General features: G+C 35.7%; 4 protein-coding genes and 1 pseudogene across 7 annotated transcripts; 2 read left to right on the top strand and 3 right to left on the bottom strand.

Moving 5' to 3' along the window:
- Positions 1 to 783: 783 nt before the first annotated feature.
- Positions 784 to 8,729, bottom strand: LOC115963874 (annotated as a pseudogene). The gene is made up of 9 exons (XR_004085932.1): positions 8,102 to 8,729; positions 7,684 to 8,057; positions 6,619 to 6,789; positions 5,687 to 5,832; positions 4,982 to 5,131; positions 3,755 to 4,095; positions 2,155 to 2,264; positions 1,948 to 2,076; positions 784 to 1,772 (listed from the first exon to the last, which is right to left on the bottom strand). The product of XR_004085932.1 is annotated as a recQ-mediated genome instability protein 1-like (transcript).
- Positions 8,730 to 11,514: 2,785 nt separating this feature from the next.
- Positions 11,515 to 14,480, top strand: LOC115963873 (11-beta-hydroxysteroid dehydrogenase 1B-like). The gene is made up of 6 exons (XM_031083093.1): positions 11,515 to 11,786; positions 12,233 to 12,425; positions 12,519 to 12,604; positions 13,307 to 13,438; positions 13,520 to 13,648; positions 14,077 to 14,480. The coding sequence occupies exons 1-6, from the start codon at positions 11,604 to 11,606 to the stop codon at positions 14,278 to 14,280; spliced, it is 927 nt and encodes a 308-aa protein (XP_030938953.1). The 5' UTR covers positions 11,515 to 11,603; the 3' UTR covers positions 14,281 to 14,480.
- Positions 14,481 to 16,671: 2,191 nt separating this feature from the next.
- LOC115963871 (recQ-mediated genome instability protein 1-like) lies at positions 16,672 to 24,574 on the bottom strand. The gene is made up of 8 exons (XM_031083092.1): positions 23,195 to 24,574; positions 22,071 to 22,241; positions 21,142 to 21,287; positions 20,344 to 20,480; positions 19,085 to 19,428; positions 17,980 to 18,090; positions 17,773 to 17,901; positions 16,672 to 17,597 (listed from the first exon to the last, which is right to left on the bottom strand). Exons 1-8 carry the CDS (start codon positions 23,798 to 23,800, stop codon positions 17,427 to 17,429), a joined length of 1,815 nt encoding a protein of 604 aa, XP_030938952.1. The 5' UTR covers positions 23,801 to 24,574; the 3' UTR covers positions 16,672 to 17,426.
- Positions 24,575 to 37,304: 12,730 nt separating this feature from the next.
- Positions 37,305 to 40,593, top strand: LOC115963588 (ACT domain-containing protein ACR6-like). 3 transcript variants are annotated; one of them, XM_031082653.1, is made up of 8 exons: positions 37,305 to 37,400; positions 37,575 to 37,641; positions 37,995 to 38,040; positions 38,138 to 38,252; positions 38,375 to 38,442; positions 38,848 to 39,423; positions 39,866 to 39,970; positions 40,133 to 40,593. In XM_031082653.1, the coding sequence occupies exons 2-8, from the start codon at positions 37,595 to 37,597 to the stop codon at positions 40,472 to 40,474; spliced, it is 1,299 nt and encodes a 432-aa protein (XP_030938513.1). In that variant the 5' UTR covers positions 37,305 to 37,400; positions 37,575 to 37,594; the 3' UTR covers positions 40,475 to 40,593. The 3 variants fall into 3 exon arrangements, with proteins under 3 accessions (XP_030938513.1, XP_030938512.1, XP_030938514.1); XM_031082652.1 differs by lacking the exon at positions 37,305 to 37,400 and having other exon boundaries at positions 37,407 to 37,641; XM_031082654.1 differs by lacking the exon at positions 37,305 to 37,400 and having other exon boundaries at positions 37,407 to 37,641; positions 40,182 to 40,419.
- Positions 40,594 to 40,691: 98 nt separating this feature from the next.
- On the bottom strand, positions 40,692 to 46,103 carry LOC115963587 (SWI/SNF complex subunit SWI3A-like). Its single transcript, XM_031082651.1, has 7 exons — positions 45,943 to 46,103; positions 44,507 to 45,078; positions 42,893 to 43,387; positions 41,986 to 42,155; positions 41,820 to 41,869; positions 41,367 to 41,530; positions 40,692 to 41,239 (listed from the first exon to the last, which is right to left on the bottom strand). Exons 1-7 carry the CDS (start codon positions 46,028 to 46,030, stop codon positions 41,060 to 41,062), a joined length of 1,719 nt encoding a protein of 572 aa, XP_030938511.1. The 5' UTR covers positions 46,031 to 46,103; the 3' UTR covers positions 40,692 to 41,059.
- Between the last annotated feature and the right edge of the window lie 14,845 nt (positions 46,104 to 60,948).

Genomic DNA, 60,948 nt, shown 5'->3' with positions numbered 1-60,948 from the left:
TAAGCCACTTAATGGTTAAATGATTAAATGTTTACTTTCTTAATGGAAGTTTTGCCCTTTTAGGACATATTGTTTTATATCAAATATAAACTATGTTTTAATTACTTTGCATCTTCTTCTTGCTATTTTTTTTTTTCAATTAATTGTTGTGGTTTTGAAGCACCCTGCAATTGCACGAGTATGCTAATAGAGAAGCTTGCCTGGCCCTCATAGCAAGACGAGAGAACCATCTCCGAGAAGTTTCCCTCAAGGCTTACAAGCTCAGCTCCCCTTAAGTTACTGTGATCCCTGCAGATGTCTCAAACGTAGAAGATTGTAAGCGTTTTGTAGATAAAACAGTCGGCCACTTTGGGCAATGTTAAGAGTGAAATCAATTCTCTGCTCATTCTAGTTGCTTTTAATTGGTGAGAATGTTTCATGAGCAATACTAGACACAAAAATTAAGAGTTTGGTCCAAAGTGGACCAAACTCTTTGGTTTTTGGCTAAAAAAATATAAACAAAATAAACATTTGAAATTAGAGATATAAGCCCTTAAAAAACAACAAAAATGATGACTATTCACAAGACTCCCTTGAAATTTAAGATTCAATAATATTGACATTACACTTATATTTGGAAAGGAAAAAAAAAAAGCTACAATTCTAACATGTGTTCCATAGAATGGAGTACATTTTTTTTTTAAATATTTTTGTATATATTCAGATTAGTCAACTGATTATGATATCTTTTTATTAAATTACGTTTTTTAATGTAAAATACCACATAAGACAATAAAAATGTCATATTGGAAAAGTTCTGATGTTACAGATCAATTTCTATGTACTTTTCAAAGCTGATTGTCCACCAGGTTCATCAACCAAAAAAAAAAACTACATTTTGCTACATTATTTCATGATCTAAAAGAGAAGGTGGGGGCATGACCTTGCAATTGCATAAATAATAATAATACAAAGAATGTGAATGGACAATTGATTCCGCAATTTATACTCAACTCAGAAGATTTTTTTTTTTTTTTTTTTTTTAAGACAGAATAAATACCATGTTAGCAATTGACTAAGCAATTTAGCAAAACATAGCTGGTACAAGTCAATCAAATGTAAAACAAGTTTCCAGCTCTTCTCAGCGTTCTAACTTCTCAGGCCTGGTCTTCTTCCAGACAGCTCATTGTCTTTGCATTTTTCTTCTAAAGCATCATCTACTTTATGTGGCAGACTCCAACTGGCAGCGGATTTTCCTTAAACAAAGAGGACTTCATCAGTCTACAATGTTTCTTCCTTGACCAAACAGCATAATCCAGTTACACAGCAAATTAAAGAATGATGAAGTGTAAAATCAGTTTCCCCTGCCATAGCTTATACATCCGATGAAACAGCCCAACCTCCAGACCAATAAGCAGGCAGTGCTTTAAAAATTGCCTCATCAATTTAAGTTATCATGGCCTCCCAACTTGGTTTGCCACACAGGTTCTGTGATCCATGAATCTGGAATGTCGTAATCAAAGAAGAGTCCTCCTGCACCCAAGATGGACACAGGATGATCTCCAGCCTTGTCAATTTTGTGAGCCATTGTTCTTCCTAAAGACTGGCAAACTGAGAGCCACTCAAGGGAATATATAGATGGGATCTAAAGAAGAACGGTGTGGTGTTTGAGCAGGAACAGTAGAATTTAGTCTACTCAGAAGCAACCACGCATCAGATTCAGTACAGCCCTCATTCATCTCAAGAGCAATCGGTTGCGGAGAGGTTGTACTCATCTCTATAAGCATTGTGCCCTGAAACAAAACATTCCCAATTGAAGAGATTGATAGATGAACTAATCTAATACACTCTCTCACAGCTCAAAAAACTATAATAACATTTACAGAAGCATTTAATCTATAAAGTAGGCCTATTGATCTTTCAATCAAACAGAAAGGAGTAGGGGGGTGGGGGGGTGAAAGATAATACCTCAAAATTCGCTAAGAACATCTGGAATTGTTTGAGCGTCTCCCTCATGTCACTAACTATTTTTTTGTCCAGAGAAGAAAGAGCAGCAGTGACCTCCTCTGGTGAAAAATCTATTCCTTTCTGTACAACCTAGAGTGCATAAAAAATTGATCAACAACCCAAAGTCCTACAAGCTCATATTATGAACAGAAGAAGGTAAATACTCACATCATGATGAATGAGGATCTCAGTAATCAGGCTACCATCATCAACATATGCCCGGAGCTCAATGTTGTCCGCTGCTTATATTGGAATCCCTTTACGCCAGTCAAAAAGCACTACAAATTTTGGATTCACATTTCAGAAATATATATTTAGTAAAGTGGTAGAATAATTATAGGTGAATACTACTACAAGACACAATAATTATAAGGATGAAAAGCAACTCAAGATGCCTCACTATAAAATTGGAAATGTATCCTATACGTATGACATCAAGTACAATCTATCTCAGTTAAAACTAATATAATTATGCCCCAGAATTCTAGCTCAAATATCTTCTCCATCCCATAAATAAGGGGTGGAAGCTAAGGTCATGTGTTCAAAATCCACTATATGTGGGTAGACTTACTGATTAAAAAAATTAATATATTCACTATTGAATTAAATTGTAATGTTTATAGAGTCCCTCCATCTTTAAACAGTGAAAATGTAAATTCCATTTAGAATTGCATAAGCATATCTTAGGTCTGAAGGGTATGTGTCCATCTAAAATTGAAGACTGCACAAGTAACAGCCACTCTAAGTTGGTCAATAGATACATTGAGTTTAAATGAGCTAGATAAAGAATAAAATAAAGATGTATCATTGTACCATGTTTCTTAAGATGTTCATATATGTCCGCAACACTAAAGCCTAGAGGAACCTAAGCATCAACATTTCTAAAAATAAAACTATTGCCCACAATTGATTAATCAACCCAAGTATTGACATTTCTAATAAACATGATGTTAGGATAATGCTCTTGTTCTTTTGATACGTAGATGTTAGGATAATGTTCTCAAAGAGGGTTCCTACATTGTTGTAACAAGTGTGAGAAAGTGGAAATTTAAATGCTTTTAACATTTTTAGAAATTTGATGTTCAATTTGAAATAGACAAAAAAAGGAAAGTTCAACACCCACTTTGCAGAATATATATATAGAGAGAGTAATGCTACAGCCATAAACTATTTCACAACATTTTTACAAATTACCGATGTGGCCAATCTTTTATTGGTTTTCATCTAGACCCACCATTAATATCACTTTTTCATTTACTAATAACCACTCACCACATCAGCAGTTTGTAAAAAAATTTATAAAATAGTTTGTATCTCTAGCATTATTCAAATATATAATGTGATCATTGAAAAACAGTTGGTTCATCTCTGACATGGAAAGACTAGTCGCTAATTCAGATAAATAATCTCATAGAACATCAATTAAAAATAAACTTTAAAAAAAATATTGAAATGGTAAAAGGAATGACTTGCACATATATATATGATCTTTGAATTTAAGATATTACAGAGGTTTTTCATTCATAATATATGGACTATCTGATTTGCTAGCCAACTGCAGATCATTAAGGCCAGGCATTGGCAGGATGAACTGAACCAACTCAAGTGGAGCTGATCTCAATCTAACTCATAATATGTTTTGAAGACTTAAGGCACTTTCAATTGAAAGAAATAAATTATAGTGGCCATATTATCTAATTGATAAAGAAAACAGAATATATACCTTAATTTTTCCCTGAACAGAAGGCGATTTCTCCATTACAGCTACCTTAATTTTTCCCTGAACAGAAGGCGATTTCTCCATTACAGCCACCAACTTGGCTGACAAACTAGCTAAGTAAATGGGATTTCCCGATCACCAGATAGAATGACGGGGTGGTCTGCCTCATCAGCCATATGAACATCCTCAACCTCCAAAACAGTATGAGAGGATGGATTAGGAACAGCATTTGCCCGGCTAAAGGGGAAAGTATCTATATGCATCTCCATTAAAACCCGAAATAACAGAAGATGATGTGTTAGGAACAGCATTTTCTACAGTAGCAGGAGCTGTAAATTCTTCTGTCGTCCTTTGGCTGGTGTTAGTGCCAGACAGAACCAAAGTAGCACCTACAGAACCCAAATTCAGGCAAAAAACATTAATGACATACAAGCATGTACCAATTCCTGATTTGACATCTAGTATTCCCAGCATATTCCCAAATTTCTTCTACGTTCATTAACATTCCAGCATCTATTGATTACTCATTTATGACTAATTATACAATACACGCATGTGAGTAATGCACTGGAATACACCTTCTAGCTTATATGTCTTGAAAATGAGAATTGCCAGCAGCGAAAATGGCTAAATCATGTCTCAGCATTCTTACAAAAATAAAAATTCCATTTCAAACTTTTCAAATCAGGTCAACTACCACAGCTCTCCTTGACATCCTTCTTCACAGACTAAATCTTTTAATTGTGATATATTTACGGAGGGGAGATGGGTGAGGAATTAAGACAAGGAAAGAAAAGGCAATTGGAATAGCTTGTTAATCTAAGAGAACTCAATTGCATGCCACATTATATCAATGGTACAATGAAATTCCAATATATATATATATATATATATATGAGTAATACTACAAACACAAACTATTTTACAATATTTTTACAAACTGCTGATGTAACTCTAGCATTTTTCAAATAACTATTAGTAAATAAAAATGTGATGTTAGTAGTTGGTTCAAATTAGAATTAGTAAGAATTTGTCACATCAATAGTTTATAAAAATGTTGTAAAATATATATATATGAGGTTTTATTTACTCTCAACATCCACCCTAGTTGGCACATGTATACCACAAATATAGTACCGCTACCATGCAACTTAAGTGTTGTTATCAAAAAAGTATAATCTGTATATGAAAGTCAAACTGTTCATTATCAAGTTTAATGAACCCACCCACCCCCTTTTCTCTCCTTTCTTCCCAGAGGAAAAAAAAGTGAGTTACCTTGGTTATTTGCTCGAAAGGGAGTTGCATCTTGCAATGTGGAACTATTGTTGTGCACGGCAGCACTGACACCATTTGATGGCCATGCAGCAAGGGTATGCAGCAAGGGTTGCTCTAGTTGCTAAAGGAGGGACGACTCCTGACCTTGTTCTGCATAAGGATAGTTAAACTGAAGGTAAGAGAGTAAACGAAGAAACCGCATAAAAGGTGTAAACAGCTCAGTTTAAACTGACCTTTTAAAGCTCAAGAATTACATCACATACGAGACCAGTATGAACAACTAAAATAGAATTTGACCACTACAGATTATCGATTTATCATCCAGCACAAATGATATTTCACAAAAGTTTCAAAAGTATAACTCTCATGACATAATTTAATATACATTCAATTTGGAAATAATTTCCTTTCAACAATTAATTTAGTGACAACCTACTTCCCCTCTTGCATGAACCTCAAATCCTTTTCATGGACCAAAATCACCTTGCTAACATTTACTCACTATAGGGAGTTGCATATATGCAACCAAAAGTAGAGGATTAAAAGCAAAGTTGCACTAAGGCTAGTACAGCATTTAGTCACAGAAACTATAGTTTCCATCTATAACAAAATAAAAAAGAAACAGGACAAAATGTCATTTAAAAAACCCTATAATAAATTGTAACTTTCACAGAGATCATTACATCCTTGGTGCTCAACATATACCATTTTCCCCTAGGTAGCTTATTTATTTCGTCAACAAGTCACAGGCGTGCTGCCTCCAACTCCTCAACCAATCCCCCTAGAACTTCAAAAGCTTCAGGGACCAGCATCAAAAGCCCATGACGTATATGTACATTACAGATGGCAACCTGCAAGTCAAAAGGATGATCTATCATTCAGCTAATGTGACATGCTTTCAAAGGAGTTATATGTTTTCAAATGGACCACTTATTAATACCAGTATGTCAGAACATGACTAACTGTTAAGAAGCAAAGAAGATATACTAGATATATCTCTTTGATTTTACCTGGCATGTGGAAATGATCAAACAACAAACAAGCGACAAGTAAGAGCAAATTCAGATAGTGAATCACAAGCAGATGGCAACAGCTGATCTCTGAGACAACTTGACTAATACGCTATATGTCACTAATCCCACAGCTCGTACAATTTTCTAAAGCATTTGCATAATTTTCTAGTTTAATGAATAATACACAAAGGCATAGGACCACATCTAAATCAGACGAATTTCATTCCAATGTATCAAAAGCTATCTTTTTTGTGGCTTCATGCCAAAACACCAACATATATGCATGATAGACAATATTTGGCACAAAAATCCATTTCATAATGCATAATGTCTTGAGGCAACCATTTGAACATCTCCGTAACACCATTCAATTGTGTATGCATTTGCTTCATGGGATTCATTTTAGATTTCTCCAAGTGACTTTAACATATTACTTGTCTCGTACACAATTCATATTCAATTGTAAGCATACCTATGCAAGAGCGTCATGCTTATGTCTAAATATAATTTATAAGCAGATAACTCCTCAAATATATCAGATTCAATCTTGGAAATACACCCATTATTCAGCCAGAACCAAAAAACCATATACACGGGTGATAACTAATAAGTACCAAAAAAGACCTTCAATCCAGCAGGAGCCAAAGACTCAAGCGCTTGAATAGGCCTGTATTCCATTCCAAAAACACATTGAACACCATCGGTCATCGACAACTTAAGACACCTCTTGATCCCAGGAGGCGCTTTCTGATACCTTCCCTAGAGAGGACAACTGATATTAACTATCTCATCAATCTATAATATAAAAACCCAACATGAGAGAGAGAATTTGTTTACAAATAAATTATTTAATCATAATTACTAATTATTAAACTAACATAAAAGTTTTAATTTTCTTAATTTCCCTAATAATCATAAAGTGGTTATCATTTTAATCAAAACTGCAATCAAACACGCCCAAAATAAAACTCCTACATGAGGAAAAAAAACTTTCAATTTGAAAAACCAACTTAGGATTAGTTTACAAATAAATGATTGGAGTAACACTATGGACACAACATTTTTCAATACTGTTGACATGACCTGTTGTATGATTGTATCTATTACTAACACCATGTTTATTATGTGCCAATCACAATAGGTCATGTTAGCTGTTGTTAAAAATGTTGCATCCTTAGAAGCACAGCCACTGGCATGTGTGTGTCCTACACACACATCTTTTTACTAAAAAAGAATATCATCCCCGAGTAATTCTATAACCACAACCTTTAACACACTCTTTTCCACAACTATCATATGTGGTAGACTGCCTGTCACTTTCACATTAACCCACTGTTCGCAGTCTGCCACATTAGAGTTGTGGCACAAAAAGGTTGTCCTCCTAGATTTTCTCATTACCCCACTTCATGACAGTCCTAATTTTTCAAGAATTGAGTATCATCATGTCACGTGTCAAGTTAGTGCCAGTGTCAATGTCCATGTTTCATACTTGTCTCTCTAAACTTATTGTAAACTATGTAATCGTGATTACTATTAATTAACTAACAATAAAATTTTAATTTTCTTTAATTTCATCCTAATATCAATAAAGTAAATACTAATCATTTTCAAACAGAACTACAATCAAACACCTAAGCAACAATAATTGAAAACCACAAAAATTTCGCAGAGATTCAAATCAAATCGGACCTGCAAGACGAACGGACCAGGAAGATCGACGAGGTGCATGGAATCCACATTGCGAGGGAGCACGCCGTTCCCGCATTGATTCATATCGGAAACCAAAAACCGCTGAAGCAAAGCTTGGCTTTCGCGTCGACGCCGAGGCTCGCGAAGCTCGGCACGGAGCTTCGAAGCGTCTCCAAACAAGCCTCGAGCCACTCATTCTTCAGCCTCAGCCCTAGCCTCCCGAGAAAATCTCCGACCGGAAAACCCGCGCCTGAGCGCTCTTGTTCTCCTCCACCGGCGGCTGGATTTGGTTGCGCGGAGTCGTCGGAAACATCAGCCTCCCGGAAACCCGAGCCTTCACCGGCGGAATTCGTCGCCGGAGTTTGTTGTGCGAAGTGGTGATCGGGATTCGGATTTGGATCGGGAGGAGTGAAGTTATCGGAGACGTCGATGATTCTTCTTCTTCTACATCGTCGTCGGAGATTTCAAGCGGTTCGGATGGATATGGATCCGGAACAACATTCGGGTCCCGATTCTGGTTTTCGGGTTCGGGTTGTTGAGGAATTTGGTTTTCTTCTTCTTCTTCGTCGGAGGAACATATTAGTCTGAGGCGTCTTCTAGACATTTTTGGGGGTTTGGGGTTTTCTTTTCTTTTCCCTCCACTTTGGTTTTTTATTTTGAAGTTTTGGGAGGGAAGGGAAAGTGATTGGTTTGAACACGTACCCGGACCCGGACCCGATTTGATCCGGCCATTTTGTGGCCAGAACACTACTAGGCCAATAGAGGCTTGAGTTGGACCAGAAGTGGATATTGGGCTCTATAATTGGCATAAGGCTTGTTGTTGTTAACTTCTTAATTAGATTTTTTTCCTTTTTTTTTTATAAGAAAGAGAATGGGTTAGGGGAGGAGAATTATTTTGTGATGATCAACATCATTTAAGAAATTGTGATTGATCAACATTCCAATGTAAACCTGATTAGTATTTTGAAAGCCCAAATTTTACAAATATCTACACTTGGAAAACAAGAACAAAAAAAAAAGAAAAAAGTGCAGAGTTATAACATAAGGCAAACCTCTTGTTGGTTCATGTCCACTACTCTTGGAGAAAAAGTGTAATCTAGAGCCATTTTTGGTGGATGCAGCTGTAACCTGTAAGCATAAAACACTAACACAAGTAATGGGATAACCAAATAGGTCCACTTTGATTGTTTAGCTAAATGATTATGATCACTCCATGCAGTGGCTTAGGTATCATTTTTTTGATATTATACATTTAAGCTCCCCTCCTGAATTCAATTCAAAGAAAAACTCCTAGAAGTGACATTTGATGTTTTAAGACAACAGATTCTTCAACAGGGCTTAAATTTAATCCTTAATATCTCAAGGCAGATTAAGATCATCAAGCTAAGAAGAGCTAGTGCAACTCCTTTGATTTAGATTATTGAACTTATTCAGTGTTAATTGGCAGTAACATTATACTACCAGTCGTATCACGCAGTGATGTTGAGCTACAACAGACCGTTTCAAGCAGTAATGATAAGCTTCAAGTCTCGTTCAGAAGTGAAAGTATCCGACAACTCGTATTGTCTTCATTATAAGACAAGGAAATGTTGGTTATATATGTTATTATTAAGTCTATGAATCCATTTGTGGAAAGATTCTTTCACTATTGGTTTCTTTCTTGATCTCTTTTTTTAATTTTCTTTCATTTATGACAACTCCGGTTAACGGAAGCCCTTAGAGCATTTGTTAATGAACTATTTTAGAAAAGTTTAAATACCACTTTTATGGGTATTATAAAAACTATCAAAAAATCAATAGCTTTTTTTTTCTTATAAAAAGTTTTTAAAATTAGTTTCTAAATCAATGCCCTTAGGGCATTCGTTAACCTTTCACTTCACCTATTATTATTAGTTTTTAATAATTCAGTAATTAAAATTTGGGGTGGGGGATTTTGAACCTTCTATACCTTAGAGCATCCACAGCAGTAGAACTAAAAATTTAGCTATTTAGCTCCACCAAAAGTTACTTTATCTATTTTACCTGCACACATGCTGCAGCAGTGGATCTATTTTAACTTTTAACACAATAAAATAATATAAATATCATAATAAAATAATATATACACTACAATAAAATAATATATTCACTACATACAACTATCACAGCCACACACACAACCACAACCACAATCACCACCACCACCGCCACAGCCCACAACAAAGAAAAAAAAATCAACCAAGCCCACACCCACCAGACCCACCAAGCAACACCCACACCCACCACCACGAAACCCACCCGAGCCACCACCACGAACACACTGATCTACCCACAAATCCACCCACAGCCCATCCACCCACCAGCGCTGATCTACCCACACAACCACAACCATCGACGTCGATCTACTCCATTCCTCACTAGGTAATATATCTACTGATGTCGACGAACCCAGCCACCCACCAACGCTGATCTACCCACACAACCACAACCATCGATGTCGATCTACTCCATTCCTCACTAGGTAATATATCTACTGATGTCGACGAACCCAGCCACCCACCAACGCTGATCTACCCACACAACCACAACCCACAGAGGAAAAAAAAAAGGTGAAATGGGTTGGCGACGTGGGTCTGTGGCGTGCCGGTGCATGGGTCGATAGCGTGGGGGTGGGCTGGCAACGGTGAAGCAGATCGGGGAAGCAGAGAGTAGATGAGGGAGAGAAAAAAAAAAATGAGAAGGAAAAAGGAAGAAAAAGGAGAAGCTAGAGAGAGAAAAAGAAAGAAAGAGAAAATATTTTTTAAATGAAAGAGGAGAGAGAAATTTAATCAAATATATATATATATATATATATATTTTAGCTCTCAGCTACAGTGCACATCTATCTATAGATGTGCACTATAGCAATGAAGCTAAAAAAAATAATTATAGCTCCACTCCTGGATGGTGGTTTTTTGTGTTTTGGTGGAGCTAAAATAGCTATATAGCTTTTTAACTCCACTGTTGTGAGTGCTCTTAGTTGAAAACACTTGGAACTAGGAAGTGTCAACTAAGCCACAATGCTATTGACCTTTCATTCAGAATTTAGTATTACTTTGATATATTATATCAATATCTAGTCATACCTACGTTGGAAACACTAAGAATCAGGAAGAACACTAAGAATTAGGAAGTGTCAATTAAGCCACAAGGCAATTGACTTTTCATTTAGCATTTAGTATTAGTACATCAATATCTATTCCTGCAATACATAATGTAAGTGATTTTTCACCTAAAGTATTTGTATCAAATTAACATTAATTAGTCATCTAATTTTTTTATATATAGATACTATAGAATTGTAACCTATAACATCTATTCTATAATGATTTTTTTTTTTTTTTTGAGAGAGAGAGAGAGAGAGAGTTTCAATCTATGGCATTCACTCTTGATGATCGCTTCAATGGTTAAATAAGAAATCTGGGGTCCAATCCCCACCTACACCTTCTTATCATTAGTTTAAGGCACAATCTATTTTTGGTGTAAGTGACTAATTTGAGGATAAGAGATTTACCAGTTGAGTTAACTGAAACTCACATTAATCATCCAATTAAGGTGAAAGATACATGACCAAATATATAATTAATCAATGAGATGCGAAGTAACGTTATATTCCCTTTTCAAAGTTATCTCCGAATTATAAAAATAAAAAACTAGTCACACAATCAAAACTAAAAATAACTAATAACATATGAGGCCTTCTACCAAAACTCCCTCTCATGCAAAATGTGTGCCAACCTACTATCTAACGACTCCTAAAACCCAGCGGCACGAAGTGCATGAAAACTAAAACATAAAGGATTCGTCTCTCTCTCTCTCTCTCTCTCTCTCTCTCTCTCTCTCTCTCTCTCTCTCTCTCTCTCTCTCTCTCTCTCTCTCTCTCTCTCTCTCGTAGCAAAGCTATGGATTTTCTGCACAAGTTCTTGGGCATCGCATCACCTCCCTTGATGCTCATTGTGTTCTCTATCACTTTGGCCCCATTTCTCTTTCTCAAGTTTCTTTATTTCTTAAAAAGATCCAAATACAGTGAAAACGTGGCGGGCAAAGTAATACTCATTACTGGAGCATCTTCTGGAATTGGTGAGGTTTGTATCAATCTCATACTATTAATCTTTTGTAGATGAGTGATGGTACAATTATTACAAATTTTATTATACACCTACGAATTTTTGTGTCAACTTTTAAAAAATTGAATTACAATTCATTATTTCTTTATTAGTTGTTGAAATGATACCAATTATATTCATTGTCACACCAATTTGTAAATCTTTTGAAAATTCTTTTTGCAAAAAGTACGAGAGGGTATATCATGTATATTGTATATGTAGCCACTCTTCTCATAAGATTGGGTCTACACTTGTGGAGTCTACCTCTATGCGAGAGAGTGGTTACATATACCGCATACATGATATTCTTTTTCAAAAAGTAGAGAATTGTGGTTTCAATTCTCTTTATTAGAAGAATCGGTCAATATTACTAAGTTACAACTTACAAGGCTTTTAATATAAATTTAAAATGTGTGAATTTGTAGCATGTTGCCTATGAGTATGCTAGGAGACGAGCTTGTTTAGCCCTTATTGCAAGAAGAGAGGACCGTCTTCAAGAAGTTGCAAATAGAGCCCGACAACTTGGATCCCCAGACGTTATTGTGGTACCTGCAGATGTTTCCAAGGTTGAAGATTGCAAGCGTTTTGTTGATGAGACAATGAACCATTTTGGACAATGTAAGTGAAAGTGTGATAAGTTTTCATTTTTCATAAGGATTTTTTTTGTGGAAATATTTTGAGACGTTATGGTTGGTGGTTTTTGTTCAACAGTAGATCATTTGGTGAACAACGCTGGAGTAACACAAATTGAATTATTTGAAGATTTCATCCAAATCTCTGATAATGCTTCCATTATGGTAAAAATTAAAACCAACATGGTTGCAATTCTGTCTCACTTTTGTAACAAGGCGGCAATACTAATTGCACTTGAAATTCCCCCCCCCCCCCCCCCAAAGAAAAAAAGAAAGTATTTGCTAAATAGAAAGAAGAAAATCAAATAATATAGAAAAAGGAAATGTAAACAAAAGAATTCACATGATTTGATTTTTTTTTTTTAATTAATAGAATGTCATTATATTCTATAAAACCATATTTTAAGTATTTTTTTTATTTTATCATAATATTTATTAGAAAATGTTACTTGTTAGAGAGACACCAAAATATGGCATATTGTCCTGTTATAATATGTTTGTGATCATGTCTTCTTAGGATTTACAATTATCTTTCCCTTAAATAAATTTACACATTTCAGCACCAAATGCATGTTTTGGCCTAGTATAGAAACTTGTAATATGTTTTTCATTATGAAATAGGCTTTTTGGTTCAAATCCTACTGGCTAATTACATCTAAATACTCAAAAACTTTGCAACAAATTCTTTACACCCTAGAGTTCAAAATTTTTCTTGCACATTGGATTAGTAAAACACTAAAACGATCGTATCTATTAGGAACTTGATGCTAAGCCGCGGTTCTACAAGAATTAACCCCCTATAAATTTTTATTTGATTTTTTAACTTGCTTTCTTGCATTAACAGAATCCCACTTTATATTTTTCTAGGACATAAATTTCTGGGGTTCAATATATAGCACCCACAATGCAGTTCCACACTTGAGAAAAAGAAAGGGAAAGATTGTTGTACTTGCTTCGACTGCAGGATGGTTGGCTATGCCAAGATTGAGTTTCTACAATGTAAGAAACCTTCTTAATTGGAATGCCCTACTCCCACTTTTTTTTTTAATTGATTTATTTGTAAATCTGTGATGGCTACAGGCAAGCAAGGCAGCCCTGATATCCTTTTTTGAGACATTGAGGGTTGAACTTGGTTCGGATATTGGAATAACAATTGTGACTCCTGGATTGATTGAGTCAGAAATGTCAGAAGCCACAAAATTATCAAAGGTATATTGTGAATTAAATGGAAGCTGAAAGTGTCCTTCACCAACCTATGATCTTGAATCAAATTTAAAAACTTGCATTTATATTAGAGACAATGAAGTGTCTTAAGCAACTAGATACCAAAAGGGTAAGATGTTTTAATAGTATTGAGTAATGGTATGGTAAAGACCCTTTAAAATGTGAAAATGATCACTTAAACCAAACAATAACTGTACTAACTACTAATTAACCTTGTGGAATCTTTTTTTTTTACTGACATGGTTTATGACACATCAATTTGTAAGCCTTATGTAGTAAAATTTTTATATATGTCTAATACCACTCCTGTTATATGTGATTTCTACTTCCAACTTAGTCATTATGTACACTTCCACTATTATTTTTTAAACAAAGAGGGAACTTTTCATTTTCTGAATGTGATTTCTGGATAGGCTAAAGCAACCTGGATCCCAGCTAAGTCAACAGAAGGGTGTGCCAAGGCAATTGTGGCCAGTGCTTGCAGGGGAGATATGTACTTGACTGACCCATCTTGGATGAAGGTGCTGTTTTGGATGAAAATCATGTGTCCTGAAGTATTAGAATGGTGTTTACACTTGACATTTGTCAAGAGGCACCAGACTTCAAAAGACTCCTAACTACAATATTTGGTGTTTAAGCCAATAAATTCTTCAACACAGCTTCAATTTAATCTCCACACATGAAGGCATATAAAAATCATGAAGTCAAGCAGAGCTAATGGGCTTCAATTTAGATATTATACCTTTAAAGTTTAATAAAATTGTCACCTTGATAAATTATATCAATATCTGTTTATGAAGCACATAACTTGTCTTTTTTTCCTTTTTCTCTTTTTCCTACTACATTTTTATGAAACCATATGCAAATTGATAATCAGATGTTATCAACTGATTTTTTTTTTTTTTTTTTTAAATTAATAGTTGAGGGATTTGAACCTGAAAATTTTTGTTGAAAAGACCAGGAGATGTCAGTGGAGCTACAAGGCTCTAGCTGTCATCAACTGAAAGTTAATTTTCAAATAAAAGACCAAATATACAAGTTTATAACTAACCAACGAATTATATCAATTATTTTGAGATGTTAAATTAGAGTAAAATTTAACAAAACCAATGGATGGTTTAGACAACGCAACCATCTCCGTTTATGGGATAATCAAAAAAACTCAGTGATGTTCCAGATTTACTTTCATGGGGACCAACATCATCTGGGCCAAGTGGAGGAGAAATAATACTAACAACATGCAGCCTTGATCAGTGACACAGAGAAAGGTTTTTGACAAATTGCTTAAAACCCTTTTTTCTCATCTAAAATGCTATACCAGACAGCCTACCTGCTTGTATATATCCACTACAACTCATGCCCTTAAGTTACAAACCACTAGCCTTTCACTTCCTTCCATTATAACATAAATCCTACACACTTCAAACACTTATCTCTGCGTCTGTGAAGAGAAGTCATGGATTTCATTCACCAAATCACATACATTACAGTCTCTCCCAAAGTTTGCATCTTCTTCTTGCTATTTTTTTTTTCAATTAATTGTTGTGGTTTTGAAGCACCCTGCAATTGCACGAGTATGCTAATTGCTAAGAGAGAAGCTTGCCTAGCCCTCATGGCAAGACGAGAGAACCATCTCTGAGAGGTTTCCCTCAAGGCTTACAAGCTCGGCTCCCCTTAAGTTACTATGATCCCTGCAGATGTCTCAAACGTAGAAGATTGTAAGCGTTTTGTAGATGAAATAGTCGGCCACTTTGGGTAGTGTTAAGAGTGAAATCAATTCTCTGCTCATTCTAGTTGCTTTTAATTGGTGAGAATGTTTCATGAGCAATACTAGACACAAAAATTAAGAGTTTGGTCCAAAGTGGATCAAACTCTTTAGTTTTTGGCTAAAAAAATATAAAATAAGCATTTGAAATTAGAGATATAAGCCCTTAAAAAACAACAAAAATGATGACTATTCACAAGACTTCCTTGAAATTTAAGATTCAATAATATTGACATTACACTTATATTTGGAAAGGAAAAAAAAAAGCTACAATTCTAACATGTGTTCTATGGAATGGAGGAGTACATTTTTTAAAAAAATATTTTTGTATATGTGGGGGCCAATTTGCCAGGAGGTATTATTAAAGTTGTACGAATTGGGCCTATGGCCCAATCCAAGGACATTAACCAATCCGAGAATGGCCAAATGAGATTATAATGGGAACGGTATAAAGGGAAAAAATAAAGATAGTACGAGATAAGTCCAACACATGTCCGAGGAGAAAAGTCATCTCGAAAACGAGAATCCAAGGTCAGTAAAAATGTCCTATCACCCTAGACCTTCTTAAAAGTTGCATCACAACTAGGAGTTGGACATTGGACAAGGGGTGAGTAAAGGGATACAACAAATATCTTCAAAAGCTGCTACCTCCATATAAAATGCCTTCCAACTAACTCTCTGGCCACATCAATGTGGATGTGATACCTGAACAGTGGCCAAACAGTCTTACAGCTACTATTTGATGGTTCTAGGAGGTGTTGGATGGGACAAGAAGGGGCTCCTCGAATCTAACCTACACGTGTATGAGGAGATGACACTAAAATTATAGTATATAGCATGGAAAAGTGGCCTAAAGGAGGGGATCGAAAAAAATCAAAAAATCTTTATAAGAATGCGATGAACTCTTATAGCTTTGTTCAAGTACTAGATATTATAACATAAGCTCCTCAGGCCGTGCCAAGGACAGATTTTCTTATTTACTTGTATTCAACAATCTTAATTCAGCAACTTTTATTGTCCATCTTTTGGGATAGAACTAGTTCTTTCACTCACACTCTATAAATTCATTGTTTGGGCTTGTTGGACTTAAACTCAATCCTACATTGGATCCAATTCAAATTCAGTCCTTACAGTATACATTCAGATTAGTCAACCGATTATGATATCTTTTTATTAAATTACATTTTTTAATGTAAAATACCATATAAGACACTAAAAATATCATATTGGAAAAGTTCTGATGTTACAGATCAACTTCTATGTACTTTTCAAAGCTGATTGTCCACCAGGTTCATCAACCAAAAAAAAAACTACATTTTGCTACACTATTTCATGATCTAAAAGAGGTGGGGGCATGACCTTGCAATTGCATAAATAATAATAATACAATGTGAGTGGACAATTGATTCCGCAATTCATACCCAACTCAGAAGATTTTTTTTAAGACAGAATAAATACCATGTTAACAATTGACTAAGCAATTTAGCAAAACTTAGCTGTTACAAGTCATTCAAATGTAAAACAAGTTTCCAGCTCTTCTCAGCGTTCTAACTTCTCAGGCCTGGTCTTCTTCCAGATAGCTCATTGGCTTTGCATTTTTCTTCTTAAGCATCATCTACTTTATGTGGCAGACTCCAACAAAGAGGACTTCATTAGTCTACAATGTTTCTTCCTTGACCAAACAGCATAATCCAGTTACACAGCAAATTAAAGGATGATGAAGTGTAAAATCACTTTCCCCAGCCATAGCTTATACATCCGATGAAACAGCCCAACCTCCAGACCAATAAGCAGGCAATGCTTTAAAAATTGCCTCATCAATTTAAGTTATCATGGCCTCCCAACTTGGCTTGCCACACAGGTTCTGTGATCCATGAATCTGGAATGTCGTAATCAAAGAAGAGTCCTCCTGCACCCAAGATGGACACAGGATGATCTCCAGCCTTGTCAATTTTGTGAGCCAATGTTCTTCCTAAAGACTGGCAAACTGAGAGCCACTCAAGGGGATACATCAATGGGATCTAAAGAAGAACGGTGTGGTGTTTGAGCAGGAACAGTAGAATTTAGTCTTCTCAGAAGCAACCACGCATCAGATTCAGTACAGCCCTCATTCATCTCAAGAGCAATCGGTTGCGGAGAGGTTGTACTCATCTCTATAAGCATTGTTCCCTGAAACAAAACATTCCCAATTGAAGAGATTGATAGATGAACTAATCTAATACACTCTCTCACAGCTCAAAAAACTATAATAACATTTACAGAAGCATTTAAAATATAAAGTAGGCCTATTGATCTTTCAGTCAAACAGAGAGGAGTGGGGGGGGGGAAGTGTGAAAGATAATACCTCAAAATTCGCTAAGAACATCTGGAATTGTTTGAGCGTCTCCTTCATGTCACTAACTATTTTTTTGTCTGGAGAAGAAAGAGCAGCAGTGACCTCCTCTGGTGAAAAACCTATTCCTTTCTGTACAACCTAGAGTGCATAAAAAATTGATCAACAACCCAAAGTCCTACAAGCTCATATTATGAACGGAAGAAGGTAAATACTCACATCATGATGAATGAGGATCTCAGTAATCAGGCTACCATCATCAACATATGCCCGGAGCTCATATGTTGTCCGCTGCTTATATTGGAATCCCTTTACACCAGTCAAAAAGCACTACAAATTTTGGATTCACATTTAAGAATTACATTTAGTAAAGTGGTAGAATAATTATAGGTCAATACTACTACAAGACATAATAATTTTAAGGACAAAAAGCAACTCAAGATGCCTTACTATAAAATAGAAAATGTATCCTATACCTATGACATCAAGTACAATCTATCTCAGTTAAAATTAATATATTTATGCCCCAGAATTCTAGCTCAAACATCTCCTCCTCCATCCCATAAATAAGGGGTGGAAGCTAAGGTCGTGTTCAAAATCCACTATATGTGGGTAGACTTACCGATTAAAAAATTAATATATTCCCTATTGAATTAAATTGTAATGTTTATAGAGTCCCTCCATCTTTAAACAGTTAAAATGTAAATTCCATTTACAATTGCATAAGCATATCTTAGGTCTGAAGGTATGTGTCCATCTAAAATTGAAGACTGCACAAGTAACAGCCAGTCTAAGTTGGTCAATAGATACATTGAGTTGAAATGAGCTAGATAAAGAATAAAATAAAGATTGTATCAATGTACCATGTTTCTTAAGATTTTCATATATGTCCGCAGCACTAGAGCCTAGAGTATCAACATTTCTATAAATAAAAATATTGCCCACAATTGATTAATCAACCCAAGTATCGACATTTCTAATAAACATGATGTTAGGATAATGCTCTTGCTCTTTTGATACGTAGATGTTAGGATAATGTTCTCAAATATATTGAAATGGTAAAAGGAATGACTTGCACATATATTTGATCTTTGAATTTAAGATATTACAGAGGTTTTTAATTCATAATATATGGACTATCTGATTTGCTAGCCAACTGCAGATCATTAAGGCCAGGCATTGGCAGGATGAACTGAACCAACTCAAGTGGAGCTGATCTCAATCTAACTCATAATATGTTTCGAAGACTCGAGGAACCTTCAATTGAAAGAAACTAATTATAGTGGCCATATTATCTAATTGATAAAGAAAACGGAATATATACCTTAATTTTTCCCCGAACAGAAGGCGATTTCTCCATTACTGCTACCAACTTGGCTGACAAACTAGCTAAGTAAGTGAATGGGATTTCCCGATCACCAGATAGAATGAGGGGGTGGTCTGCCTCATCAACCATATGAACATCCTCAACCTCCGAAACAGTATGAGAAGATGGGTTAGGAACAGCATTTGCCCGGCTACAGGGGAAAGTATCTATATGCATCCCCTCAAAACCCGAAATAACAGAAGATGATGTGTTAGGAACAGCATTTTCTGCAGTAGAAGAAGCTGTAAATTCTTCTGTCGTCCTTTGGCTGGTGTTAGTGCCAGACGGAACCGAAGTAGCACCTGCAGAACCCAAATTCAGGCAAAAAATATTAATGACATACAAGCATGTACCAATTCCTGATTTGACATCTAGTATTCCCAGCATATTCCCAAATTTCTTCTATGTTCATTAACAGTCCAGCATATATTGATTACTCATTTGATGACTAATTATACAATACACGCATCTGAGTAATGCACTGGAATACACCTTCTAGTTTATGTCTTGAAAATGAAAATTGCCAGCAGGGAAAATGGCTAAATCATGTCCCAGCATTCTTACAAAAATAAAAATTCCATTTCAAACTTTTCAAATCAGGTCAACTACCACAGCTCTCCTTGACATCCTTCTTCACAGACTAGATCTTTTAATTGTGATATATTTACGGAGGGGAGATGGGTGAGGAATTAAGACAAGGAAAGAAAAGGCAATTGGAATAGATTGTTAATCTAAGAGAACTCAATTGCATACCACATTATATCAATAGTACAATGAAATTCCAATATATATAAATATATATATATATATATACGTGAGTAATGCTACAAACACAAACTATTTTACAATATTTTTACAAATTGCTGATGTAGTTCTAGCATTTTTCAAATAACGATTAGTAAATAAAAATGTGATGTTAGTAATGAGTTCAGATTAGAACTAGTAAGAATTTGCCACATCAATTTGAAAAAATGTTGTAGAATAGTTTGTGACCGTAACATTAATCTATATATATATGAGGTTTTATTTACTCTCGACATCCACCCTAGTTGGCACATGTATACCACAAATATAGTCCCACTACCATGCAACTTAAGTGTTGTTATCAAAAAAGTATAATCTGTATATGAAAGTCAAACTGTTCACTATCAAGTTAAATGAACCCACCCATCCCCCTTTTCTCTCCTTTCTTCCCAAAGGAAAAAACAGTGAGTTACCTTGGTTATTTGCTCGAAAGGGAGTTGCATCTTGCAATGTGGAACTATTGTTGTGCACGGCAGCACTAACACCATTTGATGGCCATGCAGCAAGGGTTGCTCTAGTTGCTAAAGGAGGGACAACTCCTGACCTTGTTCTGCATAAGAATAGTTAAACTGAAGGTAAGAAAGTAAACGTAGAAACTGCTTAAAAGGTGTAAACAGCTCAGTTTAAACTGGCCTTTTAAAGGTCAAGAATTACATCACATACAAGGCCAGTATGAACAACTAAAATAGATTTCGATCACTACAGATTATCAATTTATCATCCAGCACAAATGATATTTCACAAAAGTTCCAAAAGCATAACTCTCTTGACATAATTTAATACACATTCTATTTGGAAATAATTTCCTTTCAACAATTAATTTAATGACAACTTACTCCCCTCTTGCATGAACCTCGGGTCCTTTTCATGGACCAAGATCACCTTCCTAACATTTACTCACTATGGGGAGTTGCATACATGCAACCAAAAGTAGAGGATTAAAAGCAAAGTTGCACTAAGGCTAGTGCAGCATTTAGTCACAGAAACTATAGTTTCCATCTATAACAGAATAAGCAAAAGATAATATATGCATATATAGAAGAATAAGCTAAAGATGTTAATAGCAAAGAATGCAATATAATCAAGTGCACTTAAAGGCACTGTTATTCATTTCAAAATAAAAAAGAACAGGCCAAAATGTCATTTAAAAAACCTTATAATAAATTGTAACTTTCACAGAGATCATTACATCCTTGGTGCTCAACATATACCTTTTTCCCCTAGGTGGCTTATTTATTTCGTCAACAAGTCGCAGGCGTGCTGCCTCCAACTCCTCAACCAATCCCCCTAGAACTTCAAAAGCTTCAGGGACCAGCATTAGAAGCCCATGACGTATATGTACATTACAGATGGCAACCTACAAGTCAAAAGGATGATCTGTCATTCGGCTAATGTGACATGTTTTAACAGGAGTTATATTTTTTCAAATGGATCACTTATAATACCAGTATGTCAGAACATGACTAACTGTTAAGAAGCAAAGAAGATATACTAGATATATCTCTTGATTTTACCTGGCATGTGGAAATGATCAAACAACAAACAAGCGACAAGTAAGAACAAATTCAGATAGTGAATCACAAGCAGATGGCAACAGCTGATCTCTGAGACAACTTGACTAATACGCTATATGTCACTAATCCCACAGCTTGTACAATTTTCTAAAGCATTTGCATAATTTCTAGTTTAATGAATAATACACAAAGGCATAGGACCACATCTAAGTCAGATGAATTTCGTTCCAATGTATCAAAAGCTATCCTTTTTGTGGCTTTGTGCCAAACCACCAACATATATGCATGATAGACAATATTTGGCACAGAAATCCATGTCATAATGCATTATGTCTTGAGGCAACCGCTTGAACATCTCCATAATACCGTGCAATTGTATATGCATTTGCTTCATGGGATTTATTTTAGATTTCTTCAAGTGACTTTAACATATTACGTGTCTCATACACAATTCATGTTCAATTGTAAGCATACCTATGCAAGAGCATCATGCCTTTGTCTAAATATAATTTATAAGCAGATAACTCCTCAAATATATCAGATTCAATCTTGGAAATGCACCCATTATTCTGCCAGAACCTAAAAACCATATACACAGGTGATAACTAATAAGTACCAAAAAAGACCTTCAATCCAGCAGGAGCCAAAGATTCAAGCGCTTGAATAGGCCTGTATTCCATTCCAAAAACACGTTGAACACCATCAGTCATCGATAACTTGAGACACCTCTTGATCCCGGGAGGCGCTTTCTGATACCTTCCCTTGAGAGGACAACTGATATTAACTATCTCATCAATCTATAATATAAAAACCCAACATGAGAGAGAGAATTTGTTTACAAATAAATTATTTAATCATAATTACTAATTATTAAATTAACATAAAAGTTTTAATTTTCTTAATTTCCCTAGTAATCATAAAGAGGTTATCATTTTAATCAAAACTACAATCAAACACGCACAAAATAAAACTCCTACATGAGGAAAAAAAAACTTTCAATTTGAAAAACCAACTTAGAATTAGTTTACAAATAAATGATTGGAGTAACAATATGGACACAACATTTTTCAATACTGTTGACATGACCTGTTGTATGATTGTATCTATTACTAACACCATGTTTATTATGTGCAAATCACAATAGGTCATGTTAGCCGTTGTTAAAAATGTTGCATCCTAAGAAGCACAGCCGCTGGCATGTGCCTGTCCTACACATGTCCATGTTGGACACACCAAGTACACTTCTGCTTGCTTGTCCTCATTATGCTGGGAGAAAAAAATATATATCTTTTACTAAAAAAGAATATCATCCCCGTGTAATTCTATAACCACAACCTTTAACACACTCTTTTCCACAACTATCATGTGGGGCAAACTGCCTGTCACTTTCAATTTAACCCACCACTCGCAGTCTGCCACATTAGAGTTGTGGCATAAAAAGATTGTCCTCCTAGATTTTCTCATTACCCCACACCATGACGGTCCTAATTTTTCAAGAATTGACGTATGTGTCATGTTAGTGCCAGTGTCAATGTCCATGTTTCATACTTGTGTCTCTAAACTTATTGTAAACTATATAATTGTGATTACCATTAATTAACTAACAAATAAAATTTAATTTTCTTTAATTTCATCCTAATATTGATAAAGTAACAATCAACCACTTTCCAAACAGAACTACAATCAAACACCTAAGCCACAATAATTGAAAACCAAAAAAATTTCGCAGAGATTCAAATCAAAATCGGACCTGCAAGACGAACGGACCAGGAAGATCGATGAGGTGCATGGAATCCACGTTGCGAGGGAGCACGCCGCTCCCGGATTGATTCATATCGGAAACCAAGAACCGCTCGAAGCAAAGCTTGGCTTTCGCGTCCACGCCGAGGCTCGCGAAGCTCCGCACGGAGCTTCGAAGCGCATCCAAACAAGCCTCGAGCCACTCATTCTTCAGCCTCAGCCCTAGCCCCCCGAGAAAATCTCCAATCGGAGAACCCGTGCCTGAGCGCTCCTGTTCTCCTCCTCCGGCGGCCGGATTTGGTTGCGCGGAGTCGCCGGAAACATCAGCCTCCCGGAAACCCGAGCCTTCACCGGCGGAATTCGTCGCCGGAGTTTGTTGTGCGGAGTGGTCGGGATTCGGATTCGGATCGGGAGGAGTGAAGTTATCGGAGACGTCGATGAACTCTTCTTCTTCTTCTACATCGTCGTCGGAGATTTCAAGCGGTTCGGATGGATATGGATCCGGAACATGATTCGGGTCCAGAATCGGGTTTTCGGATTCGGGTTGTTGAGGAATTTGGTTTTCTTCTTCTTCTTCGTCGGAGGAACATATTAGTCTGAGGCGTCTTCTAGACATTTTTGGGGGTTTGGGGTTTTCTTTTCTTTTCCCTCCACTTTGGTTTTTTTATTTTGAAGTTTTGGGAGGGAAGGGAAAGTGATTGGTTTGAACACGTACCCGGATCCGGATCCGATTTTATCCGGCCCTTTTGTGGCCTGAACTGAACACTAGGCCTAGAGAGGCTTGAGTTGGACCAGAAGTGGATACTGGGCTCTATAAGTGGCATAAGACAAAGTGGGCTTGTTGTTGTTAACTTCTTAATTAGATCTTTTTCCTTCTTCTTATTTTTGATAAGAAAGAGAACAGGCCAGGGGAGGAGAATTATTTTGTGATGATCACTATATGCAGTGGCGAAGCTAGAACTTTTCCTTAGCGGGGTCGATAAGTGAAACTTAAAATATGTTTTTCATTTTTAAGAAAAATTGCAAGAGGGAATAGGTGATTTTTAAAAACCCATGGTATGAAATATTTTATATACTTATTAGTCTTATGTGACATCATTCTAGACTGTTGGTCTTTCTATAAATGCTTAGAAGGCAGTTCCTTTTCAAAATCTGCTGCTAAAATAGGAGAAGAAAGTGGGGTTCAGGGCCAAAACTGTTGCTTTTCAATTGGAAATGAAAGCAATGAAGAAGTTGGATATGCCTATAGGCCTATAGTGTTGGTAGCCATGGTGCTGGGATTCTTGGTTTTGGGTCTGGACTCTTGACCCAGTTGAGTGTGCATTTGGAATTCAACTAAAACCTTGCGCTCTTCCTCAATGCATTGCTGAATGCAAAAAAAAGGTCTTGCGGGAAAAATTTATTATTGCAACCTGTGCAATGAGGGCTCAATGGAAACTTTGCATCCACTTGGGTTGAAAGCAACACACAGATTTTGGTATGAATTATTTAACTACTTCTTTGTAATTCATGTAACCTCTAATTGTACTTCAATGTGCAAGCCAGCAATAATAATGGTGTGTTTGATCATTGATGCTCATGCTGTGGATTTCGAAAGCAGTATTAGGTATAGCTAATACTATTTGCTGTTAATGAGGAGAAAGTAGCTAAAGTAACACTATGAAAGCCTAGCAAGGCAAGCAAATATAGATGGCTAAAGCATGAACTGTGTACTAAAAATGATTCACGAACTAATCGCATAGATATCAAGTGGTCATTTCTTTAACTACCCTTTTTAAAATATAATGTGACCACTACTTATTATTATACCTTTCATGAACAAAAAAAGGGGTCTGTTCATTGATTCCTCAAAGGGTATGGACTTATATGGTCTTATATAATCACGTCTAGGTGAGGTCTGAGTCTGACCAGGACTAGTCCATCCTTGACCCTTTATAAGTTAGGGGGCCGAAAAAAGGCCTTTGTGTGTGTTGGTCTGGTGTCTGGTTGACAATCACACCCAACGAAAGCTGGTAAAATAGGCCCAGTCTACTTTGATACCAACGTGTAACCAGCATATAATATGACTTTGAGCAAGCCCGAATATCTGTTATCAGTATTGCCTTTTCTTGGACAACATGATATCCAAGAAAGCTGGTTAAATAATGAGTTATAGTTAGGTTCCAGGCAGTCCAAGTGACTATTTGGAAATAGTTTATTTAACTGAAACTGAAAATTTTTTATTGAAAGTACTATAGATAAAGTTAAAATGTAGTTGAAATAGTACAGTAAGACCCATAAATAGTACCAAAAAATGTAATAAGACATATGAATAATAGCAAAAATAAGTTAATAATACAAAAATCTAGCATTTTAAGCCAATGCCAAATGCACACCAAATATATACTACAACTCTGTTTGGACTTATATCTAGAACCTACAGGCCCAAGCTTTAGTCATGTGTATAGATATATAGACATAGTTTAATGACAATTATTACATCTGATTATTTGACACCTTCTGACTTTTTCGAGCTATTTACCTACAATCCTATGTTTTAATCACAGTTTTAATGACAATTTTGATGTAATAATATATTTGTTGTTGCAATAAATAATTTATTATTTCGAATATCTTGTAGCAATAAGTTATTGTAAGGACACGATTCGTAACGAACCGTAACTGTGTTGGGTTCGCACGTAAAAAGGCCCCAACAATATCATTTGTAGAGCGTGGGTTTGAAAGGTTAGGCCTCAGTCACCAGACGGTGGGTTTTCGTGGTGTTCATACATGGTTAAGTCGTCTTCGCTCATGGAGTCTTTCTCCTGGAGGCGAGCTAGGAGACTCTGGTTTTTGGTCATTTTTCCCAGCCCCCTCTATGAATTACTTACTTTTCCTTTTATACTAGCCTGTGTTCTTTTATCCTTCGTCCACGTGTAGGATCGACATTCCAAGACTGATACTTGTCCCATCAGCCCATACCCGGAGTAGTTGGGGGTGGTTAAAAAGCTGGAGAGTATGGCTCTGTCAGGTGCAGAGTATCGAATGGCAGTAAGGGTAGCTTTCCCCGGTCGTTACACTTTCCAGCATACCCTTTTCTATTGGCACAGATATTTTAGATTTTTTCCCAAGTTGTTTCTATACCATTTTTGCCCTTTCTTCTGATTTTTTCCCAAGTTGTTTCTATACCATTTTTGCCCTTTCTTCCGAGGAGACTTTGGACAGGCCAAGGACTGAATCGTCCTCGGCTGTATCCCAATGCTATTTTGTACTTGCATTACCATGCCTGGGCCATAACCTTCCTCGGCTTGGGCCTTTGGGCTCCAACGAATAAATGGAGCTGGCCCAAATATTGTTGGGCCCCACAGTTATTATTTCACAAATTTTATTGCAATTGTAATAGATAATTGTTTCATATTTTTCATTAAAATAGATTGTAAAATAATTAGTATTAGATTATTGTAATAATATATTCGTTCCAGGGCTTAACTTGGCTAGACTTTGGACAGAAATGAAAGCCGCAGAAGAAATGTCACCAAGGCATCTGAACAGGCTTCAAAGACTCTTGTCAAAGACAACTAAATACTCTCCAAGGAACCATCTTGGTAGTAAATGGAGGGAATATCATGGTAACAATGATTGGAAGGGCCTTCTTGACCCACTCGACGAGAATCTCCGCCGAGAAGTGGTGAAGTACGGTCAGTATATACAAGCGGCTTATCATTCTTTCCACCCAAATCCAGCAATGTTTGTCATGCAATATATTGTAAAATAATTTATATTTAGTTATTACAATGATATATTTGTTACAATAAACTGTCACTTTGAAATTTCTATTGTAATAGATTGCAAAATAATTGGTATTAAGTTATTACAACGATTTCTTCGATTTAAGTTATTGCAAAAAAAAAAAAATCTTATAGTATTAAAGCCTCTATTGCAACTAAAAATTAAAACTTATTTCAACTAATTATTATTAATGTAATAATTTACCACTTTCAAGTTATTATTACAATGATTTTTAATTTGTAGATGTAATATTATGTCTAGTACCACTATACTAATTTTGTTGCATTAACATTTGATTGTTGTATTAACTTTTTTGAGCTATTTACCTACAATCCTATGTTTTAAGCACAGTTTTAATGATAATTTTGATGTAATAATATATTTGCTGTTGCAATAAATAATTTACTATTTCGAATATCTTGTAGCAATAAGTTATTATTTCACAAATTTTATTACAATAGATTGCAACTAATTGACAATAATAATTTAAGTCAAGTTATTGCAACGATATCTTCATTGTAATAGATAATTGTTTCATATTTTTCAATAAAATAGATTGTAAAATAATTAGTATTAGATTATTGTAATAATATTTTCGTTGCAGAGCTTAACTTGGCTAGACTTTGGCCAAAAATGAAAGCCGCGGAAGAAATGTCACCAAGGCATCTGAACAGGCTTCAAAGACTCTTGTCAAAGACTACGATATCTTCATTATAATAGATAATTGTTTCAAATTTTTCATTAAAATAGATTGTAAAATAATTAGTATTAGATTATTGTAATAATATATTCGTTGCAGAGCTTAACTTGGCTAGACTTTGGCCATAAATGAAAGCTGCAGAAGAAATGTCACCAAGGCATCTGAGCAGGCTTCAAAGACTCTTGTCAAAGACAGCTGAATACTCTCCAAGGAACCATCTTGGAAGTAAATGGAGGGAATATCATGGTAGCAATGATTGGAAGGGCCTTCTTGACCCACTCGACGAGAATCTCCGCCGAGAAGTGGTGAAGTACGGTGAGTATATACAAGCAGCTTATCATTCTTTCCACTCAAATCTAGTCATGTTTGTCATTGCAATATATTGTAAAATAATTGATATTTAGTTATTACAATGATATATTTGTTACAATAAGCTGTCACTTTGAAATTTTTATTGTAATAGATTGCAAAATAATTGGTATTAAGTTATTACAACGATTTCTTCGATTTAAGTTATTGCAAAAAAAAAAAATTCTTATAGTATTAAAGCCTCTATTGCAACTAAAAATTAAAACTTATTTCAACTAATTGTAATTAATGTAATAATTTACCACTTTTAAGTTACTATTACAATGATTTTTAATTTGTAGATGTAATATTATGTCTGGTACCACCATACTAATTTTGTTGTATTAACATTTGATTGTTGTATTAACATTTTCGGGCTGTTTACCTACAATCCTATGTTTTAAGCATAGTTTTAATGACAATTTTGATGTAATAATATATATGTTATTGCAATAAATAATTTACTATTTCAAATATCTTGTAGCAATAAGTTATTATTTCACAAATTTTATTGCAATAGATTGCAAATAATTGACAAAAATAATTTGAGTCAAGTTATTGCAACGATATCTTCATTGTAATAGATAATTGTTTCATATTTTTCATTAAAATAGATTGTAAAATAATTAGTATTAGATTATTGTAATAATATATTTGTTGCAAGGCTTAACTTGGCTAGACTTTGGCCAGAAATGAAAGCCACAGAAGAAATGTCACCAAGGCATCTGAACAGGCTTCAAAGACTCTTGTCAAAGACAGCTGAATACTCTCCAAGGAACCATCTTGGTAGTAAATGGAGGGAATATCATGGTAGCAATGATTGGAAGGGCCTCCTTGACCCACTCGACGAGAATCTCCGTCGAGATGTGGTGAAGTATGGTGAGTATATACAAATGGCTTATCATTCTTTCCACTCAAATCCAGCCATGTTTTTCATTGCAATATATTGTAAAATAATTGATATTTAGTTATTACAAGAATATATTTGTTACAATAAGCTGTCACTTTGAAATTTTTATTGTAATAGATTGCAAAATAATTGGTATTAAGTTATTACAACGATTTCTTCGATTTAAGTTATCGCAAAAAAAATTCTTATAGTATTAAAGCCTCTATTGCAACTTAAAATTAAAACTTATTTCAACTAATTATAATTAATGTAATAATTTACCACTTTTAAGTTACTATTACAATGATTTTTAATTTGTAGATGTAATATTATGTCTGGTACCACTATACTAATTTTGTTGTATTAACATTTGATTGTTGTATTAACTTTTTCAGGCTGTTTACCTACAATCCTATGTTTTAAGCACAGTTTTAATGACAATTTTGATGTAATATTATATTTGCTATTATAATAAATAATTTACTATTTCGAATATCTTGTAGCAATAAGTTATTATTTCACAAATTTTATTGCAATAGATTGCAAATAATTGACAAAAATAATTTGAGTCAAGTTATTGCAATGATATCTTCATTGTAATAGATAATTGTTTCATATTTTTCATTAAAATAGATTGTAAAATAATTAGTATTAGATTATTGTAATAATATATTCTTTGCAAGGCTTAACTTGGCTAGACTTTGGCTAGAAATGAAAGCCGCAAAAGAAATGTCACCAAGGCATCTGAACAGGCTTCAAAGACTCTTGTCAAAGACAGCTGAATACTCTCCAAGAAGCCATCTTGGTAGTAAATGGAGGGAATATCATGGTAGCAATGATTGGAAGGGCCTTCTTGACCCACTCGACGAGAATCTCCGCTGAGATGTTGTGAAGTACGGCGAGTATATACAAACAGCTTATCATTCTTTCTACTCAAATCCAGCCATGTTTGTCATTGCAATATATTGTAAAATAATTGATATTTAGTTATAAAAAGGATATATTTGTTACAATAAGCTGTCACTTTGAAATTTTTATTGTAATAGATTGCAAAATAATTGGTATTAAGTTATTACAATAATTTCTTCAATTTAAGTTATTGCAAAAAAAATTCTTATAGTATTAAAGCCTTTATTGCAACTAAAAATGTTGGTTTTACAAACTGTACGTGACACATTTGCTGCATAAGATATAAAATGATAGAATACAACTTGTGGGGCCGGGGAGCTTACAATCCGGCCCACGCTCTATCCGGGCTCAGGGCCCGTGCCGAGGACGAATGATCGAAGGCCGAGGTGTCAAGGGGAACAGCTGAGGACGACCCTATCCTCGGCAACCCAGGACTTCAATGGGAAGAGCAACGTCTCGATTAAGGCTATCCCCAAACAGCCCCCTGAAGGGGATGTGAGTGGAATGGGGCCCACGTAGAGATACGGTGCAAAATTGGTTCAAGGAAAATACGTCCCCTCCTCATTAAATGCACCCGCCAGCGTCCTGATCATGTTAATGAGAAAAGACGCTTGGGCGGTGTAACTTCAATCATCGCAACTAACAGAAAGTAAGAGGGGACAGCTGATGGGACGAGTACAGAAGTAAGCACCTACCTGACCAACAAGTGGAGGGTTAAGATCAACCAAGACGGACTATATAATGTAAAAGTTAGTGCACCAAAAGGCTGGCTGGGAAAAATGGCCAAAAACCAGAGCCTCCCAGCCCGCTTCCAGGAGAAAGACTCCTAGGGCTAAAACGACCTAACCATGTACGAACACCATGGAAAACCCACTGTCCTGTGACCAAGGCCTAGCCTTTCAAACCCACGCTCTACAAAATGATATTGTTTGGGCCTTTTTACGTGCGAACCTAACACCGTTACAAGTCGTTACCAAATCGTGTCCACACACAACTAATAGTGAATTCTTTTTCCTTATCGTCCTTATATATGTTTAAAAGAATTGTAGATGTTATAAGTTCGGAACAACTTATGTTTGCAATTTTTGTGCAAAAACTAAACCACTGATCCTTTGGGGCACACTAACCAATTAGAGTGAGAAACCCACTAACTAATTAGAGATAGAGTTGCATAACTACCTTATATACATGCAATCATTACATCTAGGTACTTACACCAAGTTATACTTAAAAGTTTTTTCTTTTCTTGGGATAGAAGTGAGAAAAGAAAAGAAAAAACCTAACGTGAAAGTTGAAAGAGATATGACAAAACCAGTAGCAGTCTTTGTATTGATTCTCCATAAGAAAGGCTTTGTTATTTTCTTATTCCTAGGGTTTTCTAAGCAACCTCCTAATGATAAACTAACCTTGTTTCAACCATTTGCTCAAAGGCTTTATATGTATATCATTCATTTAATATTTTAAGAGCAAAATTTAGATATAATTCCTTAAAACTTGGGACACTATTTTTTTTTTTTTTTTTTTTTTGAAAAAGATGGGACACTAATCTTGTTCCATCATTATGCGCTATATAGGTCCTAGTTCCTACTTTCCATGATAGATGGTGAGTGTTTGTGTGTCTATTCCTCAAGCTAAAAATAAAGAGAAAACATATTCTATACTCTAAGCAATATAGTTTGGTCTTATTTGATTAATGATCGATGGCTGCATTAGTGTGGTTGAATTTGTGTCATACAAGTTACACACTTGTTCAGTTGATGCAGATTCTCCTGTTAGTTGAACTAGTTGAGTTTTCGCACAATGTGTGGTGCAACTTATTATTAGTTTTCTCCAATATTTCTATAAGTTCTACAAAAAATTCCTGAATTTCCAATAGAAACATTTAGGATTCAAACATTCCCAACTATCGATATATAAAAAAGATATTTTTAATAAATTTCATTATAAAAAATTGTAATCTTTAGTTATTTCATATATAGACAAAATAAAAATACACTAACAGTAGTATAGTGATTTGATCATACTATATATATGTGTGTTTACAAATTGAAAATTGCATGATATAGTAGCTAATATAGATAGGCATTGTAGGGACACGATTTACAGTCCAAGCCCAAAATGTGTGGGATCTTGGCCCAATGAGCCCAATACAATAAATTTGTATAGAATGGGTTAAAGAACTAGGTCCTAATGAATTTGACAACGGCTAGTATGGGTTTGGAAGATGATCAAGCAAGAATAAAGAAGGTAAAGCTGAACGACTTCACCGTCCGAAGAGATCCAACTTATATAAATTGATTACAATTGAATACAAGAACAATTTAGATTGTTACAATGTTCTCTCTCTCTATTTTCCGATCATTTTCTCATGGAGGGTCTTTTACATTATATATCTCCCTTTGGACCATCTTCATCATACACTTGTTGACCATCTGAACCCTTACTTGAGTATCTGTCCCATCAGACACCCTCTTTGATTTTCTGTGAGTTGTGATAGCCAAGGCAGTACTGTTCAGAAGTTTTCTTCACATAAATGCGGCTAGAAAAGTAGCTGCAGTGTATTTAATGTGATGGTAGCAGCTTTTCCTTAGATATTTTTGAATTTCCTTCTTTCTTGTATGTTCATGAGGCATGTCCCTATCATTGGAGCTTCTTAGAGGGTCACTCTAATTGCTGGAGTACATACTTGAGTTACATTCATCATATTCGAGGAGGAGTTCCTCCTCGGACCATCTTCCATTCGTTCCTTACTCATAAGACTTTAAATTGGAATTTCTAATAACTATTTGTTCCTTCTCGGATCATCCAACGTCTTCGGACAAAGCCCAAGGCCCAATGCATGATTCTAGGTCCACAATCCTACAGGCATGTTTCATGCTTACTAAAAAATGCATATATCCTTCAATTTTTTTTTTTTTTTTTACATTCTTGATTATGTGTTACTAAAAATATCTTCCTCTTTTTATTGGACATGGTTTCAATTGTTGCAAAAACAACTAAATTTGAGTAAAAATGTCATTTTGTCAAATCAATTGTTTCTCACATAAAAAAAACCAATTGTTTCTCATATAAATCTTAGAAAAATGATATTAAAATTTCATTACTTAGAATACATACTACAATGTCAGTTCCACACACATACACACAAAGGAGTTAGGAAATTTAAAGGATCAAGATTAATCTTATTGAATTCACAAATATTAATTTTTTTATGGCTTTTGTGACAATTGTTGTAAAAGTAACTAAACATGAGTAAGAATGTCATATTCTAAATGTATTATTATTATTCCACCTAAAAATTATTTTCTATATAGAGTTTATAAAAATAATCATATGAATTCATTTAATAAATAATTAATGCACAACAATAGATAATTAATATATGCATTTACTTTATTGGCTAATTCAATAAACTAATACTTTAATATAAATGCAAACTTTGTTGAAGTAGAAAACTAAATAAAGAGAACTACAAAGAATGTGCCACAAAGCCGGAGCTGGTTGCTCTGGTTTTCACAAAGCCGGAGCTGATTCCTCTGTTTGCTACGACGGCATGGTCAATTTGGTTTCATAGGAATAAGACCCGGGTTGGTGAGAATGTAAGGCCGCTGGATCAGATAGCTGGTTTTGCACGTGAATATGTGCATGACTTTAAGTCCCTTAAGAAAAGCTCTCCCACGCTCCGTGACTCTGCTCCAAAAACTTGGAGTCCACCTGCTGATGACGGTTGGAAAATAAATTTTGATGGTGCGATGTTTAATGAATCTGGTGAAGCGGGGATTGGGGTGGTTGTGCGAAATTCCGGTGGCGAGGTCAAGGCTGCTCTGGCAGAAAAGATTAAAAAACCTCCGTCTGTGGAAGTTTTAGAGCTGCTGGCTGCTAGAAGGGCTGCTCTCTTTTCAGAAGACTTGGGCCTTGATAAGGTGACTTTTGAAGGAGATTCGGAGCAGGTAATGAAGGCCCTTCAATGGGGTGGCTGGGACTTCGCTCCAGGTGGCCATCTTATCCGTGATTTTCTCTGTATCGTAAACTCCTTTGTGAGTAGTTCGGTCTCTCATGTCTGCAGGCAGGGTAACTCCGTTGCTCATGCTTTGGCTCAGAGAGCTAGACTGTGTTTTCCTATTTCAGTTTGGTTGGATTCCTATCCAACAGATATTTCCCATTTTGTATTAGCTGATTCTTCAGCTTTATTCTGTTAATACTATTGGGTCTTCCTTCTCAAAAAAAAAAAAAAAAAAAAAAGAATGTGCCACATGGCACAACTTCATACTCTCCAACTTGAGGTCTCTGCTTATATATATATATATATATATATAAAGATTGATTTTTTATTATCATGATAAATCTCCTTAAGATACTAAGAAATTTAAAACTTAAAAATTTTAGTTGTACAAAAAGAAATTAGGAAAATATAATGCACAATAACAATAGTTAGAAGAATATGGATCACTTAAAAAAAATAATATCAATAAAAAGCAAAAAAAAAAAAAAAAATTGTAAAAATAGAAAGATGGGAACTCCTTTTAGATATATATCTACACTTAAAATGTGGAGTTAAAAGACTACTTGTTTGTCTCCCAAATATATTTTCTCAACATATTCACGGGTTAAGTTTGACTACTAATAACTGATCTTGGGCTTTTATGTGAAATGGATAAAAAAGCATGAACTAGAATACATGGTACTTCAATATATAGAAACTTGTCCCCACCATGTTATTCTGTTCTCCAAAAAGGTTGATTCAGTTCACGGGTTGCTTATGACTAATAAGATCTCGTTGTGGAACACAAAACAGTAGTTCTTAGCAGAACCAAACAAGGCAAGAAAAAATTGCAACCCAAACAATTGACAAGTACAGAAGCTATTTCAACCTAATTTCCTATATTTAAAGAGATACCAAAATTTTCAAGATATTTATTATGAACATTGCGGGCATGTTGTGATTAGTACTAATAAAAATGATATAAATAATTTCTTCACTATCTTCGACCATTGAAATTGCATGTTTCAATCATAATTTACTACATAAACAATCATGAAAACAAAAGAATGTGAAATTTACCTTGTATCCTTACCTAGAATCTAGTTGAGTTATGACAAAATTCTTGTCAAATCGAACTTGCATAAAGGGGAATCCAAGAACACCTGGTAGATTCTTATTAGAGACAACAAGACGTGCAATTGTGCATCCTCAATTGTCCTTAAGTACTCTTATGGCCCACCAAATGACCTTCCCTTAAGTCCTTCCTAAGTATTTTACGGACTTTCCTTTCTTTTGAAGTAGAAAGCAGTACCCAAATTTGTTTGCTTTAACCAAAGCTTGCTTTTTCCTTTTTTATTGTCTTTTGAGGCGAAGGATTGAATAACAATCTCTTCAGCTAGAAGTATCTCAGAAATTTCCTTGCAGCTTGATGTGACCTTGATCAACTATGATGATTCATCTTGGCTATTGTTAGATAACAACAAAGAAAAGGTTAATCTACAATAAAATGATAACGAATATGGTTGGTATTACGTAAATAACATATATAATATAATAAAATTTGGAATTACTTTATAATCTTGTTTAAAAGTTGATACAACCATTTATAAGTTAGAACTTACATCAATGTATTCGATGGATTTCAGCTAGTTCAATTAGGATAGTCTCTTGTCATTGAATAAGAGATCTAGAGTTCGAATCTCACTTGCACAAAAAATCAAATGATGTCTTAACCTAATGGTGTAAGTTAGAACTTACGTCAATATATCTGGTGGGTTCCAATTAATTCAATTATGACAAACTTTTGTCATTGAATAAGAGATGTAGTGTTCAAATCTCACTTACACCGAAAACCAAATAGTACCTTAGCCTAATGATTAAAAAAAATGTATTCTAACTACGGCATAACTCTAACAACAAATAACTTAATTCGGTCATTAAATCAATTTGAAAGAGGTGGTATTATACTAGTCCATTTTAAATGATGATACAACTTTCTTCAATTAAGTGTAAATAAAGAAATTTGATCCAGTATTAAACTTAAACCCCAGCTGGATACGACTGTGATGGATCTTTTGCAATTGAATAAGCAGAAAAAGTTTCTAAAAAAGAAGAAAAATCAGAAAAAAAAAAAAAAAAAAAAAAAAAAAAAAAAAAAAAAAAAAAAAATGATACACGTTGTTCACAATGGTATAATAAATAGCTAGCTTGAGGAATTAATGACCACATCATTATTTTCCTCTCTCAATTAATTGGTTTGGTGTAGCCCTTGTACTTCTCGAACTAAAACAGAACCTATTAAACTATATATGCCAAATGAATGCTACAGCTCAAAATAGCTGTGTGCCTCTATTTATTTTTTTTGAAGAGTAGCTGTGTGCCTCTTAATTAGGCATTTAGGTGAGCTAAAATTGAGAAATCTTGAGGCTCAGATTTAAACACGTCACACTTTTAGAACCAACCTATAGCTATAATAATTTTTTTTTTCCAAAGAGAAAAAAGTCACCTCTTCTAGAAAATTAATTTGATGAAGTGTACTCCAAAGTTATTGCTGAATAGTGAATGAAGCTTGGTTTATTAATTAGCATCCAAACAACTCTCCAAATACAAAGTTATTGGATTCGGAACAACTCTCTTAATCTGGTAAAATCTCTGAAAATTGAATAAGAAATCTAAAGTTCAATTTCAACCTACACCAAAAACCAATTAGTGATTAGTGTTTTGGTCTGATGATAATAAGTTCACTAATCGGGAGCAAATGTTATAGATTGAAACTCTATCAGAATTTCTTTAAAAAAAAAATCTGTCTAAAAAGTGTATCATGCCTAAAAAGATATAGATAATAATAATGGAAATTATAGGTTTTTAAAATTACGGCATTTGATGATTGTTTTTTTTATTATCAAATCAAGGTATTAGTATTTTTTTTTTTTTTTTTCATATACAGATGGGATATGTGACAAGAAAACATTGTTAGTTTCAATAACTGAAACCTACAATGACACGGAAAGTTTGACACAAACAAAAGCAAAGATCCAGTATCCTCGGAGTTGCCACGTTTGTTGTTTTATGATCACTCTAGTTGTTGTCACAGTTTTATCTAGTAGGAAAAAAACAGTAAGTTGAAGTGTTGAACAGTCTCATATATATCTGCATTGTCAAGCTAACATATGTATCATTGTGCTCTTCCTTGTCTTTATCTCAAATGTAAACAAAAATATCCTCTGGCCTTATCTATGCCTTAAAATTTTCACAATCTCATTGTTATATAATCCAATTAAGGAAAAACTTAATTGATTATTTGCTAAAAGTTTAACTTGACAAAAAAATATTGAAGCTTGGTTCATAAATAAATACAATTTCTGCTTCATTATCATATAATTTTAACCCTTCAAATTCTAATGAACTTGAAAATGATCATGTAATGCCAGCCACGTGAATTCAAATTCCTAAGCAGTGTACAGACACAGCTATGTATATATATATATATATAGGAATTAAGAATCCAGTTTGGCAGCTTTAACTTTTTCTATGAAACACTTTTAACTGTCAATCTAACTAAACACAGTTGCTCCAGCTCTATACGTTACAAAATAGTTGCTCTATACGTTAGCTGTCGGGTAATAAGCCGCCATTTATTAACTCATTCCAGCTCCTATATTTAAATTTCAAACGGCCATGCACTTCACTGAGTTCACACTGCTTCCTTTCTTCTTGTTTTTTTTCTGTTTTTCACACACTGTGTGTCTCTTTTAGTTGTGGTTTTTTTTCCTAGTTTGAGTCTGGCTTTTCAGGAGGTTTGGGATTGTTAACAATGGATGATGTGTATGCGAAGTTTATTAGCAGAATGAACCCCACAAGGTAATGGAACTCATCTTTCTTGCTTATATGATCTTTATGTAAAATCGGTTTCTGGGTGTTTTTTTTATACCAAAAAAAAAAAGTTTTGTTGTCCTAGATTTTGGGACATGAATTTAACAGTTTGAAAAGAATCTTATTTTGGCTTTGTGGGAATTATTAGATCTTCTTATAGGCTGACTCTGAAATTATTTATTCATTTTGCATGTTATGTATGGTATTGGATAAGTTAGTAAATCAAACTTTGCTACATAGCCCTGCCTGCAGCTTGGATTTGAATTTTGGACTTCTCTTGCTTTCAAAATTTTGAGCTTTAAAGATTTATAGGACAATTGATATTACTTTTGTGTTTGCAGAGTTGTGATTGACAATGAATCTTGTGAACATGCCACTATTATAGAGGTAAGTCCTGCTGGTCTCCATTGTCTAATTGGCAAACTGAACTGTTATGTAGATAATGTTGTAATTATGTGTTTGGGGTTTTTTGTTTTTGGCTTAGGTTGTTAGTGCTAATAGGCATGGATTACTCCTTGAAGTTGTCCAAGTACTTACAGACTTGAACCTCATCATAACAAAAGCATACATCTCCTCTGATGGAGGATGGTTCATGGATGGTACGCTTGCATTTTTTCTTTTTTCTTTTTTTTCTGCTGGAAGCTATTGTTACAATTTCAAATGGTTGGAAAGCATTCATTCTCTTTCTCTCTCATTTCTCACTCTGATTCTCAATTTCCAGTGTTTAATGTGACTGACTGTGATGGGAACAAAATTAGAGATGAAGGTTTTCTAAATTATATACAAAAGGTAAATGATCACAGAAAACTATTCATCAATTTCCTTCTTTTCATTTGGTTGGTATATTTCAAATTTTCTAGTCCTTTTAGTTCAAGATTACCCTTATTTTCATGTGAATGCTTGCTTTGCTTTGCTTCGCTTGCTTTGCTTCCATATTGGTATGGACACGATAGCATGATATTGCTACAATTAGTATGTTATGCTCATTGATGTTGAAGCACAAAAGAATCATGCTACCAAATTGTTCAATCTTTTGAGATGAAACTCTCATCTTGCTTCCATTTAAACTCAATTTCGGTTTCCCAGAATCAGTTACCACTTATTTCCACCTGCTTGCTGATTGTACTATCTTTTTATTTTTGGAACTTCTACATTCTTCTATTTCATCCTCAAATTTGTTGATCGATTTTGCAGACTCTTGAAACTGATGCATTGAGAGGGCTAAATGGGGTAATGCCCTGCAAGGAGCACACATCAATTGAACTAACCAGCACTGACAGGCCGGGGTTGTTGTCAGAAGTTTTTGCAGTGCTCACAGACCTAAGATGCAATGTGGTAAACAGTGAAATCTGGACACACAATTCTAGAGCTGCAGCTGTTATTTATGTCACAGACCAGGAAACTGGAGGAGCAATTGAAGATCCAAAACAGCTCTCCAAGATGAATGAACTGCTATGCAATGTCCTCAAAGTAAATAGCAATTTTAAGACGCCAAGATTGACAATATCCTCCTCTGGGATAATGCACACACAAAGAAGATTACATCAGATGATGTTTGCTGATAGGGATTTTGAAAGGCTTGAAGGTGTCAAGCATAGTTCAAGAAACCATGTTTGTGTATTAGATTGCAATGATAGAGACTATACCGTCGTCACTGTAAGATCCAAAGACCGGCCAAAACTTTTATTTGACACACTGTGCTCTCTAGCAGATATGCAATATGTGGTATTCCATGGGACAGTCATCACAGAAAGAATGGAAGCTTACCAGGTAAGATCAAAACTCACTAATAGTTAAAATGGCACAACTAGTTTCTAAAACATTTTAATTCGTTTGATTGCCAACTTTCCCATCCCCTCAAGGGAACTCTATCTTCTTCTTTTTTTTAGTCCATCAGCACACAAAATCATTTGATTGCATTTCTATGCGTTGCCCTCGATCCAAAGGACCAAAACACATTTGGTAACCCATAATTCCAACAACTACTCAAAATCAATCGTATCTCTTCCACCAATAATTATCTCACATATCATCTCTCTCACAATACGGAGTCTACACTTTATTAGAGAGATGAGCATATGCCGGATGCACAATTTATATTCATTTGTCTCACAATGTGGAGTCTACAAGTCATGAATTTTAAAGTACAGTTCTGCACATTTTTTTAATTTCATCCAATCAGACCTTTGTAATTATAGTCGTCTCCTTGCAGGAATACTACATTAGACATATGGATGGGCTTCCTGTAAGTTCAGAAGCTGAGCGACAACGTGTTATAGAATGCCTTGAAGCAGCCATCGAGAGGCGAGCCTTTGAGGTAGATAAACAACTTCAAAAAATGGAAATTCATGCATCGCATATATGTATCTTCCCTCTCACAATGTGCGGGTCTCACAACTGTGAGAGGGAAGACAGATACATCCAATGCATGAAGCATCCTTTGTTCTTGTCATTTTCTAAGAATTGAGCTCTGGTGCAGGAACTGGAATTAGAACTGTGCACTGATGACAGACTTGGACTCCTTTCAGATATTACCAGGATATTTCGTGAAAATGGTTTGTGCATTAAGCAAGCAGAGATCTCAACAAGGAGTGGGACAGCAAAAGACACTTTCTTTGTCACAGATGCGTATGGCAAACACGTTGACCCTAAAATCATTGGTTTGATTAAGCAACAGATAGGACAAAACATATTACAGGTTAAAGGGAACTTGAATATGTCTCCGAAACTTCCTCAGGAGACGGCAAGAAGTTTCCTCTTCACAAACCTTTTTAGAAGTCTTAGCTCTCAAAATTTTGGGCTCATAAGATCCCATCCATAGTTTGCTCATGCTCTTTCTTGGAAGGAACAATGACGGGACATTGAGGGCTGCCTTTTGAACCATACTAGGGACAGAACACAATCATGTTATAGACTTATAGTCACCATCTATGCTAGGAATGATTGTAAACCATTTATTTGGGCTGTGTGTATGTTTTTTTGTACAGGGTGAAACGAATAAATTGTACAGATACAAGGTAAAATTTGATTATACAGTATTGATAAAGGAATTGTGTAAAACAAATTCATGATAATGAAAATGTTAAACGCTTAAAATGTAAAATCAAGGCGACACCTTCAGATTGAGAAGGGTTGAAGAAGAATACAAAAATAGTAATGAATTTTGGGCTATGGGCGTTTCTAAAGAGGTGAAATGAAACTAATGTCTAATGGTTACAAGATCAGTGTTCAACAGCCCTAATTGTATGCCTAACTACAATTGGCAGTACAAGCAATTTCAGCTAGACCAAAAGAACTAACCATAAAAGGATAAATCGATATCCTTCAGATTCATCTTGGATCTCATCTTTTCTTCTCCTCCTAGGTGATGCGAACTAAAAATTTCCACATAGATAAACTACCAGACTTAAGATTTTACAGCAAAGTGATCCCTCCATCTACAGATACCAGCATTAACTGCCCTTTGTAAGACTTCAATCCGCTCGGCTAAAAGAGAATCTTTTAGATCTTCAATTTCAGTATATTCCTTCTCCATTATCAGCTCTAGATCATCAAAATGCTTGATTTTCTGGTGCAATTTTTTCATCTACATATGCATTCAAGCAAAGAATAAATTATCAGTCCTAAATACCTCTTAAATGGCACGTTTTCAACAAGACAAAAAAGTTGAAAAGCATATGAACCATAAATAGAAATCCTAGGTTAAGAGCCACCTGTGTCTCCATTATGATTGCGACTAAGTTTTCAATCTCTCTGTCTTCCTGATCAGCTAATAATTTAGAACGGGCAGCAGCTGCACCAAGAGCTGTTCCAATGGAAGCTCTAATTCGCACAGTTAGGGGTATATCATCCCTCTTTAGGGATGTATCCTGAGTTTCTGTATGAAGTTCATATGATATGGTTAGGAGAGACACGATCCAACAATCAATAACCCAATAGAATAATATAAAATGGATGACCAGATAATTAGCAATAGTGAGTGTGGGTGATGATATCAGGCAGGCACATAGGAATGAAGCAAAATTACAAAGCAAAATTACAAAACACAAGGATTCTTTGAATTGACATTATGTTATGTTTTGGATTAAAGTGGGGGAAAAGCACAGAAAAATCAATGTATTTCAGAAGTCTGTAACATCTGCATCTTTGCACCTAACAACACATACCTGATTGAGTGGACCTTTCCATCAGCTTAGAATCTTCATCCTGAAGGACTCTGAAAAAGATAACAGAATATTTAAAAACCATAGTACAAATATAAAGGGAAAATAATGCTCCCAAAGGCATCAGAAAAAGGTAAATAATTAATAAAAGAAGGAATGAATGAATAACCTCTCTTGCTCGAAACTTGTAGTGGGAGAACATATCCCATTAGAAGTATAATCCTCATCAACGTCAAAAGTCTCTCTTGGTAATGAGTTTTCATCACAAAGTGCTGTAACAGCAGCCTCAGCTGCAGCAGCAGTGATTTCTGGACCAACCATGGTTGAGATGAGAGCTACCTAATGGAAATGCAATTAACTTCTTGTTGTGGGTAATAACAGGGAAAAGAATAAAAGGTCTGACAACCCCACCCCCCCCCCCCCCCCCAAAAAAAAAATTCCAATAAAGAATTAAAATTGTATATGTGATTCTATTCATTTAATTGCAAGAGCAAAGTTCAGTTAACCAAAATTTATTAGGTATATATATATTATTACTTTTTTTTTTGATAAGTAAGAAAAAATTTATTAAACAAGGCAACTTCATGCAAGGAGCATGAAGTAACAAAAAAATATATATGCAAAAAAAGTAATAAATTATATTAGAAAATTACATGCACACTTAGTTGATTTTGACTTTTGAACCCACGACCGCACACTCCACCCATGGCTGTGGGATGAGGAAGTGTCATTTGACAGTTTGAGTCAGGGTTCATTGGCCAATATATTTTAGGCATATGAAAGAAAAGTAATAAAATTTTTAGAAATACTTAAAATAAAAGAACTCCTTTTTTTCTGTTTTTCTTCCCACCATCAATTGTATGCCACTTTTCTATTTCTTTTCTTTTTTTGCAAATCATTAAGCACATTTCACATCTTTTTGTCTTTCTCAAGCACTTTTACATAAATGGAATTTAAATATAAAACACACTTTACAGCGATAAATCAATTTAAAAGCCAGATTAAAAATAATAATTATATGTCCAAAAAAAAATGCTTGCTATTAAGTTCTGCAAAAAATAATGGAGGTCTCCTACCTGTTTCATAAGTGAACCACCTGCATCTGAAAGGGAAGTGATGCACTGTTTCTTTGAAGGAGGACCTTCGTCCACAGCATCTCCATTCTGCTCTTTTTCATTTATCTGTTCATGAGATTGACCTTCTGTTTTGAGACTTTCATGAAGTTCAGATGACGATAACTGAATTTGATTTGCACCATTCTTGTTGCCATTGAGGCCACCAAAATTACCATATCTGTGGGAAGAACCCAACATAAGCTCTCCAAAAGGCAGTTCAATGAGTTTTGCTATACAATCAAGCTTGCTTTTGTTTTGAAAATTTTGAGCAACAAGCTCCCAGTCATCCCCATGCTTCATAACTGATTCTAAAAGAAGTAGGGTTTCTGCCTCAGTCCACATAGCTCCTTGATTACTACTGTTTTCAGCATGCCCAATTTGTTTGAATTCATCCATAGACCTGTTCTCCCCATAATTTTGATTTTTGAAACAGTTTATGCAAATAATGAATTCGCCCTGTTAATGAAGCAATTAGAACAAAGAATTAAAATTTTAATATAAAAAAATCAAGCACAAAAAACAGAGAGAGAGAAATTGGAATTATACACCGATCATGCCAAAAGAGGTGAAAAAAGGATGTTATGACGAATCTATTTCACCACCAATAGTGTAAGCCATTGATAATTTGATACATAGAATATTTAAATAAAGCTCAGAGCACTGTCCCATTTGCATATTTAATCAATGCAATGTAAGCAATAAATAACCTGTACATCATTTGGTCCTGTTGAACCTCAAAGCATACAACCTGCTTAAGTCTTAAGCAAAGCAGGTAGTTGTAATTTTGTAATTTTGTAACAAAGACAAACAGAAGTGCTGCTCAGGCAACTAAGACTAAGACATAGTATCTTAATAAGTTCTCTAGCTACAACAGTTCCACTATGATTTGTAAGACACCTTTTTCCTTTATAAAATTTGAGCATTTGAGGTCATGACACTCATGTCAAACGCTCAACCATACTTATAAAAGAATTCAACTTCATCTAATGGAAAATATGTAGAATCATGATGGTCTAAGAAATATATGTCAAGAAACACATACCTAGCTGTTAGTTCCGTAATCACTTCAACCCGCACTTTTCATTAGCATAAACAATCAAAGACAAATATTTAGGTCTAATATTATATATACACAACGATACACAACCTACGTCTGACCCCAATAACACTCATGCAAATGTCTACAAATCATAAAGAAATGTACAAACTAACTCCCAGAAACACCTGACAAATGAGAGTGTTCATGACTAGAATGACAGTAACTGGACCATGCTAGACATTTAATTGGCAGAAACAGCCAATCCCTATTTCTTAACAATTTCTAATTGAAGACATAACCGAGATCAAGAGTAAACACAAAAGAACTACAACATCAGGGTACTATTAGAAAGCGCAGCTGACAAAGATATATAACATAAAATAAATTGTAAAGTAAGCAAGTTGCAAATATCGAAAACCCCATTTTACTCCACCAACCAATGTGATCATAAATTCACACGCACACATATATATATCAAGAAAAGGCAAAAAAACTAGTAATCTACTACAGAAACTCACAAGAGCACACGAAATTACCTTGGTATATTTATAGTGACCAGAATCACAATTGCCACCACAATTCCCACAGACCAACCCTTTCTGCTTCACCAAATCACCAAAAACATCCGAATACGATGCCAACGGTGGCAATTTAAATCCACTCTCAACCGCATCCCCACTACTATCCCCCACAACCGGGGGCGCTGAAATAGGCTTTGGCGAATTTGGTGATGCCCCTACCCGAACTGCATTCGGGATAGTTCCCTCAACCTTAACCCTAGCCTTATCCTCCTCATCCTCCACCACAACCAAACTACTACTACTACTACTACTAACATTATTACTATTACCCAAATTAGCACTGAAATTTATCAACCCCCACTTCTCTAAGAACTTAAACACCTTGTGTAGCAAACTAATATCACCCACCAGTGATTTCCGGACATCCGTGAAAGTAAGCCGCCTCGTAGGCTCTTCTCTGTACTTATTGATGATAAAGTCCCTGTATTCCCTGTATACTTTTGGGGTCCTTGTAAATGAGCTTCCATCAAAGAAATCTCTCAGTTCAGTTCTCTCAATATCGTGGATTTCGTCCCACAAAAACCAACCTGAGAATGCAATTCAAATGTCTAAAATTAACAAAGTAATTAAAATTTTCAAAATTTTCTTTTTTTGCTGCTAAAATATAACAAAGTCCCTTTATGCCCACACATTTCACTGGAAAATTCATGGTAAACTATATTCAGGGAAATTATCACAAACAGACACATAAAAAAATAAAAATTTCACAAAGCTAAAATTAACTAAAGAGAGTTATTCATAAGCTACTATACAAACTCTTCAATGCCAAATTTTCGATCTTTGCAGCTGAAAAAATAAAATTTTCCAAAAATTAATTTCTACAGAGCGATTAAACCAACCTGAGAATTCAATTCAAGTGTCTAAAATTGACAAAAACAATTTTTCAATTTTTTTCTTTTTTGCTCCTAAAATAAAACAAAAAAATTCGCTTTATTACCACACATTTTGCCGGAAAATTCCCAGCAAATTTTTTTCCAGGAAAATTCGCAAACAGACACATAAAATTCAATCAATTATAGAATTAAATTTCACGAAGCCAAAATTAATCATAAGCTACTATCCGAGCTTTTCAATGAAAATTTTTTTCGATCATTGTAACTGAAACCATAAAAGAGAAATAGAACTCAAATTTTCCCGGAAAATTCACGGTGTGAAAAATTTTGTTCCGTTAAATCAAACATACAAGTGTAAAAAAAAAAAAATTAAGCGAATACTAAAGACTCAAAATTTGAGCAATGTAACTGAAAAAAATTAAGGAATTAATCAAATTTTACCAGGAAAATTATCGAGGAATCGAAATCCGCGGAACGAGAGGGAGCGATTTAGGGTTTTGATGGAGAGCGAAGGTTAGGGTTTTCTAGAGAGAGAGAGAGAGAGAGAGAGAGACTTACTAGATTGGCTTGGAATGGTGTAGAGGTCGAGCTCTGGTTCGTCGGGTCGGAGCGGTTTAGAACTCGGGTCGCGTTGAGTCAGCTCCATCTCGGACCAGGACTGAGTTCGTGCGTGCTGACTCTTTTGAATCGTTTATAAAAAAAATCTGATTTTTTTTTTTTTTCGCTATTTGCTAGTGTTTGTTGAGTTTGGCTTGGTTGGCTTTTTTGGGCAGGTAGGTTGTGGTCACGGACCAATGAGATTCCAAGTCAACAAAATTTAACTTTGCTATAAATACGGTGTCGTTTTTGACCAGGTGATTTGGGGCTAGGATTGGGATCCAATTCGGCCCAACTAGGCCTAGTTGAAAAGGTAAACTGCAATGAGACTCCTCAAATGAACTAATTTTTTTTTTAATAATTACCTTTTCTTTTTTCTTTTAATTTTAGGAAGGAATCTTACTATTCAAATAGCAATTGTGGGATAATAAAAATTGTCCAACCGATATTGGGTGTTGTCTGAAGGCCCTATAGGTAGAGAAGGCCAATTAGAGGAAAGAGACCTAATCAAGCTTAGCCCGTCAAGTTGCGAGTCATACCAAGGAGTTTCGTTCAACCCAATTGCATTTGCCGATGAGAAAAACACTCGAGTTGGCTTGCTGAGAAGACATTGCTCGAGGTATGCGGCTGAGGAATTGCAGTACCTAAGAATGTGCCCCTAGCTAAGCACATTCCTTAAGGTATGTCATTAATCATGAGGAGTAACTGCATTGGCGATGTTAGAAGGAGACAATAGAGGCCTGCACATTAATTGCTAAAGTGACCTGTTTAAACAATGAACTAGACACATATTCCCACTATGATTCTAAAAGGAGGGGTAGAACACTTGACAAAGCAAGCCCCATCATTACAAGCCCATTATTTTCACTAATATAAATAGGGAGAGATCCCAGAGAAAAGGGGGTTTAGAAAATTAGAGAAAGATAGATAAAAAGAGTCCCACAAAGAACATTAATTTCTCCCTCGTTGCATGTGTAAGCCGAAGGAGCAAAGCCACCTCAGATGATCCAATTTTTCAGCTTGCATGTGTGTTTCAAGCATTATTCCTACTCCACCATCTTGTTTCAAGATTCTTTCTCTTTGGACCTTCCATTGTGAATTATCATTTTTCGTTCCCACGTATATATAAATAGATTATGACTTGCTTCAGGCACAATCCCATTTGGCTTGACCCCCACAGTAATATTTGTAATTTCTAATTGAAGTTTGATTCTACTTGAAAATTAACTATTATAGATTCCTTTGCAAAGTTTGACTATTGCTTAGCTAGTATATACATGACTTCTTATTGAAGTTTGATAATGATCGACCATTCAATATTGTCATAGCTTTTTAGCAAAGTCTATAATACTAACTATTACTTAGCTACTTTCAAAATTTCAATAATGACTTTGGTATTATTGGGTATTGTCAGCATTATGTTCACCAACATCTCATTTGTGATGTTTATGTTTATGAATAGCTTGAGTTTAGGAAAAGGTTTATTTAATAAATAAGCCAAGTTCAAGCCTAAATTTGCCAAGTATAATAATGTTATCATGACAGTGGTGGCTTCAAAATTTTGTTCTAGCAGAGTTAATAGTGGAGTTAAGAATTTGTCATAAGGGGGTTGGGTTAGTATAAAATAAAATGATTATTATTTTTTTTAATATACAACTTCCATATTGTATATATACAATAACCTAAAATAGTATTCTAAATACAATTTAGTATACAATAGTCTAAAAAAATTGTTAATAATTTAAAGATCGGTGAGACAACAACTATTGAATTTATGAACAAAATTTGCTATTTGCTAGATATAAAGTCCATGCTAATTTGACTCATTGAGACCAATTTTAAGGCAATGGCCTTTAACATGGGTTTTTTTTCAAATTAATTCAACAACATCAATTTGTGTCCATTCAGTACAATGGAGGAACGACTAACACTGCTAATCTAGGCGGTCTAAAAATACTCATTTTGAACCGAATGATTAACAAGCAATGCCAATATCATGAATCTAGTTACTTGCTTAAAACTAAAAGAGACTCGAGAGATCATTCGGTAAGGGAAGGGTTTTAAACCCTTGTTTGCTGAAGGACAAACAACCTTGCCAGCATATTGGTTAAAGGCCATCATTGATACCTCAGTAGACAAAATAATCACACCAATGGCCATTTTATAGCTAACAAACTTAATGTGATCAACATGTTGATCATTCAAAACAAATCTTTATATATAATAAAAAAAGATAGCTAATTGGAGTATTTAAAGTTGTATCAAAAACATATCACTCCCACAACTAGAGAGTGACACAATGCGGCACAAAACTAAGTAGGAGAAGTTTAACCAATATGACCAACAAAGAAAAAAAAAAAAACACAATGGCGGAGCAAGTCCCCCAAGGATGTATAATACTCCTAAGTCATCCTCTGAGCAGCTTCCTTTGCTAGTAGTCTTTCCTTCGCCTTGGTTTTGGCCTGTACTTTAGAAGCAACTTGAACAAATTTGTTGCTGCAAATCATGAAAATATTGTTATGGTTTAAAAATAAACAAATCACACATGCATAGATACAGATAAACAAGTAGTACATGAACAAATCCTGCAGCATAATAAAATAACTTACAAAGAAAAAATCAGCCAAACTTATAATCCCAAACCACTTAATCAAAATCATGTGTTGCCATAAACCCATAGCACCCAAAAAAAAAAAAAAACTCTATCATCTACCCCCACTCAAAAGCCATTATTCCACTATTTCTCTCATCTGTGCTCCCTAAAGTTGTCTCATGCCTCACAGGTCATAAGGAAATTTTATTAGGGATCATGAGAAAAATCACCCAGAATAGCAAATATTGTCCAGTTAAAAAAAAAAAATTTCTTACTAGAAATCAATACCATCCACTATCAAAAAGATTATATACTGCACTTGACGCTTGTACCACGTGGGATTGGGTGTATACGTGCACAAAAGTGAAGTTGCGTTTTTCATTAATTTTGTTTTTCCTCAGGATAAAGGGAAGGTGCTGCGAAACAAATGCTTCTACATTATCTCTTAACAGTTAATCATCTATTTTTCTGATGGTGGTCAAAATTAAATGAACTGATATGTCTTGTAATTTAAAACAAGACACTACAAGAAAATGTAAATTAAGCAACTGCCTAGGTGAGATAACCGGGTCTTTACCAAAGGTTTTTGTCCAGGGTCTTAGTGAAGTGGTTCAATGTTGGTGGGCCTAGACATGGCAATATGGATTAGAATTTTTTTACCCGAACACGATTTTTTTTTTACCCAAAGTAAAAACGGGTTAACTCGTGACCTTACCTTATTTTTTTGGAGTCAACTCGACTGATCCAACCCGAATAAACCGTGATCCAACCCATTAAAAAAATTTAGACTACGTCCTGATACTAGGTGCATAAAGCACAAAATACCAAAACTAATAGTCAATATATTATAGATATAAAATTATAAACAAGTAAAATTGTTGTCAAGACATGACATGAAAGAATGATTATTTGAACTTCATTACAACCAATAAGAGCTAAAAGTTTCACAAACATAAAATGAGAGAATGAAACAAGACAACACAAGATTGTCAAAAAAACAAATCTCATTCAATATTGGCTGTGGACAGTAGTCCAAAGCCGAAGGCACAATGCACGTACCTGAAAGTTGAAACGTAACAAACCAAACCACAAAGGGCCGGCCCAAAGCTTCCTCAGTTCAATTCCTCTACCCATGTCTCTTGCACATCTACCCTTCTTTACACACTTTCACACATTCCACACTTCTTTAGTTTCACACAAAGCAGTCAAAGCTTGTGCCTCTACCTCTACCTCTACATTTTAAGCTTTTCTCCGCCTCTGCCCTCTACTCTTTTCTCTCTATGCGACTGTGGTAGATTGATGGCCAACGTAAAATTTAATCACTTGAATATCACTATTACTGAAATTAACAAATGGCAGTTCAACTAAACTAAAATTGGTCCTTGAGTTTTTTTTAAATTGTTTTTCTTTTATGTTCTCTTTCTCTACTGAATGAACACATAAAATATAAAAGCAGACATCTTCTTGCGGCACAATAAATCATAACACAAAGTGCCAACGATGACTAGCTCAAAATTTTCTATTGATAAGTTACACACAACATCCAGTGGCTCCCAAACCCACAACCACAACATTTGAATATATTTGCATTTAAGACCCATTACATGGGTATTTAACTATTTATCTTACCAATCCAAATAACAACAATTACCACACAGAGTGGCAATTTGGTTGAGACAATGTCATGGTTTCGAGACACACTAAAACACCATTCCATAATAATGTGTTTATATATATATATATATACACAAACATCTCCTACACTACTTTTCCATTGAGGCTCCGTTTGTTTCGACTTCAAACGGAATTCAGAAATTCTTTTCCGGAAAATAGCGTGTTTGGTAGGTTAGGAAAATTCGGTCAAACTGAAAATATTTTCAGTTTGACCGTAAAATAAGGCTCCGTTTGTTTCGACTTCAAACGGAATTCAGAAATTCTTTTCCGGAAAATAGCGTGTTTGGTAGGTTAGGAAAATTCGGTCAAACTGAAAATATTTTCAGTTTGACCGTAAAATAAGGCTTCTGAGGCGGAAAACGATTTCAGTCGTTATTTTCACTTCAAATGAATTCCGTGGCTTGCAAAACGCAGAGAGAGGGAGAGAAAAAACAGAACACAACACGCGAGATTGTCACACCCAGTGCTCCGATCCGGCGAACGATCCGACGAACGAGCGATCGAACCTCACAACCAGAGCGCCGCGAAGATCGCGCCGTCGCGAGATCGCCTTCGACCGAGATCGCGATCGACGGCGCGATCTCGCGATCTCGCGACGCGTCGATCGCGATCGACGCTTCGCGAGATCGCGCCGTCGATCGCGAACCCAGATTCGTCGTCCCTGATCGCCGCAGTCGCAGCACCAATTCGTCGTCCCCGATCGCGATTTGACCGGAATATGATTTTTTTTTTCTGGGTTTTATTTGTGTTTTGGTGTTCTGTATGATTTTGATTTTTGGTGTTGTTGGGGAGGTGGTGTTGCCGGAGTGTGCTGCCGTGAGTTTGGCGGAGTTTGTAGGAAAATAACATTTTCAACCATACAATCAAACACCAGAAAATATTTTTCACAACATTTTCCATAATGCAACCAAACACTTACAAATATTTTCCTTTCCGGAAAATAACATTTCCGGAAAATAAGTATTTTCCGGAAAATTACTTACATGAAACAAACACAGCCTGAATTAAAAAACGCACTGTTTTGTTTCCACGGAAACATCCTCAATGAGTCAATATTATTCATATCAACAACAGTACAACGAGGAACAAAAAAACAAGTGTACAAATCGAAAAGAACAGATGTAAATCCGAAAACATAGATGTTGAATTAGAGAGAGTTTTATCATTTCTGATAACTCTTGAGGAAAACCCTAGTATTACACCCAAACCCTTGGCTGCTGCTGCTCGGGAACTAGGTAGAGAAGAAATAATGTGGTTTTTATATAAAGTGGGGACTGATTGGTAATATCAATGTCTCCGTTGCCTCTTTTCGTCATTTTACAAGCTCCATTTATAAACCCCCGGGTCGACCCGCACTAACCAAGTTGGGCTTTGGGCTAAACCACAGCTTGGCCCAGTTTTAGTGATATGGGCCAACTGATATTATTTTCTTGATTTTATATTCACACTTTTTTTTTTTATTTAAGATAACACTCTTTTTCTCCTTTGTTTGTTTGTTTGCTTTTTTTTTTTTTTTTTTTTTTTTAACACTCTTTTTCTCCTTGATGATTCTGATGCCATTGTAATATTTGGATTATTATAAACTACATCTTGAGTTCCTAATTCTGTGCTCTTAAGTGGATAAGACATTTTTTTTTTTTTGGGTAAACGGGATGCATCATATAAAACTAAGGAACAAAGTCTGAGCAAAGACGCTCATGGTACACACCAATTTCATCGAAATACAAAGAAAGATAGAATCTGATGGGGCGATGAGAAAGTCCTGAAATCTTCTTGTTGAGCTCCACCAATTCTAGCCATCTTGTCTGCACATTGGTTGCCTTTTCTATAAGAGTGCAGCATCTTCACTCTGGGGATCTTTTCAATTAGCTTCCCGCAATCAATTATGAGTAGAGAGTGAGATCTATTGGCTTTGTGCTGGCTCGAGAGCCATCCCAAGACAACTTTTGCATCAATTTCAACTTCAACCGCTGGAAGATTCAAGTTAATGCATGTCTGCAGCCCATCTCTAAGGGCCTAAAGCTTTACTTCAACACTACTGGCTATATTAATCGCTCTAGCGAATCCAGTTACCCATTGTCCATTGTGATCTCGAACTACACCTCCTCCCCCTGCAATACCAGGATTTCCAACAGCCAAGCCATCTATGTTAAGTTTGTGCCAATTTTCTTCAAGTTTAGCCCATCTAACCATATAAAACTTTGGTTTGTTTTTACCTTACTTTTGCCAGTAACATAGAAGTAGTTGAGGGCCACATTATTCACCTCCACAGCAAGCCTAGGATTAGGTTTAGATTGCTTGAAGATTCTTCTATTTCTATGATTCCAAAGGCCCCATATCCTAAAAGCAAAGAAGACGTTCCAAGGAATGGAGTTTTCCTCGGCATTTTGGCCAGGATGCAAATTCTCTTTCAGCCAAAGGCAGAGGTCATTCTCAAAAAACCTCCCATCACATATCAGGTTCCCTAGACCCATCCAAAAGCTTTTTGCAAACTCGCAACCCCGGAGCACATGAATGACTGTCTCGCTTCCTTTATTACAAAAACCACAGGTGCTGTCCTCCGTGATGCCTCTTTTCACAGCAAGTCTTTAACTGGGAGGCTATGCAGAAAACTTTTCCATACAAATCATTGGATTTTTAGGAGAGTGTCAGTTTTCCAAATCCATTGACTTGTAAATCCATAGGTTGGGTCCCTACTCCCTTTCGCAAGCCTATAAGCAGATTTCCCTTCGAACTCTCCTAAGGGTCCGTTTGGGAGTTTATAGAAGAATGGAATGGAATGATCATTAAAGGAATGGAATAGAATGGAATGGATTTAGTAGGGAAAGGAATGGAATGGAATGTGATTTAAAAATCTTGTTTGGATGTTATAAAATAAAAGAATGGAATGGAATGGAAAGTAAGTAATACCGTTTGGGAGTGACATTGGAAGGAATGGAATGAAATCATTTTATAATAACATTACTATTATACCCCTCGTTTTAAAGAACATAAAAAATAATCAATGAGAACTTATAATTGCTTTGAAATGCTTAGTATTTAGTGGATAATGTGAAACTAGTTAGTCACAATTGGGTCTGTGTTAGATTATTGAATTACAATATTGTTTTGTTAAGGTGAATAAATTGTATCACGCTAATCAATAATTTAACAGATGAAGATAATGACATGAAAAATTAACAATAGTACAATTTCTTTATTTCAATTTGCAAATTTTTTTTAGGGGCTGCTAGTTTTAGATTGGATCTTTTTTGGCTGGTATGCTTTACAATGGATTTGATAATTTAATACATCTCCATCTCCTAATTTCATTAAGGAAAAAAAAAAAATATTGTAGCTAAAAAACAAGTTATGTATATTTCTATGTTGTAAAGCAATTCACGCATCACATATTTATTCTCAACAAAATAAATATTGTCTAACAATGCAAACAAATATCTTTTAAAAAAAAAAAAAAACTCTGGTAATGAGTCATGCCAAAACAAAACAAAATAACATAATCTATTCCAAAACTAAGGTTTGCCAAAAAATCCCACACTTTTTTAAATTTTTAGGCCTAGACATCAGTGTCAATAAGACACATTTGTGCCCATGATCTGGGCAACCAAAGAACATCTCTTTATATGTTGGATTTTCCATAAAAAATATGTAGGCCTCAGGCATAAAAAAATTTATATTAAAAATAATCTACTCCAACTTATTAAAGTTCTAAACTACTATTATTTTAATTAAAATACTTTTCATTTTATTTTCTTCTCATTCTAAATTTTTTTTACTCTTGTTTTTTTCTTAACCACACATCTGTCCTTGTACACTAGTTTTAACATCTTAATAAGTTGTAAACAAATGCATAAAATATATTATGTATATATTTTGTTTAGACAGAAAGGGAATTGACGTTGATAAATTATAACATAGATTGATGGATAGAAAAGGGAACTATCTTGGTCTGATATTGGTTTTGTTATTTGCATTTTAAGAATTTTGTTGTGATTTCATGAATAAGTAGTGGGCAATAAATTTGTTTGAATTATTTTTGGCTAAGAATATATTCAATGAAATGCCTTGATTTGAATTTGGGCAAAGTCATGTTACTCGGTCCTAGGCTGAATCATTTTCATGTTCAACATTAATAGTAAAAAAATAAATTTCTATGCTAACTCAGTGTATGATTTCCTGCAATAGTGCATTACTTTCTAGTTTCTTCTCATTTAATTTGTTTTTTACTCTTGGTTTTTTTCTTAACCACACACCTATCTTTTGTCTAAACTTTTACACTAGCTTTTGTAGACATTTCCTCTTAACCATACACGTGGTGAAGCCTTGGAGCTATTAACTAATTGGATGGTTGACTTAAAACTGCAAGTGTACGTAACACACCACTTGCTTCGTAAATAATAGAAGAATCAAAGAGGAAACAGAGTAAAAAGCAAATTTGAGTTTTCCAGCAATTCCCACTTTCAAATTTCTAAATACAATTTTTTTTTAGCTGTATAGGTAACGGCAGTTTTCGTTTCTTTTCACTTTCAAGGTTTTTAGTTGTACAGAATGTAGTTTGTTTTGGTTTTTAGGTGTACAAAAACACTATATATCATTCTCATGAATCACTAGCAAATAGTTCATAAAAATTTTTTTAAAAAAAAAAAAAAAGACTAGCAAACAACCGAAAAGAAAAAGAAAAAGATAGACATACTTGGTTTGAGCAATATCTGAAAATTGCAGCAAAAAAAAAAAAAAAAAAAAAAAAAAAAAAAAGACCAGCGGCAGCAGCTTCACTTTGTAGAGGACGGACAATATTGTGCAAAAATTATAGCTTTATTTTTCTTACGGCTGAATGAGAAAAAAAAGGTTGATATTAAAGGGGTATTTTAGGGATTTTAACAAAAATTTCATTAAACCTAAATTCATTCCCTCCCATTCCTCTCAATTTTGAGGGGAACAGAAATTTGAGGTTTTGAGGGAAAAGGGAGGAATGAGCATTCCCTCCTAACCATTTCGTTCCCTCCCACTTAAACTCCCAAACGAGGGAATGGACATTCCATTCCCTCCGTTAAAACTCCCAAACAAGAGGAGGGAAGAATATTCTAAAAATATTCCGTTTATTCCATTCTATTCCCTCCTCCCAAACGGAGTCTAAGGGTGATATCCCCTAGTTGAGGGTATCCATGAGATTAGTTGTTTTGGTAGTAGAAACAGCTCTGATGCGAAGAAGTATCTCTGGGGAGAACACAAAGGAGAAAAGATTGACATTCTACCTTCCTTCGTGCACCATACCACTTATTCTCAGCTTGTCCTCATCCTTAAGCAAAGACCCCGAGATTAGGGACCGAAGCTCCCCTTCTATCAACCACTTGTCATGCTAGAAACTAAGCCCACTATTGGACCCCACATTCTACTTTGTTCCTTGCTCAAAGATATGTTTTCCTCTCTTGATACTAGCCCATGTTCTAGAGCAACATCTATTAGGATTTGCATACTTAAGCCTCAAGACGTTGGCCTAAAGTTGGTCTTTTTTTGTATTCATACACCAATTCAACTTTGCTAGAAGGGCTAAATTTTTTGGCTTGGCTGCAGTTAGGTCAAGACCCCCTTCTTTCCTAGGCTTTGTTATCTTATCCTAGTTGAATGTGTTCAATTTTCTCTTGTCTTCAGTCGACCCTCATATGAAGTTTCTACTCACTTGGTCTACTGCTTCTATGGTTTTCCCCGAAGCATCATCTTCTGCATAACATACGAAAGGATGGCTACTAGGACTGACTAAGTTAGCACCACTCTTCCAGCAAAGGATAGCTGGTCAACTTCCTCTAGACTCGTTTAATAACAAAATCAAAATCATGCTTTGAGGAACCAGGTTGCTTTAAAGGGAACCCCAAGTATTTTCCAAGGTTTGGTGTGGAGTGGAGCTTAAGCTAGGAACACAAGTCTACCCTTTTCTCAGCAAGAACATTAGGCGAGAAATATACCCTCAATTTGCTAAGGCTCACTTTCTCCCTGGATAAATCACAAAACACATCTAAGGCATCTCTCATACTTTGGCAATTCTTCATGTCTGCTTTCCAAAACAACACAAGGTTATCAACAAAAAACAAATGCGAGAAAGTTGGTCCCCCTCATGAGGCTTTTACTGAATTCCACAACTTCAAGTCACACTTGTCCTTAATGAAGAACCCTAAAACCTCCATGCACATGATAAATATGTAGGGCGATAGAGGATCGCCTTGTCTAATCCCTCTAGTAGGTTTGAACTCCTTCAACTCTCCACCATTAAACAACACAATAATACTAGAAGAAGTGATACAACTCATTATAACATTGAGTAGAAAGCTAGGAACCTTAAAGAAAGCTAGGACCCTTAAAGAGAGCTAGGGTATCCCGAATAAAATTCCATTCAAGTCTATCATAAGCTTTCTCTAGATCGATTTTTATCATCATTTGACCTAACCTTCCTTTTTTTGTGCTCATTGAGTGAAGGAGCTCTTGAACAATGAATACATTATCAATACCCTTTCATCTTGGAACAAACCTAGTTTGCATGGGGGACACTAAATCAACAAGTTAAGGTCTTAGTCTGGCTACTATAACCTTTGAGATGACATTGTAGACAATGTTGCAAAGACTGATAGGTTTGTAACTACTCAAACAATTAGCACCAGGTCGCTTAGGAATGAGAGTAATGAGAGTTTTATTGAGGGTTTCAGGCACTTTCCCACTATGAAAAACATCATGAACTGCCTCAGTAACAGATCTGCTTACCAGAAGCCAGGACCTTTGGAAGAACCCCGCATGAAGCCTATCCGGCCTTGGCACCTTGAAGGGCTTCATAAACCAGATGGCATTCTTAATTTCTTGGTCAATGACTGGTTCTGATAGGTAAGTGCAGCCTTCGTCAGTGAGACAAACTGGCAAGTTAGATATCTGCCATGTTCTCCTAGAGCTAGACACCTTACCCGTAGAGTAAAGAGCAATAAAAACTTCTCTTATATGCTCTGCTACATCAGTTTCATTGCTATTCCAATCCCCATTACCATCTTGAAGGTTGACAATCTTATTTCTTCTTCTTCGAACAATTGTGGATGTGTGATAAAATGAGGTATTTTGATCTCCATTAACCAGCACCTCAACCCTGGACTTCATAATCCAGAACTCTTCTTCAATTCTAAGAACTTCAACATATTCTCTCCTCAAGTCCTTCTCCAAGTCAATCAGAGATTGGGAGGGTCTATTACTAATAGCTACTTGGATGTCACTTAGCTTGGCTGCAGTTTTTTTATTTCTGACAAAGATATTGCCAAACACTTCCTTGTTCCAAGTCCTTGCCTTAATGGTAAAGGAATTCACGGTTGTGTCAAGAGGAGCTAAATCTCCCCATCTCTCTCTCACTAGCTGGGGAAAATAAAGGTGAGAGAGCCATCCCGGTTGAAATCGAAATGGTATAAGGAGCCTGATTAGGGAGCTCGTATCCAACTCTATCAAAATTGGGCAATGGTCGAAGTTTAGCCTCGTAAGATGACTGACATTTGCTTCAGGGTATAAGACTCTCCAACTGGGATTATAGAAGCTTCTATCTAACATTTCTTGAACAAGTTCAGCCACTCCTCTTATGTTGGACTAGGTGTATTTGCCTCCATTGAACCCCATATCTATCATATCACAAGCATCTAGGAATTCCTGGAATCTCAAGGCTCTTCTGGTGTTAACAAGACAACACCCAAATTTTTCATTGCTTAGCAAGACCTTATTAAAATCCCCTATCATGATCCAAGCAGATTATGGTTTGAGGCTATTGTCTCAAGTTTTCCCCAAAGGACAGTTTGTTCATGGAACCTAGGGCTCACATACACGGCAGAAAGAAGCCAGGTAAGGTTAGAGCTACTGACTTTGATAATGGCATGAATTTCTTGCTTCGTTGTTGCAATGGACTCCACTTCCACCACTACCGAGTTCCATAAGAGCCAGAGACCCCCTACGTAGCCTATGGTATCCGTATGCACAGCTCCATCAAAAGGGAGCTTATTTGTGATTTCCTTCGCTCTATCTCCATTGACTCTCGTCTTTGTGACAACAAGGATATCCAGATTACTATCCTTCATCATATCTATGATTATTTTGCAAAAGTTTGGGCTAAGAGCCCCTCTGCAATCCCAGACCATGATCTTCATCAATAAAGACTAAAGGTTGGTAAAAACCTAAAACTTAGGGTCCAAACCCCCTGCTTTTCCACTATTTGCCCTATCTTTTCCAAGACTGGGCTGAGTACTGCTTCCCCATGCATTAGCGCTACGATGGGTTCTAGCCTTCTAAGACTTTCATCCCTTTCACAAAGAATCTTCACATAACTTTGGAGCTCTCCATCGGCGACCATAGCTGAATTTGCTCCCCTGTTTGGATACTTCCATTCTCTCTTCTTTCCACCAGTCTCTCTCCCATGGTCCTAGTCTTGATTCTCTTTGCCATTGGGGCCAGTCCGATTTAGGTTAAGGGTGGAAGTGCTCGGAATAATATTTTCCCGGTGTGGATACCTTTCTTGGCTAAGGTGAGCTTGATCATTAGAGGAAGGCATCATGGGTTTGGTCAATATTGTCACAGGGGGGTAATCCCCATCTGTTGGCTTGGTGGGTTTAAGGCACATGCCTTCTCCTTCTCCATTGGGTTCATACTTAGAGGAGATCAGGCTAAGGGCCAACTTTTTATAATTAGGGACCTAGAGTACCAATTTTGTTGAGGAATTTGGGTGATGGAAATTTTTCATAGGCTAAGAAGGCTTGTTAAGTGTTGTTAATGTCACTTTGGGCCTCTAGGTTGCCGATTATTATGTTTACTTTTCAATTACCAAGTCTTGAAAGTTGGAACCATTGTAATTTTTGTTTTTGGGAGCTTTGCGAATTTGGCTGTGATCTATTTTGTGTTAGAACACACAAAAATTATGCCTAGTCTTTATTACAAAACGTTTCTCTTATTTCTTTTGGCCTTACAGGTAGACGAAATTGCTTGTACTATGCAATTGTCCATGCGATAGTAATAAATGGTTGAGATTAAAGTTAGAAAAAGAAACTTTTAATCTTAGCTGTTTATTGTTATTGTATAAGGTACAGTACTAATCCTAGGTAGGTAACTCTGGGTAGTGGGTACGATTTCAAGTAGAGGGAGAGTGCTTGCGAAAAAATGGCAAATTTCAGACTAAGAGGCAGGCCGAAATGTTGTGCTAAGCCTAGAGGGTCTTTATTGCGCATTTATTACCTCTGGGGTGCAAAGAAAAGAGGAGTTGGAGTTTGTTGAGGTCTAAAAAAAAGGGTCATAATAAAATAAGCCCAAAACAGAAGAACAAGTCAAGCCCAAAAGGAAAAATTCAGGCTAAGCCCAAAGTAATAGATACGGAAGACCCATGGGGGAATAAAAGAAAGGCCCAACGGATCCTGAAGCCCAGAAAAAAAAGAAGCATCCAAAAAGAGACCACGGCAAAGTATAAAGAAGCAAGGATCCTCAGGAATAATCAATAGGCATGGATCCCTTCAGGCACAAAGAAAAAGGAAGACTGGGACAGATCGATAGAAAGAAGACAGAAGAAGAAAACAAGAAATAAAAGCAAAAAAACACGAGCGACCTCTCATGGCACAGACAGAAAGGGCCTCGGGGAACCAAGACAGGGAAGAAGAATGATAACAAGCGACTTTCAAAAATGGCAGAACAGGATTCCGCCCAAAAAGGAAAGAAAGGGAAAAGAGGAAGACGCCAGAAGTGGGGATGCCGAGAAGGGCATACCTCAGCACGTCCTGAAGAGGATGGCTAACCAGAAGCTTTCGAAAGAATCAGAACCAAGAGAAGGAAAGAATGAGAGAAAACGGAAAAGGGACTTACCGAGACGATGGGGACAGAACATGCTCTGTTTGCAAAAGAACAAAACAGGGGAACCAACGGTTCCCCGGGAAGCCCAGAAAACTCCATTATAAAAGGAGGGGATGGGTTGTGAAGAAGGCAGCGAGAAAAAAAGAAAGAAACACAAGAAAGAAGAGATTTCCTAGGAAAAACTATCAGAAAAATCTGTGCAGAAAGAAAAATACTAAGGGAAAAACAAATATTGCTTCCCGGTATCCTGTAAAGGCCACTATTGCACATACTCGAATTCAACAAGAATCAAACTTTGCAAGTTTTGAAGGCTGAAATAGCCATTCAAGACTGTAATTTTTGAGCTTGATTGGACCTTGTATCACGTCCTAGTGAGCTTTCTGTAATCGAACAGATAATATATTAATGAAACACTGCTTAATAATTCCCAGGATCCCCACAGCACTATTTCTTTTTATCGTTTTGCTAATCCTGCTTTCTTTCCTTCTGAACTTACGTTGTTAATTTTTGGCACTCTTCGATATCCTTGTTTGTCATTTTTCTTTATATTGTCAAGAGTATTCTCTGCATTCACTTGATTCTTAAACAGCTCGTTAGCTGCGGTGAGTCAAGGCCCGGTCCACCAAATCCTCCCTTTTTTCACTCAGGCCCGAGATCCTTAGGCCTGAGTGTCAAGAAAAAAGGCACTCTCACATTTTGGCGACTTCACTGAGGACTGGGCAAAGAAGAAGGAAGAAGCAACCCTTCACAGAGAATGCCTCCAAGACAAAGAAACAGCAAGGGAACTAATGTGCCACCTACGACCTCTGAGCCTGTAGGAGAAAACGAGGAAGTCTCCAGGCAAGGAGGTGGGATAC

This window comes from Quercus lobata, chromosome 10 (genome assembly GCF_001633185.2).
Source record: "Quercus lobata isolate SW786 chromosome 10, ValleyOak3.0 Primary Assembly, whole genome shotgun sequence".
In the NCBI taxonomy this organism is placed as follows: domain Eukaryota; kingdom Viridiplantae; phylum Streptophyta; class Magnoliopsida; order Fagales; family Fagaceae; genus Quercus; species Quercus lobata.
This window is presented reverse-complemented; position numbering and strand designations above follow the sequence as displayed.

Excerpts from the sequence above, each read along its gene's own strand:
- LOC115963873 (XM_031083093.1), top strand. The coding sequence starts at position 11,604 with ATGGATTTTCTGCACAAGTTCTTGGGCATCGCATCACCTCCCTTGATG. Across the intron at positions 11,787-12,232 it reads CATCTTCTGGAATTGGTGAG|CATGTTGCCTATGAGTATGC; the intron begins GTTTGTATCAAT and ends GTGAATTTGTAG. Across the intron at positions 13,649-14,076 it reads AAGCCACAAAATTATCAAAG|GCTAAAGCAACCTGGATCCC; the intron begins GTATATTGTGAA and ends ATTTCTGGATAG.
- LOC115963871 (XM_031083092.1), bottom strand. The coding sequence starts at position 23,800 with ATGTCTAGAAGACGCCTCAGACTAATATGTTCCTCCGACGAAGAAGAA. Across the intron at positions 22,242-23,194 it reads CTGGTCCGTTCGTCTTGCAG|ATTGATGAGATAGTTAATAT; the intron begins GTCCGATTTTGA and ends TTTATATTATAG. Across the intron at positions 18,091-19,084 it reads CTGTTCGGGGAAAAATTAAG|TGCTTTTTGACTGGTGTAAA; the intron begins GTATATATTCCG and ends CAAAATTTGTAG.
- LOC115963588 (XM_031082653.1), top strand. The coding sequence starts at position 37,595 with ATGGATGATGTGTATGCGAAGTTTATTAGCAGAATGAACCCCACAAG. Across the intron at positions 38,253-38,374 it reads TGGAGGATGGTTCATGGATG|TGTTTAATGTGACTGACTGT; the intron begins GTACGCTTGCAT and ends CTCAATTTCCAG. Across the intron at positions 38,443-38,847 it reads TTCTAAATTATATACAAAAG|ACTCTTGAAACTGATGCATT; the intron begins GTAAATGATCAC and ends TCGATTTTGCAG.
- LOC115963587 (XM_031082651.1), bottom strand. The coding sequence starts at position 46,030 with ATGGAGCTGACTCAACGCGACCCGAGTTCTAAACCGCTCCGACCCGAC. Across the intron at positions 45,079-45,942 it reads CACCATTCCAAGCCAATCTA|GTTGGTTTTTGTGGGACGAA; the intron begins GTAAGTCTCTCT and ends TTGCATTCTCAG. Across the intron at positions 43,388-44,506 it reads GTCACTATAAATATACCAAG|GGCGAATTCATTATTTGCAT; the intron begins GTAATTTCGTGT and ends CTTCATTAACAG.